The sequence below is a fragment of the Tinamus guttatus genome, unplaced genomic scaffold (assembly GCF_059628265.1).
Source record: "Tinamus guttatus ecotype Peru unplaced genomic scaffold, ASM5962826v1 Tinamus_guttatus_pri_ptg000240l, whole genome shotgun sequence".
In the NCBI taxonomy this organism is placed as follows: Eukaryota; Metazoa; Chordata; class Aves; order Tinamiformes; family Tinamidae; genus Tinamus; species Tinamus guttatus.
Window position 1 is genome coordinate 8,345,765 of NW_028288774.1, and position 71,013 is coordinate 8,416,777.

Consider the following 71,013-nt stretch of genomic DNA (forward strand, 5'->3'; position numbering starts at 1 on the left):
CGCCACCTTCCCGGCGCGGAGCCCAGCGGCAGCGCCGGGAGCCCCGCGTCGCGGGGCTGCGGCTTCTCCGGCGGCGGGCGCCGCGGCCGTTGGCAGGAGACCCCTAAGGCAGAGCCGGGGTCCTGGTGGCGGCGGCTCCTCGGGAGCCGGGAAGGGCAGGGGGAGCCCGAGGCCGGGGGAGGCAGCGCCGGCTCTGCCGCCCCTCCGCATGCCGCGTGCACCGTGGCCCAGGTAAGTCCGCGAGCAGCGGGTCCCCCCGCCGCCAGGAGGGTCCCGCGGCCTCGGCCCGCGGAGCCCCCCGCGGCTCCTCCGGGGAACCGGGAGCCCTGCGATGGGGCCCGCTCTACTAAAGGGTGCGCGCATATGTGCGTGTGTATATATATGATGTGTGTGTGTGTGTGTGTGTGTGTGTGTGTAGCAGCTCGGCCGGGGGCGCCGGGACTCCCGCGAGGCTCCCGCCCGGCAGCGCGGGCCCGTGACCGCCCTGCGGGGGCGGCGCGTGTCCCGGCCGTGCACGGGGTCCCCGGCCGATCCCGCTGCTGCCGTTACCTTCTGCTTCCCCTGCCTGGCAGCTGGACGTGGCTCTGCCGCTGGGAACTAGCGCCCTTCCCGGGGAGGGCAATGCTGGCTCCTTGGTGACACAAGCCGTGTTCCTCGTGGCTGGGGTTTTGGTCATTGCAATGCCTTAATTATGCCAGGTTTATAAACACTTCTGGGTCTGAGAATCTTATTCTTATAAGAAGTAAGTGGGTATATTTTTGAAGCAAATGTAATATTAGCACTGCCTAAGTACCTGCTTAGTGCCTGGGCTGGTGGAAAAGGCCAGCTGTGACAGCTGTCATCTTCGTAAGTGAATCTGAGCTCCAGTTTCTTTGCAGAGTTCATTCAGGCTTTAAGTAATTTTTTTTTCCATACACTGGTCTTTAAACATTCAAAATGAAGCTACCTTTTAATGCCTCTTGAAAAGGTTAGCCTTAGAGTAACCTGTTCTGCCTCTTCAGCGTGGGCTTTTCTTTTCTTGAAAGGGTTTTGTAAATGGGAATGACTGATAATGCATGACTGCAGCCCGTTCTGTAGGGGAGAAAAAGAAAGTTGTTTGTTGCTTTGCTCTAATTGACCATTAGTACTGGCTAAGTGTCTCCGTAAATGGTCTAGCTGAAGGCTGAGATTAAACTCTGCCCCCGGAAGAATGTGGATGTTTTGTACTCCAGAAGGGTGTGCAAATGTAAACAGCTATCTGAAGTGTCAGAAACTGGTATGATTTTGTATGTCAAACCTTCACATGAATATTTTAAACTAATATTTACCTATTAAGAGGAAAGTTCTTCCATCTCCTAAGCTTTGTGGTTTTGTATTTCTCATGACCATTTGTGATTTTATGCCTACTCATGGAAATAGTCTGTAAAAACCTAATAAAATATCTCAGTTATAGATTAACATACTGATTCATCCTGTATTCTCTTTTATGCAGCCTATTTCCCTTGTCTGTCCCCATCACAGTTTTGGAGGATGGTACCTAGACCTCAAGGGCTATGTGTTTGTATGTGTGTATTCTTAAGGAAATAAAAAAGTATCTAGAAACTACGTGGACAAGAAGGGAGCATCAGAGCAAACTGAAGTAAAGCTCCTTAATTTTTTTCTTTCCTCCAAGGTGCTATGGTGGTGTCAGGAGATGAACTTGACTGTAGATGGGAGCCACAAAGCCAGAGCTCCAGGCAGGGCCTGTTAACAAGCCCCTGCCATCACCTGCCCTTCGCTAAGACAGGAAGGTGATTTTTGTAGGGGCAGTTTATTAGAGACCTTTTCCTCCAGATTCTTGTTTTTGATGGTGCTGTTAGCAGGAAACCAGGAACAAACATGGAAATAGTGGAGAGTATTGTCTTGCTAAAGTAAATAGCAGGATCAAGTGAATGTTCACAGGGTTTTCTTGGCAGAGCTTAGTTACACACAGTGCCTTAATACTATACAAGACTATGACGATGGAGCTGAGACCTAATATGCCTGTAAGCTGTGTGCTACAGATGGATAAGACAGTTTTGAAAAGTGAATTGCTATCAAGCACAATGGAAATACCAAGAAACCTGTAGGTTAATCAACTTAGGTGATTACAAAAGCACTCTTTTCTGCTTGTTCTATAACTTGTGCGCTTTTCATTTTTAACAATTATCATTAGTTTTACACTTAGTTTTCCTTTTGAACTAGGGCAAAAAAAGCAGGTAGATGAATCTCTAAGTATTACAATTTTAAAACTTCTTAGATAAGTTGTTTTTCTTCGGTCAAAAGTGTTTAGTGGCACATAATGAATTGCTGCCAAGACAAGTCCAAGAGAAATCAAAAACTTTCTATAGCGACATTTTAAACGCGATTTGAAACCTTCACTTTGAACTATCACCATAGTTAGAAAACTTCAGGCTAATTTCATCTTTTTTTTTTTTGAAATCTGTGTAATAACTAAGATAATGCTGACTGGAACTTGACATATCAGCTGTTGCACTCGGTTGTTGAAAATTCTGCTTTTGAATGTACTTGAAGATGCAGTAAGGTGGTTAGTGGTATTTTCAAAAGCACTTTGCACAGAGAGAGCTTTCAGTATGGATCTTTGAGGCTGCTTTTTGAGAGCCTGTGTGGGGTTTGGTGGAATAAAAAGTAAACCAAAGGTATATTCTTTGTGTGTGTGTCTGTGTGTATATGCACAGCTTGCATTTTAATAAATACGGTCCCATTCAGTTAGATTAATGCAAAGTGGTCAGTTAGGTCGTTTAAACAAAAAGAAAACAAACCTGTAAATCTTTGTCTATGTCTGTTGTATGCTGCTATGATATTATATAGACTAAACAGACTAAACCCAAGATACTGAAACAGAACACAATGATACACTTAAAAAGAGAAGCATTCTCATTTTAAGACTTAGCGTAATGAATAATTATTTTCAAAGAAAATTTATTTTGCCTTTCTAAATTTTTTAGGATTTTTTTGTGAGTGGGAGGAGGATATGCCAGTTGTCATTATTAAATTGTTTTAACTTCTAGTTAATCGCTTCAAATATTGTCAGTATCCTGTGATGTACATTTAATTAAATTCACATTACATGTATGAGTGGATAGCTCATTAATACAAACTTTATACTGTACCTGCACTTTTTTTTTTTTTTTTTTTTTTTTTTTTTTTTTTTTTACTTCCTTTGTTTGACAAAGGCAGTAAGGCTACTTATCCAAGGCCCAGACTTCATCTCCTTGGAAACCTGATCTTTCACCAGATGTTGAGAAATGTAATTTCTTTTTTAATCCTTTTTGCAGAAGAATGCAGATCAGGCATCATTTTCAAGTTTTGGTAGTCTGGAATATTCTTTAACTAGTTTGACATTTAATATTTTCCCCCAGAGAAGATGGATGGTTTCTGTGCGTTTGGTATTATTTCAGGCTTATTTCAGCTGTTGCTAAAATGTTTGTGGTAGTTGAAAAGCTGGATGATGTCTCCTTCATGTGTGCAAGGAAGGACCATCCCTGCTCCCCCCACCCTTTTATGTGCTTGCAAGGATTCGTCCTTCTTTTCTGTGTTCAGATCATGTTTTCTCACCTGCAGTTGCAAAAAGGTATTTCTTAGCCAATGCGTGCAGAATTTGTAACCTTTTCAGGCTCCTGCCATTTGAGAAGCTGTTATTCAGTGTGTCTGATGTCAGACAAGCTTCTAGGTCAGCTGTTGGTGTCAGAACAACTTGTGACCCTGAGCCGAAGCTGTGCTGTCGTTCAGTAGGTTGTTCCTTTGTAGGAACAGTGCCAGCAGGATACTTCCAGAGCAAGAAATATCATTCACAGGAATTGGAATAGCACGCCACGCTTTTCAGCTGAGTTGTTGATGTTTCCTACTAGCTGTTTAAAGAAACTCATTCAAAGGAATGTAAGCAGCTGAGAGTTGTGTTCACCTTTGTTTTGGCAGTGTTTCCCTTGAAGGCTTTAGTAGGCTTTGTTTTTTATGGACAAGCAGTTTAGTTGCACCTTGTGTAAAGGAAATAGTGAACAAGTTGTTAAATTCTTAATGGTTCTCACTTGATAGAGCTATAATGGAAGTGTATCTCCCAATGAGCAGTTGCTCTGTCAGTGGGGAGGATATGTTTGGCAGTTCCTAAGCAGTGTGTTTTGGAATCGTATCTCTCAAGACACTTTAATAGGAAGTTATTCTATAGTAATTCATATATGCTTATTCTGTTGCAGCTCTTTGCCATAATTACTTTGTGTCAGCTAAAAATACTTTAAGCTAATGGAATCTATGTATATTAAAGATTTGAAGTAGTCTTGTTATAAGACTATTTAGAAGACTGCAAAGCTAGTCTTGCCCATCTAGGACAATGGAATTATTGGAGGGGGAATGAAGCAAGACTGTCAGAACTCTCAAATTAAAGTTTCTTGATCTGAAGTGTGGTCTGTTTTGGAAATCTCCTTGTAGGTGACTTTGTTCTTTTTTGTTAGACGAGATAGAAAAGGCAAAGTCAGAAAAAGTTTGGTAGAGTTTTTCAAGTAATGTTGTAGAATATTAATGGAGGGACTAGGAAGCAAGGAGGCAAAATTGCTTCATAGAAAAGCAGGACTTAATAGACTTTTTTGGAGGCTTTTTTTCTTGTTTTGTTGTTAATGGATTTCTTGTATGTTTTCTTCTTGGAACATTATAAAATTTAGGATTTCTGTACCAATTTGAAGCAAATATATAAATTTTAAGAAGTAGTAGAACTTCTCTTGCTCCTGTTGTATATATGCATTGTAATTTTGTTTGAAAGCAACAGCAAAATGGCTGTGAATTGAATTCTACTTTCATTTAGCCCCTTTAACCTCTCCTCTGAGATTAGAGCTTTCTCTTACAATTTGCTTGTTGGTGTTAGCAATCCTAAGACTTTTGCCCATAGACCTGAATGGCCTAATCATTTTTTCAAGGTATGATCTGGGGATTCAGCATATAAAAGCAAAAGTCAGATGTTTGTCTTTGACGTCTCTTTCTCAATGGTGGCTTCCGGCCTTCCCTTGCCACTGCCAAGTTGCTCAGTGCGCCGCTTTGCAGTTGGAAAGCAGTTAGTCTGTCTGTTTCCTCATACACATTTAGTCCTGCTTCTCACCCTGCACACATACACATGTGTGTGCTGTCCTGGAAAGGGGTCGGGCTGCTCCCTATGGAGCTGTGCAGTAGGTGTTTACCACTGCACTTGTGGTCCTGGCTGGCTACTCTATTCAGTTGACACCAAAAAGGTTTTCCTCTCCCAGCTCATTCTTTTTTAGGCTCTCGGATGAGAAACAGTAGGAATCTTTGACTGAGAAACTATTTATTCCTCTCTTCCCTCTCTCAACATATGTTGTTGCCTAGGCTATAATGTAATGTAATGCTTGTATTTGGGTTTACAAATTCGTTTGTTATAGGTGGAATGAATTTTAATGAATAAAACAAATGAATATCACTGTGCTCTCAACATACTTAAGAATATTTGTTGTGCTTGGAATGTGTCCTCAGTTTAGAAAGCCAGAAATGGTGGATACCCCCAGCAATCCCTACCCCTCCATATCTGGCGGTTTGATCAACCTCTTTCCCTACCTTAGTAATATGTTGTTCCCTCCCAGGATTCTGGTTAGACTTACAAATCTTTTGAGGATCTGTGTGAAAAATGCTGCTGCCCAGGGCAGCAGCACCACAGCTGTGGTCAGGTCTTTGGACAAAACAAGAAGTGAGAACCTGCGGAATTCTGTGCAGCGGTTTGTCCTGTAGTGCCATGGGCGTCCTCAGTAACTTCTGCAGACAGGCATGTTTACGCAGGAGTTTTGATGATTATTGAGAATGTTTTGCCACTGACAAGGTAGCCTCTATCTGCACTCCAGCCCCCATCCTTCATTCCCGTCCCTGCAAACTGTTCCTCTTTGTGTTGGCACATTTGTTTGGGCAAGAGCACTGGATTAGAGAATCTGATTTGGCTCGGGGATGACTTTTTTTTTATTATTATTGTTCCGACACAAACGCCCCAAGATTGATTTCACTTGGCTCCTTGATAACACGTACTTTGTGGCTTCATGAGCATTTGTGCTTACGTGTGTTAGGAAGCAGCACAGTGGCAGCCCACAGAATGAGTAGCCCTGAAGGAGAGGTGGGAGTGTGAAGACTGTTTCAGTAGCAGTGCTGCTTTAGATACGTTACACTGCAACTTCAGTTTCTAAGAATTCAAGGAAAACTGCTACTTACAGTAGCAGAGAAGAGGATGTATGACAGAATATTTTTGGATAGACTGTGTTGGATGACTTGTTCTGTGAATCTACATAAAGAAATAACAAACACTATTTCTCTATCCAGAAGCTCAGAAAATAAGCAGCTTCTATCTCTGATGAAATAGAGCTTTACATGTTTTTAATGGCCTGAAAATCTGTTTTCTGTATGGCTGTGATATTTAGATGGCCTATCAGATTTCTACTTTAATTTATCCCTAATGTTTCTTCTTTAAAGTTAACCCTGATTTCACTTTCTAGCAAGAGTAATTACATGTGCAGAGAAGTACTATCGTTCTCCACCTTTCAGTACAACACAGCATGTCCTCTTCAGCTCCTCCCTGTGATGTCATTTGGCTGGATCTTTGGCATTAATTTGTAACTTTCTCTTACATCTCTCTTCATGGTATAGCTCTGTATTTTCCATACATCCTTCCAGAAGTGTACTCATCAGAACCATTTCTGCCTCCGATCTATATCATTGTCTCCCATTCTGAAAAGGTGTGTGCTCACTTACGGCTGTTGTCGTCCTGTATCACTGTTTTCTCCTTATAGCTCTATTAATCAGTAGACACCGATCTCCTAGTAGAATTCCATTTTGACCCTTCTAGTATGTTGTTCTAATTTAGAACAAGAGGTTCCTTAAACTAAGTTTACCTGGATATTGAATAGCACTTATACAGGCTTCCTTGATTGTGTTTCTGTGTATTGGAATGTGCTGGATTTGCTGGATTGGATTTGCTTTAACTTGTTGACAAGTAAGCCTCTCTGAATCAACTTACTGCAGACCCCCTCAATGCAGAAAAGTAAAACTAAGAGAGAACTAAAAGTTTTCTGCATAGACTTGGTTTTAATGTGTTCCTGAATCAGTTCACTGAGATGAGATAAGGGCCAGTGCCAAGTGGAAAGGCACAACTGAAAGGGCACTTGACATCTCTTGGAATCACAGCCTTAGGAACAAAGTGTTTGTTTTGTGCATTTACCTTTTCTGGTTACCGGCCTATCTGGATTCAGACTATAAAAGTTGAAGGTTTTGAACGAGGATAGCTAAGCTCTGGAACAGAAACAGTAGGAGCTTAGTGATTTTTGCAACCCATCAGCTCATGCAGAATATCTTTCTAAGATAAATTTGGCTTGAGGTGCAACGTATCACTTTGTTCTTTAAAATGGTAATTGAGGTTTTGTCTCCTACTGCATAGGAGTTGAACATACACTGTCATACAAGGGGACAAATTTGAAAGAATCTAGCCTCAGTACTAAGCTAAAACTTGTGTGCTCTCCTCTAAGCTACTGCATGTTTAAGCATTAGAAAGCAGAGGGAGCAATAAACAGCTTTAACTAGACTGAGGAAGAGGTAGAAGGGCTTGTGGCAGAGAAGAGGACTGTCCATGAAAACTCTTGTAATGCTGTCAAAACCTATTTAAAATTTTAGAATTCTCAAACGTGTTTTTTGTAAGGGATAGGTAAAGTGGCATATTTTGAGAATTGTGTTCATCAGTACTAAAAAGGCAAAGGAAACTAACTTTTGGCATATAAATTCACTAGTTAGTGGTAGGAAAACATAACACTTCCGTTTCAAAATACAAGAATCAAGTTTTGATGTCAAGGATTTCTATAAGAAGAAAATTTCAAGTACTGATATTTGATGAAGGTGAAGGAGTAGGGGGACAGCTTGAATTAATACCCATTTTCAGGAAAATAGAAGCATAGTATTTTAACATGGGGTTAATGAAAGCAGTTTTTTTGTTTTTTTTTTGTTTGTTTTTTTGTTATTTAGTTTATTCAGACTAAATGTTTTGTTGTTTCAGAATTTACTGAATACCTAGGCTTGTACATCTAGGATCTAAGAGTACGTATAGAAGAGGAGACAGAACACTTGAAGCCAGTCAAGCAGACTTTAGTAGATATCCTTAAGCACACTTCAGTGGAACACCAGATGAGGTAATGAAGCAAAAATATATATATAAAAGCAGTAGTAGTTAGTAACAGAGATGCTCTTATTTCTCTGATAAAGTCATGGAAGATTAATGCATTAGATTCTAGAATGATGTTCCAAAAATGAACCCTGCAGAAAAACAGCACTATGAAAAAAAGCTAGAATGTTTGTATCTAGGGATTCGTATATGATCCTCTGAAAGAGGGGTTTCTTTTCTATTCTATCGTAAGCCTCTCCGTTTTAGTGTTTTTGAATAACAGTTTCCCTATTTGCTGCCTCCTTTGGCCTCTTTGAGAGAAAATTGTGTGTGTTGCTCAATGATATGAAAGTTCACCCAGAACCATAGGCAATGGGTCTCAGGTAGGTGGAGAGGTTCTGCACTTGTTAACTGATGTGCTTAGCCTGGTATGGCTTGGACCTAAATGCTTAGGCCTGTCCTGAATGTTTGCTGATAGTGCAGCAGGCACAAGCTTGCTGATTTTTATATGGGTCCCTGCTCACTGCTGTAGTTTCTAGGTACTGCATAGGGAGATTAGATATCTAAATGAGGTTTTAAGTTCCACTTATGAAAGCAGTTGACTGCTAATGTATAAATCCTATATTAGGAGTCTATAAATTCTAATACATTCTATAGTAGGCTATTTTTTTTCTGCTGGACTAGGCTTTAGTGCTGGCTTTGCTAAACTCAGTTTAACATGTATTGAATTGAAACTTTCCATCTTCTGTTAGGTGTTGCTGTGCTGGTGACTGCAGATTAAGTATCCTTAAACGTGAGGTATCCTAGAAAGGCTTTTTGAGGACGTTGTATACTTCATGCTTCCTCATGGATATTCTTGAAAGTATGCATGGCATTCCTGTAAGTAGCAGTTTTTTTCTTGAATCTTTAGAAACTGAGATAATGTTCTCTTGCTAATGGTGAAAGAAGGTTAGAATAGATCATTCCTACCAGAACAAAGGCTCAATTCCTGTGGAGGCAGTTAGTGATTGCTAGGAAGGGGTAAGATGAGGGAAGTACGTGGCCTCTCGCACTGGCCTCCCGTGATCTTCAGCTCAGGGGCTTCATGAGCCAAAAGTGCTAATCCTCAGCACAAGTCCTTTCCACGAACTGGGCCTATCTCGTTTGAAACCACAAGCTTTTAGCCTTTGTGTTATTTGGTATGGAACTCCCAGGGCCTGTCACCTGTTGTGTGCGGAGCTGCTGTGTTTTCAGCATGGCTCCTACTAGCGTTTTTGATGTTCCTAAGTCTCACTACTGATTCTAGCTACTGGAAGAGATAACAGTCCTTCTTAGCCCTTTCTGTGACATTCGATAATTTTGTAGACCATGGTATTGTCTGTTTTCTAGGCGAAAGTGTATTAGCTGACTTGTTTTTACTCATGTAGAAGATTACATATCTTGTTCTGTTGGGTGAAACTGGAAAGTTTTCCATTTTGTAATCTAAATTGCTGTGGATTTGTTGGAGGATTTCCAAATCCTCAGTACTCTTCAGGAACTGTAAATAATTATGAGTATTTTTAAGTGGTAACTAAGGGCCTTCATTATTAACATTTGTCACAAGTCTATTACTTGCAGAAATAGGATCTTCTAAACTTACTAAGCTTTCTGTGGAGAAATGTGAACTGTCTAGTGATCCTTTGCAGGTCCTTTGGGATCAGTCTGTAGGTCATGGAATGTTCTACTTCAGAAAAGAAAATGGCTTGGAAAAGCCTTTGCTTGCAACAGTTAGATGTCTGCTTTCTCTGAATTGTTTTCATGGGGTAAGAAGGTCAGTGGTTGTGTAGGCACATTTTTAAACCAAACGAATATTCACAAAAAAAAGTTAATTTTACAGAGTGTGTGTGGGTTTTTTTTGTTTTGTTTCGCTTCACATTACACAGCTCTGCCTCATTTGCTGAAGCTTGCATAGCATGAGCTCTAAGTGAATTCTCAGTGTTTCCTATTCTCTAGACCCTGTGATGGGACATCTTAATTTGATAATGTGAGTCTTTGTTCTAAATACAACAGCAATTTTAAAGTTCTTTCAGTTCCAATTGCAATGTAGAAGTACACATTCAGACATGATTGTTAATTCTATTCCTATGAAAACAGAAAATGGATTTAAAATGCTGCCTGCAAAAAAAAAAAAAAAAAGTGAAGACCTGCATCCAGATGTCAGCTGAACATCACAGGTTTGGAAATTTTGGGTGTTGTCAACATCAACATTAATGTATGCACAAGAAGGGGAATGTACTTCATGAGTCCTTTCTGTAGGCCTTCCTTAAGAAAATAAATTTCTACTACTGTTAAGGCAACAAATACGCTACCTTTCCTATCTGTTCTCTATCTGTAAATTCTTGTTATTCATAAAGGAAATGTCACAGCACAGGTGTGGATCAGTAGAAAGGATTCAGTACGTCTTGCTTTGCACAACCACACAGTAGTTCATGTAGGAAAACAAATCCTGCTGGAGTGCTGTGAATAAGCTGGAAGATAATTTTCACTCTTCACATGCGGTTAAGGGATATGGCAGGCATATTTATTCACTGCTGTTGAAGGGGATAGTTCTGCTGCCTGCCGTCTTCTGGCAACCTCTCACCCTCTTGCTTGGTGCTGCTTGGGTTCTAAGTAGCATCTGACCTTTCTGCAAGATGGTCAGTTTACTACTAATGCCACAGAAGACAGTGCTCTCTGTCAGGTTAGTATTTAGCCTGCTGAGCAGGTTGATTTGATACGCTGTGCAGACAGGCTGTGGGAAGTGTGTGCCAGAGCACTGGAAGAGAAATCTGAGGGAAGGATGATAGTGAAGAGAAGGAAAAGGCTCATCAAATGCTAAATGGGATATTCTGTGGAACAATGCTGTGCATTTTTTAAACAGTATATTATGCTTTTCCTGGGCTACACAAATATGATTTTTTCCAAGCCTTATAGTTATTTTTTTATCAAGGTGCTTGCACTACTCTGGGCATCAACATAAAAGACAGGAAATATTCTGTATGTTTTTTTTCCCTGAATTATCGCTTGGCTTACTCCACTGACTCTCACCCTGAATGTTGTGATTTATGGAGTCTAAGAAGAGAAAGTTTATAAATGCTGGCTTTAGTGAAATGTGCCTCATAGGCTACTCCAGGCTGTTCATGTCAATGTACCGCATTTTGTAGAAATCCCAGTTTATTCAAGTTAGAAAAAAAAACAAACAGAAAAACCGAGTGCTATACAAAGACAGAGGAAACCAGGAGTACAAGTTGCATATGCCTGCAGTTTGTGGTATGTTGACACTTGCACCTTTCTTTTTGGTGTCCTGTTAAAGGACAATTTTAGCTGTTTTTCTGATTGCGTGGTCATTTCAAACCAACAAAAGTCCGATACAAGTCTTGAAGAAACTGTTCTGCAGTCCTGCTGCCCTCCAGTGCCAGGACAGCTGTCCTGTTTGCTGGGTAGCTGAAAGGGTAGTTCTAAGCTGCAGCAATTCTGCTTATAAAGCCCTGTATCGCTCTTTGTACTGGTTCTAGGGGAGAGTTGGGAGCTTGCCCTACTTCGCACTGTGTTTACTAGAGCAGTTATGAACCACAGCAATAAGTCAGTCATTCTGAAGAGCAGAGTAGCAGATAATGCAGCAACAAGAGCTGTCATCATTTGGAAATGCTGCCTTTCTCAATGTTAGCAGTGGGATCATTCATTTAAAAAGGAGGGAAGCTATTTCTGAAGTACTGAGCAGTACTGAGGATGGTGGGCAGTAACTTTATGTTTGTGTCTTGCCTTCTATGTTTAATGGAAAACAAGCAACTGGTTTATTGCCTCAGTTCTTACCATCTTAACTTGGATGGTCACTGGCAAATAATACGGCTTCAGAAAATCAAACCATTAAGCTTAGCAGTTTTATAATATTAATATAATATTTATGGTTGTTTCTTAGAAAATAAAGGAACTCTAGATGCAGACTTGAAAGACAAGAAGCTGAATACACTTGCACGTGTGGGGATTTTTAACCTTTTTGAAATTGGAAGTTAGGAAATAAAAATTGTAAATTGTAATCTCCATTAACACATACAAACTTTAAGATACACAATGGATATGCCCTACACTGTATGCTCTTCTTCGTTTTTGTTGTTGTTGTTATTTTTACAGAGTACCTGGTAAATAAAAAGCTGTGATGCCCTTATCTCAAATACAACAATGAAGTGAGTGGGAGAAAAATAATGAAACAGAGCTTGTAACATAGTACCGAGATGGTTTGAGGGAAGAAATATTGATGTTCAGATGGAGCTGGTGCATATGTGTTTGACAGCTAATTTTGCATAAAGTCAAAAGGATTTTTTAAAGAAATCAATGGGAAATGCTTGTTGGAGGAAGCAATAGAGTAGCAGTTTATTGGGGAACACCTCCAGTTTTGTTTCAGGCAAGCTGAGAATATCTTGCTTTTTCCCAAGATAACTTTAGGATCAAAGGGAAGCTGACAGCCTGTCAACTTCTCTTTGTCAGGCTGGCAGAGTGTGCTGAGAGCAGGGACAGTTTCTTCCAGGCAGAGATGGAATTTAGCAGGACCAAGGGAGCTGTGCAAAAGCTGGAAACAAAAAGATTAGGTATAAATATAACCCATGTGTACACTCCTCTTAATGATGTTTTTGCCCTTTTGTTTCTGTGCTTTCTCCCGTGAAGATAGAAACTCCTTCATTTTGAACTGTGTGTTTTGTTTTGGTTTTAATTAGTTGTTTTAATTTGTTTGGCAACCAATCTCTGAGTGAAAGGTCTCACTCGTGCCAAATGCAGCTGGGTTTGCTGCAGTTATGTGACTGAAAAGCAGACCTTACTGTACAGAGAACATCTAACAGTATTTGGACCATGTGATCCAACCCAAAGGGCGATGCAGGAATTTGGCTTTGAGATCTTAATAGATGCACTTAAGAGGCAAGGAATGTGTGGTGGATCAGCCTGGTAAACTGAAAAATAGCTAAAACATCCCTGAATGCAAAAACAAGAGAAAAGCCAAGCAAGGACATTTTACTTAGGCAGAATTAGTCACATCAGTGCTTAAATGTAGTATAGTTTTGGAGAGAAGAAATTCAAATAATTAAGAAGTGTTTCCAGATGTTTGGAAACCTTAAAAACATGCATAGCAAATTCAGTAGCTGCAAGTTGGAGTAGCCAACTTGGAGTGCAAAAATGGTGCTTTGCTATTAAGACAAAAATGTTGGCCTGAGTAAAAGCTTGTTCTCACTTGAAATATTTAAAATATCCTATTGCAAAGTATATTAAAGCACAAAAAGCAGTTGTAAGTTTGAGGAGCAAATCCTAGAATGGGTTCCATGATGCGTTTAAAATAAAGATCAGGCTGGATAAATTTGGGGGTACCTGACAGAGTTTCTACTCTTGAAGTATGTGAGTGGATGTTTTGGGAGACTGGCATCTCATGCGGAGACTCTAGAAGACACATTTCTTATGACCGTGTAAAAGGAACTTGCCTTCCTGCCATTGAAATGAAACTTTAGAGATGATGAACTGCAGGAAGAATGTTTGTGAAATTGTGAGAATATTGTTGCTTCACTTGGTCACAGTAAATAAAATTTCAAATCTCCAAATTTCAACATATCATATTGTCTGCAATGAAAAAATTAGGTGTCAGGACACTTATTTTTAAGCCCTGAATTAGGTGACATATTGAGTTATAGGAAACTTAGCTTACCCAGTTTGGGTAATCGAATGAGGATATCCTTAAAACTTGTATTTAAAGGATATGCCATCAATAAGCAATGTTCATAGGCAGGAGTAAGATGAACTTTTGGAATAGGAAATTGTAACTTTTTAGTTGCACATACAAAAAGTAGGGCTTCCTCAATACAGATGTGCTGATTTGTAAAATATTTACTGTTTGTGTAACCAGGAGGAATGAGTTAAGTAGATTATCCTGTTACCTTTTATGCTTCTCTTGTTCTGGAAATGTCTGTTATCCCAGCTTGTGTACAGTTCTCTTAAGGAGTTTTGCCTCAAGTCCTCCTTTGAAGTTAACTGAATGCTGCACAAAACAAGATACATTACTTTGACAGATTAGGAGCAATACATAAAATTTGGAAGATTTCGCAAAACTGTTGCATCCTCAGTTGAAATGTGTGTTAAGCACGTTGAAGTATATTAGCTCCTATGGAAGTCAACAGTATCTTTGATTAGGTTGGTACTTAAGACACGTTGATTCTGGATAACAGACCTGCCGATCTAGTAGGATAGCTTTCCCCAAAATTATTTTGGATAGCCTGGAGCTGATAAAGACTGCATTCTACAGTTGTAAAATAGTGCATGCTGCACTCGCTGAAAGCCAGACCTGGCTTGGAAATGCTGACAGTCAGACTAAGCTTATTTCCCTAATTTAGGGAGTAGATGTTTATGCTTGGACTGTGAAGGGATCACTTGTTACTAATAGAATAAAGAACTTTGCTAAGAGTAGAATTTGGTATACAGTCAAAATCTTAAAGCTTCTTAATCTTAAGTATTATTCAGATTTCTTCTGTGTGTGTGATACTGAAAGTCTAATGGTTTGTTCCTTCCTATGCTTTCAGAAAGTCTTCTGAGGGATTGGAATAAATGAGTATTAAACACTACATCTTAGCATAGATTTCTGTGAACCTACCTGACCAATATTGGACTCTGGTGGTACCTGCTTTTAAATTTACGTAAATAAACATAGAACATCCATACTAAACACACATAATAAACAGAACTGTTTTGTTTGGTGACTTAATTTTTGGGGTGTTGTGCTGAATAAAACACCCATACTATTGTTTTAAAGTAATTTTTTTATGAATAACGAAAGTACTTCTAATGTCAAAGTTTCCTTTTTCTGAAGGCAACTGCTCTCAAATAACTATAACTTTATTCTCCCTCAGTTTTATCTGTGTCCAGTGAAATCAAACTGGCAATGTTGGATCACCTGGGCCAGGCCCTGTTAAGTAATACATCTAAAGTCATGAAGCCTGCTAATTGAGAGAGGATTTTGCACTTGTATTTACTTACATGTAAGCTTAACTGTTTAATTTTTTCTACCCTTTGTAGGACATTGGCTCATTTATCGATAGTTTGGTTTTTTGTAAAACCTCCTTAAAATTTCCATCTTGTTGATGTTTGAGATTTAAAAAAAGAAAAAAAAAAAAAGATTCTGGAATACCTGTGGAGGTGTTGGTGTGTCTGTAAAATGCTATATGCCTCTTAGTGAAATGCTAGCAACAAGACTGAGGCAGCATCCACTTGTCCCTGCTGTCTCAACTAAGACATTGGTATTGATTATCTCTGGCCACTGTGGCAGAACTTGGTATTGGTGATCAAATAAATCACCATTATACTCACTATTTAATCATTGCAAGATGAGTTCTTGTTGCTCTGAGTCCTGTGCAGAGGCTACAGGTTTGCTTTATGTATAGATAACAACCCTCTTCATTAGGTATGGTGCAGAAATCCCTTGAAACCTTATCTTCTGAGAAGAGCTGGTCCTTTTTAGCAATCCTATGGAAGCAACTTCTCAAAACTTAGAGTATGCACATTGGCAGGTTGGTTATTAAAGCAAGCTAAGTTTCTTCGATAACAGCAGTATCTTGATACTAAGTGCCAAGGGTGTCTATCACTACCCTTTCACAAAGTTTTGATTAATCCCATGTGAGGCTTCCTTTTGATGACTGCCTGAAAGGAAGTGTTTAAACACACCAACATGAGCTTACTTCAGCGGATCCAAAGTCTAGTTCTCGCCCGAGGAAATGTTATACTTGGTATAGATTTCAACAAGGGTTACAAGCCAGCAAGCTTTGGAGCACTCTTAGCTAAGATTCAGAGAATGGTTTCAGACAAATTACTTCGGGGCATGTGAGAGGAAACAAAATCTCCTGTGGCTGAGGTGAATGTTCAGTGAGGATGCTGCTTCTGCTAATGATACATTTTCCAGAGCCAGGGACCATTCAGTAGAATTTTATGCTGAATTTTTCACTATATCACTAGTGGTACGTATTCTAGGGCAGGAAATACCTCATCTGTAGTGTGGACAATCTCCTTTTAGTCTCCAAGACTTGCTTCCTTGAAAGGGTAGGGGTGGGGTTTGGTTTTGTTTCTATTTTCTCTTCTTCCCATGCTCTCCCCATCATGATGGCCTATAATCTCCATCAGCAAGACTGCCAGCCTCAAAAGAAACTGTTTTGTCCACTTCACTGAGAGAAGAATATGTTAGGTTTTGCTTGTTTGTTTTTTGTTTTCCTTAAATCTTCTCAGCCCTCTTTAATAAACCATCTCCTTTTCCTTTCTGCACTGTTGAAGCTTCAGCCTTGTACATGCAGATAGTATAAAGTGTGAAGGAGGAGCTGGTAACTCAGTGAACTCCCTGCTGTTCAGAGGACCCGCACAGGATGGAGAAAGGGGCCCAGGGACCTCACAAAGTTCTGGACAGGGAAGCTCAGAGCCCTGCCTCAGGGAAGGAGTAACCCATGGGCCAGTACTGGCTGGGGCTGACCACCTGGAGGGCAGCTCTGCAGAGCATCTCACCACATGTATTGTCAGCAAACGTGCTCAGCGTATGCTCTGTGCTGTCATCCATGTCATGAGTAGCTGTGGTGAAAAGTCTTGGCGGTCCTATCAACCCCTAGTGTGCACCACTAATCCTGGTCTCCAACTAGACTTGATGCTGCAAGTCACAACTGTTGGAGCAGGGGAGTTCAGCCCATTTTCAGTCTACCTTGCTGACCACCTATGCAGCCTGCAGCGCATCAGCTTGTCTGTAAGGTCTCGCTATCTGTATTAAAATTAAGGTTAAACAACATCCAGTGATCTCCCCTCTTCAAGCAACTTTATCATCTCATCGTTGCAGGCTCAGACCTTGCTTCAGCATGATTTTCCCCTTCATAAATCCACACCAACTAATCTCAATCACCTTCCTATCCTTCATGTGTCTGGAAATAGTATCCAGGATTAGTTGCTCACCTTCCCAGGGATCAAGGTGAGACTGACTGGTTAGTTGTAGTTTCTCAGATCCCACTTTTTCCCTTGACAGTAGTGAAATGTATTCTCTCCCAGTCCTCAGGAAGGATGCCATCTTCCATGTGTATCTTAGGGAGTTCCTTGCATAGCAGTTGTTTTAGTTACTACTTATTTTAGGTCTTCAAACAATCAAAGAAAAGTTATTTGCCAAAATAGCTATGAGTAAAAGCTTTAAGTGCTTTTCCTTGTAAGCAAGGACAGATGAGAAACAAGGCTAGAAGTCCAAGGTCTGCTCTAAACAGGATCACATTCAGCATGCTGTCCTGTGGCTCTGTTATCACTTACAGCATTGCATACGTTTAGAAAATTCCTTTAGGGTGATCCCATGATGTGACACAGTCTGTCTTTTCTCAGAGGCACTAGTGATGAACAAACCTGATTCTGGCAGGGGCGTGTGTGTGGGCACACAATTGAGAAACTGCCTTTCAGCTGACTTCCTCGAACTGAAAGATGTTCTCTGTGCCTGTGGAGTTTTTATTCTGTTTGATGGGGCCTTTTTTGTTCCCCTTGAGTCAAAATGGTTCGGTTTGTAGCTGGTTTAATTTCATGGGATGCTTCCTCCAGCCCGCTGCATTTTCCTGAGGAAAACCAGGGAACAGCTGCTTGAGCGGCAGTCCCCTCGCAGGCAAAGGCAGCGCCTCGGCCATTGGCAGCGAACAGGCAGCGTCGCGCGGGCGCTGCGGGGCGAGCAGCACCGCGAGCGCGGCCGCCGCTGCGCTTGGAACGGGGCGGAAGCGGGAGCCACCACTCCAGCCGAGCGCTTGCGCAGGCAGCATTTCCCGTCCTCAGATGTGGCTTGTGGTCTGCCAGAGTTTGGCAACCGTGATGTTGAGTGATTGTGAAAGGGTGCCCACAACAAGCAAAGCAGGGTTAAATCAGTTCTCTGCTCCCACAGTGGGTTCTGTGTATCTCAACCATCTGCACGTGAGATGACGCTACCCTACGGCATTTTGTCTTCTGGGAGTACAGAATAGCATTGGAAATAATTTCAGGAAGTTCAAGGAATGCGTGCGTGCCATTAAAACAAAACAATGTTGATTTATTGAACAGATACAAACCTGTATTTGGACAGGTGCTCCTGAAGTGCTGGAAGCAAAGGAAAATATCACTGTTTTTGTTCAGAGATCTGATTTTAATGGAGCTTTTCCATAATAAAGATTCTGATACAAGAAGAACTGCTTGTCGCTTGCAGCAGCCATGCCTGTGTCTGTCCTGAAATCATCATAGGGAAACTGCAGTCCTTGGGCTGACAAGCATAGATCTCCTGCTTCTATTGAACACAGCCACATCTGGAGATGTCTACAACACAACTTGGAGAAATACAGATAGTGGAGATCAATAATCTTTGCTCTGCTGTTTCTTACTAGTTCCTACTGTTTACATGAATGTCTGAGGTAGAATATTGCAATGAAGAGAAGAAAGATTTCCCTCCTGTAGCAGTTTGTTTTCCGTTCAGTCATTACGCATAAGGACAGTGAGTATCTTCTCAGTTATTTCTTAAGGAAGCCACACCACAGATTTCCTCTGTCATTGTGAAATAATGCTTTTAGTACATGACACACTTCTGATTCATAGACTTTTGAATTATGTTTCTTTTTAAATAAAAGCATGTTGGAAGCAGTTGAATCTTGCCTGGGGAGCAGTTGAAGCTGGTGGTGCTTGCGTAAAGAGGTCCACACTCCCAGATGGGTGCTTGGCAGACTTAGTTGACCTACTTTAGCTCTGACCTTGATTTGCTCAGAGGTGTTTATGTTCTCGTGATCAGCTTTGCTGCGTGATTAAGCTGGTCATGTGATACTAACCATTCTGTGTTTTTTAACAGATGAACAATAAGATTTGTTCTTACTGTCTCATTAGCCTCCTTATGGGGGGTAGAGAAGAACTGAATGCAAGGGAAGGCAGACCTAAAGGAAGGAGTCCAAACTGGGCAGAGAGGCACCATCTGATGTAACATAGTGACAAAATATCATTTGATTCTTACCTACAGGGGAATTTAATCAGGAAGTGACCTACATGGCATTTTTTCAAGTAGGTTCTTGGAGTACCTTGGCAACAGGCTTGGAGTCATAATTGGAAGATTTGGCTATGTTTATATCTATGGATATTTTTTCTGTGCTGCTTTTTGTAGAGGATTTGTTGAGCCATTGACCACCCAGCAGCTTGAGGCGGAAGAAAGCTACTGAAGCATTCACTTTTCCAGAATTTTAAGAAGGTCTAACAATAAAACAAATTTTGCTGAACTGTTCACTGCTTATTATACTGGGGCATGCTGATGTTCCTCTGATCATTGGGTTGGCATTTTTTAGCATTAAACGTCATTGCAAGAGACATGCATTATTCTTAATTCCCATAGTGCCGAAATGTAGAACTGTGGCTGCTAGAACTGAGATTAATGTTTGGGACATTGTAGAGAGGGGGCTGACTTGAAAAGAAATTGAGAAATCTCTCTCTCTCTTTTTTTTTTTTTTTTTTTTTTTTAATGTAGTTTTGCTCTATTTAAATGGCCCAGGCACTTAAAATAGCTGCTTTGAAACTATGAAGTATGTGCGCTTGTTATTTATATTTATACAATTTGAAGTACTAGCACAGTTGAACTGATACTTAATTTTTAGAACTTTTATGTGGGACTGCTTTTTAAAGCTGTGTTCTGAGGTGAATAACAAAGCAGCTTTTTTTTGCCTGGAAACATACTAATGACTTGTGTAACCTTTTTGCCCCCCCCCCCCTTTTTTTTTCTCATTTTCTTTTCTCATCATAAGCCTTTTTTGCTTCTAAAACTCTGACTATTGTGAATAGTCTTTAAAAAAACTCCTATCTCCAATTTAGGAAAGCATTTGTTTTATTCCAGTGAGGTCCAACCTTCTCTCTTAGGTCTGTAAAGCTACCTTAAGCAGCAAAATTTGAGCTCACCAACTACTCAGTAGTATATAGTAGTGTTCAGGAGCTTTGGAAAGTCAATGGTGCATGATTGGACCAGAAATTTGGGAAACTCATTTCCAGAGTGTGTGTTTTTCAGTGCCCATAAGGATTTCATCTTAGGTTCTAGGACTGACCTGTGTTCAAGGATTGAATGCTCAGTACTTAGTGTAGAAGAATATTCCTGTGGGCAGCTAGGGGTGATGGTGCTTTCTCACTAAATGTGCAAGGCCTAGGCACAGGCCACTCTTAAGTCTAGCTGTAAGTAAACATAATGAAGGTGGGAGGTATTGTTCTCTTTGCATTCGATAGACCTAGAGCAGAGAAACTGTCAGAGACCGTGGTTTAATAGGTGTGTTGTAAATTAAGTTGTGGTTATCTCATAGGCCTCTTTTGTAAGGTTACTCATAGGTAACTTTTGCTGAAAAATATTTCATGGCAGAAAATTGGAAGAGAAGGGCATCCGGCTGCATGTTGGCCATTAAGCTTGCCGTGTAGCTGGGAGACGTACCTGAGGACTTGCGTTATATATGGTAAATGGATTTGATTTAAAATTTGAAGCCTGCAGAATAGAACAGTAATTTTAACCATCTTTCTTTTGAAAATGCCAGCAGCTATGACAAAGTAAAAGAAAAAAGTAAACCCGGCCCAAATCCTCTTACTGCTGTGGTCAGCCTAGAAGTGAAGCAGCTGGGAAATGAAGGCATGAGCCTGTCTGCTCCCTGCAGCCCAAGGTAGAGGGCTCCTCTGTAGAGGGCTTCTATGTGGCTAGTTGAAAACACCAAGGAGTGGTGACCGGGACCCAGAGGGAACTGATGTTGACAATACCTGTTCTGTTCCAAAGCTGGGTCCTTTGAAGATGCACATCCCACCGTCTTACTCTGTTGATAATGGGTAAAGCTTCCATACTTTATGAACAAAAATTAAAATTGGATTCTCAAATTGAAAACAGAAGAAAATATATTTTTTCTTGAAGTATCTATTTACTCTTGTAAATTTTGTCTAAAATAGTTGTTCAAAACAAACTTATCTAGAAAGGGATTCATGATTGATTTTCTTCCTGTTTAGGTTCTTGGGAATGTCTGACTTAACACATTGCAAGGCATGAAAATGTTTTAAGGAGATCAGCTGCTTCAGGCAGAGCATCAGCTCCTTCCCCTAGCTCAATCTAGGCTTCCAAGGCAGACCTGCAGGTAAAATCCTTTGTTTCACAGTTGAGGCACTTTAATAATGGGTAAGCTCTTTACTGTGTCTATATGAACAATATAAGTAAGCAAATTATTTGCAGATTAAAATATACGTCCTTTAGAACAAAAAGCTAATCACTTTTAACAGCTTTCTAGAGCGTAGGGTTGTTGTTAGGTTTTTATTTGTGAAGACTCTTGTGCTCGTGATCATTTAAACTAGTTTGCTATTGGAAGGATTTTGAACTCTGTTGCAAGCAGCGTAATGGAAGTGGAACTTTCAATCTGCATGAACTTTGAGAATATGATATGTGACTGAAGGAGACACTTGAATTAGTGTCCCACTAAGTAAAAGGTGACAAAACTTATTCTTTATGTTGGTTAGCAGTAGTTGGCTGGCCAGTTAACAGCAAACTCAGTTTAGTTCTAGCATTTTGAGAATGGTGGTGGTTTGTATGCAGTGTTTAATGCAATAGCAGCTAAAAGAAAGAGTAATAGTCTGTATCTGACAAGATCAAATAATGCAATTGTAATTATTGCGGATGCTAAGGACACTACATTTAAATATTTTTTTTTTGATTAAAAATATGTAAGTTTCTGATTCTATTAATGCAGTCTTTTTTTTTCTCTTTTCTTTTTGCTAACTTTAGACAAACCAATGGCAGACCAAAGGATGGACATTTCTTCTACAATTAATGACTTCATGTCACCAGATCCTACTGACTTGATCTCCAGTTCCCTTAGCACTTCAGGAATGGATTGTAATAGGAAAAGGAAAGGAAGCTCTACTGAGTATCAGTAAGATGATTTCTCTTGATTTAAGACAGCTGAAAAGAGGTTATGACAGAACATCATGATGGAAGACAATGGAAGCATTTGTAGAAATTTTCATAATAGCCTTTTCATGATAATATGCTGTAAAGGTTTTAATGGAGGAAAAAGTTACTAATAAGAAAGTGTTTAATAATAATCACAAAATGTCCATTTCTGTGCAGGCAGTTTTGAGGGTGTGCAGCTAGTGTCACAGTCTGTTCCAAGGCTCTGGGGATGAGGCTGAGGAGAGAAATGTGTGATCAGGAGAGATAAATTAGTATAGATGAAATGTACAATGCACAGAATGACTATGTTGACATAGGAAATAGATGGTCTGACTAGTAGAAAGGAAATTAATAATCAGATAAAAAGCAACAGTGAAACTAGGATTAGTTTCTTCTGTTCACCTATTTTTGCCTGTATCAGATGTGTTGCAACTTTAAAACAGCTGGCTGCAGGTTAGTTTATGGAGGGTGCCATCCACTAATACAGCTGTGTAGTCCATCTTCATGTAACTTCGACTGTCCACAAATGTAATTGTTATGGGCTATTGGATTGCTGGAAGTTCCTTTTGCAAGCAGGGGCACAGTTGTTAGTCCACGATTAGTGTAACAATTAAGATTTACGTTTCCTGTGCAGGGGATTTCTCTTTAGCACAACCTGTATGCAAAACTTCAGTTACTATTTAGAGACTATGGATGTATTTACTACATACTTATCTTCCATAATATGTGTTTAACTTTCCTGAAAAAAAGAATGACTCCCTCTAGTTGAATTGACTAGTTCAAAATTGAGTGAACAGCATCAGTCTTACCAACTTCCTCTTCTCTATAAAGGATTTCTCCATCTTTATTCTTCTCACGTGAGAAGGCATGAGGAGGCATTTCTCATGTGCTCTTTTCCAAAAGACAGCTTGCTCTTGTAAGTTATAATGCTGCCCGTTAGGTTGTGTGTGCATTTTACTAAATATGTGAAAATACTGTTTCCTTAAATCCAAAGTAAAATGGTTTTACAATGGCTGTCTTCTTACCACGGTTCATGTTGTATTGCAGAAGAAATTATAGTTTCCAAAAATGCCTATTTTTGCGCAGAATTTAAGATTCTTTCTCCTCACCTCCTTTAGGGAGATTCCTGTCCAAACTCCTGCTGTCACTTCAGCAAAGGTTTTCCATTTTCCAGTAGAGTCTGTTCTAGTCACAGGATGAAATCCAAGACTTCACACACAGGTCCCCAAACTGTTAGCTCCTTACTTGGGAATAAAGTTTTAAGTTAAAAATCATACATGATAAAAAATGAATCTGTCCTGAAGCATTAGTAGATTACCTGGCGGAAATACCTCTTTAAGGTTTTTTCTTCCATGTTCTTTTAAGGCTAAAGAGTGTCCCAGCAAACCTCCTGCAGCTAAAGGTAGCGTCAGTTTTCATTAGCAACCTGATCCTAAATGAATTTGCACTGAAACAGCTAAGAACTGAGATGCAGAATCTACCATGTGATTTACGACAGGGTACAAACCATTCCTTGGGGCAGTACTTTAGCTGCCTGTATAAGAGGATAACTGACCCCTCGTTTCTTGTTCTAAGTCTTGCTCTAGACCTGTACACTGCTTCTCTGTAAGCATCAGCCGTGCTTTGAGCCCTCGACTAATACAGTAACACAAATGTGCCAATTGAGAGCTGAAGGAAACACTTAGCATTATTCAAACTTCTTTGAAAATTAGTCACAAAGTGATTAATTAGAAAGTACAATGACTAATATATGATAGATTGCTATGTTTATTTTAAAAGTGTTCGTGTCTAATATTGAACTGAAATAATGGTAATATGTTAATGACTAGTATGAAAAAGATTATCATAAAATTTCTAAAAACGTACCTAGCCTCTCCATATGTTAAAGCTCAGTGCTGTTTCGGGCCCTTTTGCAGTCTCAAAGTGATGCCAGCAGTTAATTTGCATATAAAGATTCCTTTTATTTTCCATTTCCTTATGATATGAGGAGGTCAGTAAAATTTTCAGAATTAGAACTTAAGTACCAACTAAGAGAAAATGGTTATCTGTCCTGCTGGGCAGAGTCAAAACACTGAGAAACTTGAGAAACATTTTTTATTCCTTGCCTCGGAGTCCTCTGAAATTTCATTTACCATGAGTGGTAGTAGGCGTAAATCTTTTTGTTTCTGCAAAAGACATAAGTATCATAAGTAGAAAATTTGCATAATAGTAAAACAACTGTCCTAAATTATGTCTAATGTTTTTAGTGAAATGAACTGTAACATTATTCCATTGTAGAAAGCAGAATTATTCTTTCTCAAAGTAGATAAACTTAAACAAATTTGTCACCTTAGAATACGAACATTCGTTGCTATTGTCTTTGTTTTCCTTGTGCTCTCATCTCAGAATATAAGCTATTAGTTTAAGAAGATGAACAAAAATGTAGGTAGTGTTATAGTTTTTTATGTATGGCATAATGTTTTTTCCTTTGTCTTTCAGAATTGATGGCTTTCCTTTTGAGTAAGTATAAATATTTCAGTAATCAGTTTCACTTCAAACTTGGAAAAGGTGCTGGGTCTTTTTCTTCCCTATTCCCTCCCTCTACCTAAAACCTACAGGTACAATTTAAATCAGAGTAAGAATGTCCATTTTAACGCATTGTATAAATTTAACTATATCAAAACATTCCCTTCCTAATTTGCCTATATTCAAAACTTCAGCTGTAGAAACAGCTGCTTTTTGGCATATTTCTGATGAAGGCATAAAAAATACATGCTTTAATGTGTCCCTTTTCATTTTTTTCCTCCAATTAATTGGAAAAAAAAATTACAGATGCTATCTCTGAACTGTCAAATACAACAAATTGTGCCTTTTGGCTTGATGTAAAGAGAGAGAACCAGTTTAAGAAAATATTTTAGTACTGCAAAAAACAGGACTTCTTTAGTCTTTTCAAGTTCTCTTTTTTATATTCTTTAACTTGAGTTATTTTTGTACTTGGGATTTAAATCTGGAGGGAACACTTTATAATATTTTTATCGGAGTTTGATAAGAGCTTTGCTAATCCTGCTTGATTTGTGATAAACTGCTTTATTCTGTTTCTGCAGGGAAGGTATGGATACAGATAAAGATGACCAACATGGAAGGTACTATTGATACATTGTTAGTTCCACAGTGCTAACATAGGATCCTGTGTTTAGATATCAGTGTTCAATGTCACTACAGTCAGGTGCCCAAAACTCTTTTTTTTTCCCCTGAGGAAAAAAACATAATGTTGTTACAGAAATTAAGGGGAAAAAAAAGAGTTTGAGACACACCACAATATTGTAAATAGTGATCTTTTCTAAGGAATGGTTAAATAAAGAATCAAATAAAATGCTGATTTTTGATGAAGGTCAGTAGGTATGTGAGATGCACTAAAAGAATTGTTTTCAGTACTGTAATTGTGTGATACCGTTTCTTAACAGATTGGAGTATACAGACCAACAAGGCAGAATAAAAAATGCAAGGTAATATAACCTTAACAAATATATTGAAAAGAATTCTCTCACCTTTTGCCATATGAGAAATATTTGCATGTGTTTCTTACTCTTAAAATAATTTTTTATAGTTTTGACCTTCTGTTGTTTTTCCATATTATTACACTAACTTTTTTTTTGCATGAACTGCATATAGATTTATGAAAATGCTGATTTCATAGATCACTATTAAAATATGCTTTTAGTCACCTCTGTTAACATTGAAACTGAAGTCTGAACATGTGTTTCTGATGTTACATTCATAATCTTGTTTGCTTAAACTCGTAGTGTGTCACAAAAGTATTCGTAGAGATTCTGTAATATTTGAAGACATAGAACAAAAATAAAATCAGTGTTGATCAACATTTGCTTGGTTAAGCAAGAGCTTGGTTCAGAGGCATCTCAAATATTTTAAATGGAAATCTGTAGGACATTTAGAAAACTTATAATCACAGCAAGAGATGGTTTTAAATCCTTAGTATATTTATATAGTGTAATAGTTAAAATAGTGAATTGAATGCTTTATTTAGGTTTTATATGCACTGGAATTTGCTTACCTGTGATCTTTGTGACCCCTGTTAGGTTTTGGGTGTATGTGCTAAAAGTATTGGACAGCAGTAGGAAACTCATAAGATAATTTTGTGCTGTGTAACGTATGGTTTCAGAACCGAAGATGCAGTGTAGAGTGTGCCCAACATTATATGTGTTTTCTGGTAAATTAGAGCCATGTGCTGCAGCTTTGCCTGTTGCTCTGATACTCACCAAATAATGACCATTTCACGTCTGGAGAACTCCGTGTATGTCAGGGATGGCCTTGTCATGAGGATAAGAGGGTGTCTTAATCATCAGGGGGAGGTTATTTTGCATTTCTGTTTTTCAGGAGTTTAACTGTTTTTAGTGATTTATTTTCTCATGCTTTCTTGTTTTTCCTCACCACTTTACTTGTTTAGGGAGGCTCATAGCCAAATCGAAAAAAGGCGTAGAGACAAAATGAACAGTTTTATAGATGAACTGGCATCCTTGGTACCAACGTGCAACGCTATGTCCCGAAAACTAGATAAACTCACTGTGTTGAGAATGGCAGTCCAGCATATGAAAACATTACGTGGTAAGTTGGTGGTGAGGGAATAGTATGGAGCTTCCCCAGACCCATTCATTTTCACTCTTTCTTGCTACTTTTAACTTGGCAGATTCACCTGAGCTGTTTAAAAGAGCCATTTTTAAAGTGGGGGACTAATGCAAAGCAGATTGTTAAATTCTCTAGCTCTAAGGGTTTTTTTGTTTGTTTTTAAAGAGTGACATTAGAAAGATACCTCACTTCAGTGTCGTGCTAAAGGTGTTGCATGAAAGTGCTGATGCTAGGTGGGCTGTTCCTCTGCTGGAGCTGCTTGCTCTGCTGGAGCCCTTGCGCGTGCCCCTGGTCCACGCAGTGCTCTGCGTTGCTGTATGATGTTGCTGTACTGCTAAGCATCCCAGAGCCTTTCATCAGATACAGTCATGAAGTTTTATGCTGTTTCTCCTACCTGTTTGTGTAGATTTGGTTATAAAATGAAACTGTAATGAGGCTACATATCCTTTTTATCTTCCATGTCTCCTTCCTTAGAAATGCCTTTGAACTCAGTCACGTCACCTTTTTTCTCACCTTTGGAATCCTCAAGAATACCAAATAGAACAACAACAACAACAAAGCTAATTTCCAAAAAGACTTGTTTCTGTGAGGCTTGCCATATTGCAATCATATTTCTTGTAGCATTTTTTAAAAAGTTTAACTTTTTTTCTGCCACTGTCACTTGGCTAGATTAGTACAGAATAACACTTAACTGGTTACTAATCGGGTTCCCTTTTGTCTTTCTGAAGGAAACTGAATGGGAAGAGGTATGCTAGAACAACTAACTGCCTCTGTAATTATGGGCTTTATGTCTCTGACATGGGACAGGAGAAGCAGTTTGCTGCTAACCTAACTGATAGTCTGGTTAAGTGACCTTGTCATATTTTACTAGGTTCTAGGAAGAAGTAGTAGTTTGAAGGTAGAAATCATTTTTTATGCTCCTATTTTTGATCTCTAATGTTGAGATAGACCTTCCTAAGTCAAGCACAGCAATCAAGGCTAGAAATATGTTGAGGAAGACATTTAATTTGTATTACAACCTACGCAAAAGGGTTTTATCCTTTTCTGGGCCAATATCAGCAGAGTTTATCCAGATAGCAAAAGAGAACAAAAAAAGCAACTTTTGCTTTTGTCCTAAGAGACAACTGAAAAGAATTATAGTACGAAGAGGAGCCAAAGGAAAATTGCTCATTTAAGTGTGTATTGTGAAATTTGTCTTTCACACACTTAGTAATATAGAGGGGGTTGTTCTTTTCTTGTTTGTTTTTTTAGGTGCTACAAATCCATATACAGAAGCAAACTATAAGCCTGCTTTTTTATCAGATGATGAGTTAAAACATCTTATTCTCAGGGTATGTTTTTGGCTTTTAATTATGAGATGTTAATGGCTGTGAATATCTCTCTCCCAAAGCAACACACCCATGTTTTTCTGTCTTGTACCTCAGCTTAAGAATGTGTTGATTCCGGAGGATGACAGACCATTGCATAAAGTCAGTATGATTTAAGTATGGTTAGCATGTCTAAAATTAAGGAGAAGGATTTTAGATGGAGAACTGAGAAGCTCAGATGTTTCGATGGTAAAGCACTGTACTTCCCAGTCATCAGAATCTTTCATTATCTCATGGAATTAACCAGAATTATATAAATAGTTTTCTTACAGACATTCTGCCTTGGGCTACCTTGACATGATTTTCAGCACACAATGATGTGATGAATTTGGTTTATTTGAGGTCACTGACGCAACACAACTTAGTGTGTTTGGCTGCTTGCCTCTGTGCTTCTTTTACAGTACAGAGTATGTACCACTTGTGCTGGTAGTTAAACACATCTAGCAGTTTGCAGGATTTGTGAAGCGCTGCAGTGACCAGGTACAGCACAATGCAGGGCTGAATTTCTGCAGCATTGTGAATGTAGGGCTGTCTAGTTAAGGCCTGATCCTGCATGCTTTTCTATATGCAGGTTTGGCTACCTTTTGTTTTTTAAATGAGCTAATATGCAGTAAATATAGTTAAGCTAATGTTTTCATTTGAAAACAAAAGCATTATTAAACATAATCATACCATTATAGGACAAGACATGGGTTCTTTCTTTCCATAAGAATTATTTTAAATTCTGGGCATGATTCTTGGAAAGATGCCCAAAAAAATCTGCAAATGCAAAATAAAAAGAAAAATCATTGTAATTTCATATTTGGCCTGTTAACTCAGTTATCTCTATAAGTGTTAAGAGAGTTTTCCTGGTATAAAAGTTTTATTGTATAGAAAAGGCTTAAGACTTTTAAAGGCTAGAATGATGCTGTGAAGATATATACTTAGCAGTTTACATTTTTTTCCTAATTAGGCAGCAGATGGATTTCTTTTTGTGGTGGGCTGTGACAGAGGGAAGATACTGTTTGTGTCAGAATCTGTCTTCAAGATCCTCAACTACAGCCAGGTATTCTTTTCTGCCATAAATAATGTTAGGCCTTAGAAGATTTGAAACACTTTATGTGATTATGCATTTATTTGAGTGGGGGGAAGGTCTATCTTGAAAGGTGAGATCTGTTAGGAAAAAACAAACAAAAAAAGCATTCTGATCTCTGCAGTGTTTTTAGAAATGTTATTCTAACATAATTAGAAAAAAATGTTCCTGGTTTAAGTTCATTTTAAGGGAGGTGAAAATGCAGTAACGATGTTTCACTGGTAGTGACACCCTCTCAGTAAGGATTCACCGTTGTGCTTGCACACGTGTTACCTACCTTCACTTTTAGGTGAATATTGGAAAAAATCAGTCTGAGGTTCTTCCAACAGCTTCACATATCTTCTGGAGAATTTTTCTGCTTGATTATCTTTGTTTAGTTTTTGTTGTCCTACTTAATAATGGATTAAAAACTTATATAAGGTTTGTACTGAGCCAAGTATTTAGCTATTGGGCAGCAGCACCTGTATCTAAACACCAGAGTATCTTGCATCATTCTTTGTCAAAATGTTGATTTTAAAAGGTTATTTTTGCATATTTAGTTCTCTCGAGGCTGTCTGGAAAGAGAAAATGTTAATATTACTGCTCTTTGCCAACATAGCAGTGGGATTTGTCAAGTAAAACTGATGCAAATAGTATGTACTTCCATGGTGTAACCCATGGATTGACTCCCTCCAAAATCTGAGGAGTAATTAGCCCAAAGCTTGGCTTTTATACCTGTTTAATACAAGGCTTGACTTGTGCTATATAATGAGTAAAGAATAGTCTTCATTTTTTCTGCTATCCTTTTCAACTTAAAAAAAAATTCAAAGGCATTCTTCAGTCAGCCTTTAGTTTACATATATGCTAAATACCTCCTAGTCACATAAATATTGAAATAAAACATTTTTAGTTATGATTTTTGACTTTAAATGTGTAGTATGAGACTGAATAGAAGCCAGAATGTTGTTAATGGATTGAGCATGCTATTTCTGCAAAACATTTACTGAAAATAGTTGAATTATTAAATTACCATGCAACATAGTCTTAACTTCAAAACATATAGAGAAAATAAATACATTCCATTAAATTTTGGATTTCAGATTTGTCATGTTCATTGGTCAGACCTAAATATAAAAGGATTCTCAATAGTGGATACTAAAATTAGGAAAATATATGGTACAATTGTTTTAATTTTTGACTGAATATTCAATATCTGCAGAATGATTTGATTGGTCAAAGCTTATTTGATTACCTTCATCCTAAAGACATTGCCAAAGTGAAGGAACAGCTCTCTTCTTCTGACACTGCCCCACGAGAAAGGCTTATAGATGCAAAAAGTAAGTATTAGCATGTTTTAAAACAGTATCATGTAGGCAGATACAGTGAATCTGAATATTTACCTAATATCCAGAAGGAGTGAGGAGCTATTTGGATTACCTGCCATTCCACAAGTTTCTTTTCCAGGTAGAAGTACTTCACGTATGTCAGGGAAGTTCTGTCTTAAAGGCAGGGGAAAAAAGTACTAAACTAAAAGTACTAAATGTGGAAGCTTGTAGGTTTAGCATGTACTGCAGTATCAGTGGGTGAGTTTTACTAACTGGCTTCACCTGTGAGGAGTCCTTTTCTTTTTCCCAGCCACGGAATGTAGAAACTAGTTATAATATAGGATGAGCAGAATGGAGGCAGGTAGCACTTGGAGATGTGTCTGCATTATTTTAGCTGCCCAGTATTGGATCTTTAATCTGAAAGCAGCCTCCAGATTGAGCTCAGAAACTAGGCTAAGATAGAGCATCCCAAGGTGCTGAGCCTAGAGGCTTCTGTTTTCTGCAAACGTTTTCCCCAGATGTGCTTTCCCCACATGTGCTTATCCAGACTTGTCCCCTTTTTATATGCCTCTGACAAAGAAAAGGCAAAAGTAAATGCCACAAATTTTGGTCTTGCTATCTGCTATTGGAGAGAGGCAGCCTTAGCACCCAAGCATTGTACTTGCTGATTGTAACCATTTGCATGGGTGAGTTTTTACCTGACAAAGAGAAGGCTTCCTCACTCCCTCTGTTTGCTGCAGCTGGACTCCCCGTTAAAACCGACATAACACCTGGGCCATCACGACTATGCTCTGGAGCAAGACGGTCCTTCTTTTGTAGGATGAAGTGCAATAGACCTTCTGTAAAAGTAGAAGACAAGGATTTTCCTTCAACTTGTTCAAAGAAGAAAGGTAACAATTATACATTTTGTCAAATAGAACGACTACCAAGCCAATTTTGCTAACTGCATTGCTAACATGCAGTGGATAAGATTTTGATGCTTATTGACTGGAGTCAATATTTCCTCTTAAGATGTGGCTGTATGAACTACATCTAGGTCTGTTGTTTTCTCCTCTTCATTTTTTTTTCCAGAGTAGTTCTCCTGTGTTGTATTAGCATATAAAGCCAAATTCTCCCCTGAAGCTCTCTGATGAAGCTCTCCAAAAGCAGGATCAGTGACATAAATAAGATTTTCTTTCTTTTTCTTCGAATAGCAGACCGCAAAAGCTTTTGCACGATCCATAGTACAGGATATTTAAAAAGCTGGCCGCCGACAAAAATGGGACTGGATGAAGATAATGAGCCAGATAACGAAGGTTGTAATTTAAGTTGTCTTGTTGCAATTGGACGGCTGCATCCCCATGTAGTACCACAACCAGTGAATGGTGAAATCAGGGTGAAACCTACAGAATACGTTTCTCGACATGCAATAGATGGAAAATTTGTTTTCGTAGATCAGAGGTAAGAATATTTGTAGTAGCTTATGCTGTTTTTGTAATACAGAGTATTAACTTTGTAATAAGTCACTGTCCAACAGTTTTTTACTAACAGTATAATATATACTTAAAGCAGTGAAAATATTATTCAGAACAGTCTGTTCTTTTCAGCTTTTCACTAAATCTTGTCTACAACTTATTCTGTTTTTTTTCCCCCTAATACTCTATTTTGTTTTTTTTCCAACTGTTGTCCCTGAAGAATGTATATTTCTTCAAGGGGCTCTTTGAAAGGGAATTTTTAAAGTGAGCCTCATCGATAGGCTTAAGTTTTGTATCCTGAGATCCATAGTTTTACTGGAAAATATTTAGGCGCCCATAAAAGTTCAAAACCTTTGATTTGTTTCTATGTTGCATCTTTTTATTCATACAGACTTGCACTGTTCCATTGTCATTTGCCTAAGGGAATCTAGAAAATAAACACTTTTCAGATTTTCTGCAACTAGCATTTTGTCGTTATGAAGCGCCTAGTCCCCTGGAGAAGAGCTTGCAGGAGGAGAAAATATGTAGGCATTAATTAATATGTAGGCATAGAGAAACTGTTGAAGAATAATTAAGCATTAATGTTGTAGTTCAATTTTCTTGAGCATGTAGAGACTTTCATAACTGAACCAATTCCTTTTGCTTGCAGTTAGATTTAAAATAGTTGGCATATCTCTGGCTTTCCCTAATAATGTCCTATATACTTGATTAGAAAAATGGTATACATGAGCCCTCAGTGCAAGAGCTTTCACAAGTAAATTCCATCTCATACAGCAGCCGCGGGAGAGGGGTGCTGCTATATGCAGGATGCTGCAAAGTGCATCCCTGTGAGCTGGAAACACATGAGCTAATTTTCATTGGTTGTTACAAGGTGATTTCCCTGGTTCATGTTTCTGTTGCACAAGGCAGATGACAATAATTGGTTTAATTTACCCATTCATGCCATTGACCGCGAGTGTTCACAGCAGCTATTCCACAGTAACCGTCTGGAAATGTCTGTAATATCCAGGGTCCATGATCCTATGTGTAGTTCAGTACATTGGAAGAAATGATCTTGCAAGTTGTCAATGACTTATCTCAGATGCAGTAAAAGTGCAGAGCACATATCTAAAATTTGATTAAAGTAATGCAAGAATTCCTCAAAAGTGTCTTCTGATAAAATTGCCTCAGCAGGGGATGTATAAACTACTTCATTACTCACTGAATTGAATACAATACAATATTCTTTGAGCGTGATTTCCTATTCCCTCTTTTTGATGGAAGACGACAGTTTTTCCAGGCAAGTTATTTCAGGGAGCCACTGAGCTCTGCCACTGAAAGCAAAGACACTCCTAGTAGCGGAGACGCTAAACCTGAATCATAGCCCCTGCACTTCAAACTCATTATGACTTGGTGAACAGATGGAGGCTCCTCTTTGTGCGGTGCGTCCTTCAGATAGTCAATCTGTTTTTTTGGAGGGGATGGGAGAAGGGTTAAGTCTTTCCTCAGGTGGTGGATTCTGGTCGTTCTTGTAGCTGTTGTCTGGAGTGCTGGCTTCATCCACATCCTTCCTGAACCTTGGATTGAAGTTTCCAGGGCTAATAAAATAAGCTATTTAAAAACTCTTGCATCCCAGCGTGACAGGTCAAATACACCACCTGAGGGCTCTTGGAGTTATGTGCTTTTATAATTACGTGAAAATTAAAGAGAGTATTGTTAATTAATTTTTTCCTTGTAAATTAGACTAATTTTCAGGATTACTTACATCTTGCCCAACTTCAGTATGAGCTTTAGTGATCCGCTAGTTAATCTGTTGTTATCAAGTTGTAATATATCAACTTGAAAAACCTTTTTTTTTTTTTGTTTTCCATTTTCAAGGGCAACAGCCATTCTGGCATACTTACCCCAGGAACTTCTAGGTACTTCATGTTACGAGTATTTTCATCAAGATGATATAGGACATCTTGCAGAATGTCACAGACAAGGTACTATTCTTAATAATCCGATTGAGAGATTTTTTTAAATATTGGGAAAATAACATAATAAGAATGCTGTGGAAACTTGAAAGCATTGGTTGTCTTTCTGTTTGCAAATGCTTCTGTTCAGGCGTTCCTCATGAGCCAAATGATATGATTTTGTTAGACTTGCATGGATTTTTAAGGAATGTTTGATCTTCAGTTATGGGGCGAGGGAAGCTTCAGAAATAGCTTTTTCTCCAGATGAGGGAAGGAAGAGGCTGAATTAAGTTTTTCCTGGGGAGGAGGCTTCTGTAGTCATTGTGCATGCCGAAACAAGGTTATTCTGTTTATAGTTTTGCAGACAAGAGACAAAATTACAACCAACTGCTACAAGTTTAAAATAAAAGATGGGTCTTTTATTACATTGAGGAGTCGCTGGTTCAGTTTCATGAACCCTTGGACCAAAGAAGTAGAATACATTGTCTCAACAAACACAGTTGTTTCGTAAGTATTTTTCCCTTAACAAATGCTTGTAAATGCTGATTTCCTTGTCGTAAGATAAGACTTGATGTAAATATGTGCACATCTTTCCTTTGACAGCAAGTATTCTACAAATAGCAGCCAGAATTACATATTGTGAGGAGGAGAATTAGTTGACCTATGAATTGTAATGTAGGCTGGATAGTGCTCACTAAATTCTTCACACACAAAAACATTTGCCTTCCTTGGGAAAACCTGGGGTTACAGTCCTTGCAGAGATGCATTATTTTTCCTTGAGGGTTCTGCCCAGGTGCAGCGACTTCACAGTAGAATAACTGCTCTAAGAGGAATTCATCTCATGAGAAGCAATTTGGATTCTGCATTGCACGTTTTGAGTTGCTACATGGTGTTTTATTTCTGTTGTTTATCTAGCCTTAGTGTCAGTCACAGCGCTTTTTTCACTGAGGTTATAGTGACTCATAAACTGCTTAAACCCTGAAGCGTTCTGCTCTGACACATTGGCAGAGAGACTCTTTTGTAGGGTTTTTAATAACTGATTCTTTTAATTCTTGAAATTGGCAGCACCAGTGTACTAGACAGTGGGGATGCAGCCTTTCCACAGCTTGCAGCTTCTCCACACAGCATGGACGGCGTTCTCCAGGCTGGAGAAGGTAACTACTGTATTCTGAGGAAATTATTTGCTGTCTCGACGTGTCATGTCTGCTGCAATTTTCCATTGTGAATTTGTTAAAATCTAAGGTAAAAAAAATGTGGTTTAGGACACACAAATGCCAATGGAGCTCATACCTCGATGAACCTTATTCAGCTTTGAATGCAAAATGATCAAAGAGAGAATGTGAATGAGTCAGAAATAGGAAATAATTATGAACAAGGTTGGAGGAGTGAGTTGGAGGAGAAACGTTTGCCTTCCTGGAGGAGGCAGTTTATGTGTGCGTAAGAAACGTCATCCCAGAGCAGCTTCACGTCCTGCGGCCACCGCAGGTGTGCACTCAGGGTGCACAGGCCATACACATAGCTTGGCTGTTGACTTCCTTTTCGTCAAGACATGAAGACTGAAACTCAGTAGTTATGACAGGCTTGTCATGCTTTCTGGAGATCACTGAAACATCTTCTATAACTGTGTAGCAAAATATGGAGCAGAATTTGACTTAACAGTAAAGTGTTACAGGAGCAGGGTGGAAGTGAGGAGGAGTAGGCGGATGCAGCAATAGGCTATGGAGGAAGGATTGAGGAGAAGGGATGTTAGCAGCACTTAGGTTCTTTCCAAAAAGTTGGGAGCCATCGGTTTTAGATACTAGATACTTACTTTACTAGATATTAGTCTTTTCAACTATGCCTTTACAGCAGTCGAGTAGGGTTATTGCATGTCTGGAATTATCTCCAAAACTGTATACAGTATGCTTAGCACATTGGTGTAAAAGCTGGGCTTCTCGGCTCTTCTGAAAAATGAGCTTCAGGAAGGGAATTTACAAAGGAGAGAGGATGGCAAAGCTTGGACAACTGGCAGCGTGGAAGGTAGAAAAGCTGAGATAGGTATGGCAAGTAGTAATTGAATGTCGAATTACAGAAATGAAGTAGCGTCTGGGGCTTTTGCGAATGAAGAAATATAGAACAGACTGTTCTAAAATGGGAGAAGCTTCTTCATGCTACAGTGTAGCCTTTGAAAAGAAACCAGCCATGTGTAATATTGTCATATTGGATAGTTTGCTTCCCAGCAAAGTAATTCAGTGAAGTTTAATTTCAAACTTTGGCTTGATTTCATGACCTTGTAGGAAGTGCTAAGCCACCTCACCTCATGATGGATTTGAGCCATAAAGATTACAAGGGTTATTATTTTTAAATACGAATTTCTGAAACAAGATAAATGTCCATTATGCATAATCATTGCTACGTGGCTTCCTCGCCCTTTCAGTAGGTGATCTCTTCTTTATTGTGCCTTGGATATACTGAGCTGCTAGACAACCTGCAGCACTCTGCAAGTGCCAAGCCACCTTAAAGTAGCAGTGAACTTCTAAAGGTCCAGTGAGCTCACTTTTGCTTCCCTACTGAAATATTTAGAGTAACCTGCAGGGGCTTAATTAAGGTTTATCAGGTAACCTGAGTTCATTCCACATTGACCGTGTCTAGTGAGGCATTCTCACAAGCTGCACTACAAGCTGGGCAGGAGATACTGTCAGATGCTCTGAAGAGCCCGATTCTGCAGGAGTGAGAACACACGTACCTGATAGTAGGTAGGTGTAGGGGCCCAGATGGACGTGAGAGGTGTAGTGGAGCCTGGCCCAGGCAGGATGGAGCATTCCCTGCATTTGAAGACACTCGCCAATCAGTGGAAATGTAAATATATTCTGTAAACATAGTTCTGACAAGCTGAGGGATCCTTTAATGCTTAAATGCAAGTGTTTTGCTTTGTTTCATGGAAAAGGGTTAGCTTTCATCTGACCTTAAGATACTTGTTTGTTTCAGGTGGCCCAAAAAGGACCCATCCTGCTGTCCCTGGAATTCCAGGTGGAACAAGAGCTGGGGCTGGTAAAATAGGGAGGATGATTGCTGAGGAAATCATGGAAATTCACAGGTGAGAGAAATGGTATTAAGTTAAAAGAAAAGCAGTGGCTCTTTAAAAAAACAAATCAAGGAAAGGAAGGAAGCCTTTCTTCAAGCTGAATGTGGAGTTATGCAGTTATGCTTTGCAAGCAGGCAGCTACAGATACCTATACTGAATGTCTGAGGCACTCAAAGCCCACAGAGAAAGAATGAAGAAGTTACAGTCTTTGAATTTTCTAATCTAAAAGGACTAATACTATTGTTTTTTAAGATGATAATTGTCTTTTTACTAGAAATAGAATGTAAAAAAACCAGCTTTTTTTCTTCTAAGAACTAGTCCCCTGCCAATAAAAGCTCCTATCTAGCAAACATTCAGTGGTATTAGCAGTACTGAGCTTGCAGTTCAGGAAAAACCTCAGATGCATCTCATAGTTTTGTTCCTGTTGCAGGCCAGAGACTACTTACAAAGTGAGGCAAAGAAACGGTTAACCTGTCACATTAAGGATGGGCATTCTTCCTATCTGTAAACACACTTTAAAAGAAACCAGCAGGTTGAACCAAGATTTTAAAACTTCCCATCACTTTTAGTAGCTGTAAAACTCTTAATTAGCTGCAATGAATGTAGTAGTATATTTCACCCCCCATGCTTTTCTTTCATTTAAAGACCCTGGGTTAGTTCCAGTCCTCTTTCAGCAGCTGCTACTATTTTCCAAGACTGCCTTCTGTTCAGCTTTCCCAGGGGAACTCTGCCAAGGATAAGATTCCCATTTCTATTACTGTTCTCTGTCACTGCCCTCTTCCATTTAGTCTAGAGATTTGTTGATTCTACAGTTAATATGTTGTTCATTATTAAAAGATTGATATTTGATCAAGCTGAAGAATGGAAGTGAAAAATGCTGCTTTGAGGGGTTTTTATTGTAAGTTAATTATATCACGTCTGGTATATTTCTGTAGAGGTAGCTCACTGAAGGAGTCTAGGTTAGAATATAAATTAAATTATTTTAGGTAAAAAAAAATACCTAGGATCTGTTCCTTGCAGATGCTCTGTGAAGGCTGTAAAGCAACAAATAAAAGGTGGTGGGAGGAGGTAGAGTTTGGCAGGCTGAGTGAGCTGGACCATGTACACGTGAACTGTTGTTGTTAATCTAGCTGCAAATTAAAATGATCTGCCTGCAGTTTAAAACGTTGCTGCTGCTGACTTGCATAACAGTGAAAAGGTGGTGAAACTACAGCAGTGAATTCCAGGCTTTTAAACACCTGATAGGAAGGGTCAGCATTTGAAAAGCCAGCTCTCTGCCACTTGAGTCCAAACAGTCACTAGCAAAATCATTTCCTGTTTTGTCCATATGACAGGATAAGAGGATCATCACCTTCTAGCTGTGGTTCAAGTCCACTGAATATTACCAGCACCCCACCACCCGATACATCCTCCCCAGGAGGCAAGAAGGTAAGAACTAACACTACAAATAGACCTGCAACAACCGTGATCAGCAGCATGACAGAAAGGTTGTAAAATTACATGGCTACTACAAAATAGCCATATGGAACTCCACGTGGCTAAAAGAGTCAGTGACAGCAAATTACAGCCTGGACGTGCCCTGGTCCCTTTTTAGCGGGCAGTACAATGCGAAAACTGGTGCTTCTCAAACACTGTCAGCTTTTGAGATCTTCCTGCTTCCTTGCTTTTCCCTGATTTTTACTTTTTAACTGAACTGCAAGTTAAGTAGCTCACCTCAATGTCTCTTGATCCTCCAAAAACTCGCTCACACCACACACTGGTGAACGTTGGAATTGTTACTGTTTGAGCACTCACTCTACTCACATCAAGTCTAATGATGCATGAGGGCTTTGCTGTCCTGCTGTAGCAAAAAAAGTGTGACAATTAGGTGCCTCACTGTGCAGCAGCAGGTTATTTTTTAAATCAATACAGTGCACCATGCCTTGTGCTAAGATTGCTGGAGTATTATGAACACTTACAAGCAGCTAATATTGTTGTTAAGTGATCTAGCAAATTGCTGCTTAGAGTTGTGATATTCAAGGCAAGCACTTACCCAAATTCTTATTCTATGTATTCAAACCCTGCTACAGACTTAGTTCCTCTTCCCAGAAACTAACATGGCTCTGCATAAAAATTGTTTCAGTGGAACATATAGCTTATGCTAAATATTTTCTTCCATTATGGCTTCGTACTTGAAGCAAACTTGAATTTGTAGTAAGTTAAGATTGTAATTCTAGGAATAGTTATTCATGTTCCCTCTGCTGTATGATAATTCAGCACCTGCCTATGTTAAGGGCTACTGCTAACAGAGCAGAATTAAGGAAAATGCATATGGTGAGTTGAGTATGTCTGATACCATACCCCCTCACCATTTATCCTTATTTGGAAAGCAACCTTGAAAAGCCTCTATACTGGGAACAGGTAAGTGGGGCTCAACTAGCTATTTCCTGGTATTAGACAATATCTTAAATCTTAAGTTGTAGTATGACGTTGCTTTACAACTTCTATTTCCTCTTTTAAGATCTTGAATGGTGGCACTCCGGACATTCCGTCAGCGGGGTTACTGTCTGGGCAGATGCAAGATAACTCTGGTTACCCATATTCTGACAGCTCCTCTATTCTTGGTAAGAAAGTACACAGAATAACTTAAATCAATAACAACTAAACCCATGACAACCGTAGAGATGATTGTAACAAGACGATTGCTTTTAGCACTAGCTTTCTTTTACCATCTGTCTCACTTGAACAATAAAAGCTCATAACTCAGCACTTTTAAATTTGTCTAAAAGGGTGGCTACAAGAGTAGCCTGACAATCTATTTGTCCAAGTTGCTTTATATTGTCATTTTAAAAAATAGTGCTTGCAAGCCTGTTTTCTCTTGCTGAATAGGAGTGCATGAGGTAAACTCCTCCCCTACTTCTCAGGAATGATTTAAATAGCAAAAGACAATAAGAAAGGCTAAGTTGACTCCTGGGTATTAATCTAGATTTCTCTTGGAGTAGAGTGCATCTATATCAGGTATACTGGTCACTTAACCTTTGTACTTGTAACTCCCAAGTTAACAGTATCACTGAAACTGTGACCAGCTGGCCCTCAAACATACTGATACCTACAGAATAGTTCTACCTGTTCTATTCCATGTCATGCAGCAAGTGACCATTGCAACTAAAGTCATGAAATAAATCTGGACTTGTGACAACTTACTGAATATCTGCTTACAGGGGAAAACTCTCACATAGGCATCGATATGATTGACAACGATCAAGGATCCAGCAGCCCCAGCAATGATGAAGCAGCGATGGCTGTAATAATGAGCCTTCTTGAAGCAGATGCAGGTCTTGGGGGCCCTGTGGATTTCAGTGATTTGCCATGGCCCTTGTAAATGATGCACCTTGCTTCAACATCCAAACATCAAAGTGCATTTATTGGTGGAGTTCTGCAGTCTGTGAAACTTGTTGGATGGAGAAGCTTTTATGTACGAGTTTCATAAAAGCCATATCGGAACGCAACTCATCCTACCATGTGTAACGTCAGACAACGTGGAATAACCCGCTACAGTGTTTGTGTGGATCTGGTTAGCTGTGTATAGCTTGCATTACTTGTATATTTTGGATTCTGTTGTTTGAATTTTTTTAAAATCACTGTGCAACTCACTGGCATCAGTGGTAGCTTTTATATGCAAATGACCATTTCAGATGTATGGTGTGTTTTTACACTGCAAAACAGTCCCCATGTGGATATTTCTTATACTAATTGTACCATAAAGCTGTTTATTCTTTCTTGTAAGAATTCCTTTACTATAAATATTGTTAAAGTGTAATGTATTAGTTAAATATTTTTAAAATAAATGTTTCCCTTGTTCTAAAATGGAGCATTTACTTTGATAAATAAATTTGATAAAACCCTGCTGAAGGTGCATGCTAGAAGTAGTTGCCTATTTATATATTTTTTTTCTTTTTTTCTTTCTTTGGGAAAAAAGGGTAGAAAAACACTGCCTTATTTTACCAACTGCATTTGGTCAGAGTATTTTTCTAGAGAAGCTACTACTTAGTTTCTGCACTTAACCTACAAAAAAAATGCAACAGAAAGGCTAGTTAAGGTAGTCTGGTAGTGCCACAGATTTTTTAATATTAAGCAATACTTGTTTTCCACCCAAAATATTAAATAACAATCTAAGTGTTCTCCAACCACCATAAGAAAAGCAAAGCAGCTACTTTCAAAATTCATCATATTCTTAATCTTATTCACAGATACTTCAAACTAATTAAAATAATGGAAATTTTATTTGAATGAAAAACTTGTTTACAATCATTAATAAATGAAGAATGTACCTCTTGTATCTTCCTATTTCATGACACTTATGAAAAATTTAGTAAATAAATATTTGTGAACAGATTAAGGTAAGGCAAATTTTAAGATAAAGCCCCTATCCATTGTTCACAACTTTTGAACATGGCTCACGCTGCAAACAAGTGAAAAAATTCACTGAAGAACTTTGAGTTTAACAAGATGTTAAATGGGTCATTGAATCATGTCCTCAATCCAAAAACCCAGTAATAGTATTTTTGTGCTCAACCATATACAATAACTTTAAAAGGGTCGATCTAGTCAGAGCAAAACTATTTACAGTTAACACTTTTGATAGAAGCACTTTGTTAGTATTGTGCAATACATTATAAAAAATGGCTTGAAATTCCATTTATCAACCATTTATAAAGTGCTACTATCAGTTCCAATCTGCATTCTAGCCCACGTGTAACAATATCAAATGCACACTAGCCACAAACACCCTCTGCTTCTGATGGGCTTAGGGTGAGGACAGTCCAGCATACAAACAACCAATGTCACAAACCTATTGGTAAACAAATACATGTATGTAACTGTAACCGCAGGATGCTCTTCTCTGTACTCTTAGAAAACAATCAGATACTCCCTTTGGTCTTTTAAAAGGTCCATACTGCAATATCCTAAACACTGTTACACAATGGAGAAGACTGGAATTGCAGTGTAGTATGAGTCGAGTACAGAGTCATTTTAAGTAGCATGCTTTAGTTTTAATACAAGGCTACATCAGAGTGCTGGGTTCTGTCCCTCAGTATCCATCTCACTGTTACTAGGTGGAGGATGAATAGGCAGAATATCCAACTCATCTACTTGGGGGGTAGGATGCATTACCACAAGCTGGTCCTGGGGTATATCTGCTGCTGCTGCTGCCAAATTTGTAATAGATTTGCTTTTCACACACTGAAAGTCAACATGCCGACTCTTTCCTTCCTCCTTCTCCCAAGACATCCGAATAAATGGCCTTTGGACATAGTTGTAAATCACCTCTGGCCTTCCACCTGGGCGCTTCTTCACTTTCTCTTTGTACGTAGGGTAACCTAAGAAACATCAGATAATAGCAAAAGTTAACCTCTCCTGTACCCTTCTTTTACAGAAAAGCAATGTGTGAAGGCGTGGTGAGGATTAGTGCTTGCCACCATCAGCACCCTGAATGGAGCCAGGCACCACTGTGCTCTATTCAGTCTTAGCTGAAGGAGGCAAATCCAGTGTCAAACGTTTTGACTACCAGCTGAAATACAAAGAAAGAGGTTACAAGCTCATTGAGAATGAAGATGCTTTTAGCCTATAGCTTAGTGAGAAACATCTTGTACACCAGCCACAAGCCTGAAAGTTCCAGTGGGACTAGTTGTCTCCTGGGTGCCATTCATATCATCTAGCCTCATTATGATGGTATCAATCCAGCTTTCTTTAGCTTGGAAGCTAATCATAAAACAGGGAAGTGAAACAGAGCCTTTTCCAAAGTCAATTTATAAGCAAAGTTCTTCGTACCTTCAATGCCCAGTCGGATCTTCTTGAGCCCCCTTTCCTTCAGGACCGATTTGGCCACATCTCGATTCTCAATGTATTTGAAGAATCTATACAACTTTGTGCTGTAAATAACTAAAAATACATTTTAATGAGAAAAATTGTATTCAAAGGTTAAACTTCTAGTCTTACACAGAAAGATCTTATGATCATGTTTATAGTGTTTCGCTTTAATCAAGTATTTTTTATACAAAGATGGACTGACTTAAGAACCTTTCCATATCTAAGACAGAAGTCAGAGAAATGGCTGAAGGCCCTGGGAAGCTGGGCGGCTGCACAGGGCGGGGTGTTTTTGTTGTTGTTTTTTGTTTGTTTGTTTTTGTATTTTTTTTCCAAACAGTCTCGTCTGCTTTGTACACTTACTTAGATTTTTGAACAATTTAGAATGTAACAGAACACTTCACAGAGCAAACCATGTGAAATACCCCTAACTCAGCCACACACACACACACACACACACAGAGCTCAACAACCTCCCCAGCAGCAATTCAGAGGCCTCTCCATTCTGCCTGCCACTACATAAGAGATATCTGAGTTCTGGATAAATCAGTTTCAGAAACTCCAGGCACATGAAGCAGAACAAGAGGGAGTCCAATAAAATTAGTTTATATATAGCATTTGAAAGGAAGGAATGTGGGCTATTAATCTTGTATGAAAAGTATTAAAAAGGCAAGTATGTGCCTGGCTAATTACAGAGGGCATGAGGAATTTTTAAGTCACACTTGAGACACGAAGGGCTGAGAAACCTGAGCCAGCTGTGTTACTATGTTAAAAGAGCCATTTGTATTTGCACCTACTCTCCCCTCAGAGGAGATGCTGCATAACTGTAGGTTAGGATCTTCCAAAAGTCTAGCAGAACTTCCCCATCCATGAAACTTATTTTAAGAGGATTTTAAGCTACTGTACAAGGGGCATCTTGAGCTCCCATTTGACACCTCAAAATCCTAAAATTCAAGTTTTCACGTTGGAGAGACATTTCTAGCTACAAGGACAATGTACATGCAGAGAAGGGCTCTCCATTAACAGGTGCTTTAACCCATCTACAGAGCAAAGCTGCTACTTCCAAAACACGAGCAGAAGCTCACTTGGTGTTTCAAAACACTAGTTGCTCCCCATGGTACAACAAACAAGACTCCAATCCAGCTTTTCTTGTCAAGCTCTTTCTGAACTTATTTCTTTTCTCTCCTCTGCCATTGACTAACAATGCCTTAAAAAAAAAAAAAAAAAAAAAAAAAGATTAATTCCTCCTTCTGACCTAAACTTGAAGGTAACATGTGCTTACATGAAGCAAAATGTTATGCAACCTTCCAAAACTAAGTGTTTGTGAAGCAAGAGGGCTGTCATAAGGACTTTACTAACAGTGCTCGTGAATGAGCTAAAGCAGTTTGTCTACTACCACCATCTTTGCTACAGTGTGACTCAGTAAAAACTACCAAAACAACCTTACTTTGTGAATATTCCTCTCCCATTTGCGGGGGATATTCTTCATCCCAGTCCACCACATCATCATCTGTCAGCACAACAATATGGCATTCTCGTTCACCACTTTGAGCACTGGCTACCATTAATGGGAGAATCATTTCTTCCAGGTAGAACTCAAATTGTTTGCGAGCACCATCATTTGACAACTCATGCATGAGAGCACCTGAAACACAGGTTAGACACGTAAGCACATTTGAAAATTTAGTAAAGAAATGAAAGCAAAAGAACATAGGAGTTCTGGTTTTCTATTATTTACTGCGGCTGACTGAAAATACATTTTAGTTTGTTTACATAAGATCAGAAATTTTTCAGATGTTTACCAGAATCACCTCAGCAGTTCAGACTGATAGGGCTGTCCTGTAAGTGCTAGAATTCTCTTGAGCAGACAGTGCAGTGCTTCCAGGAGCACTGAGTAGATCTCCTGAGTGTTTTACCACTGTTAAACATTTGGTAACTGCATGCAAGACTCTCTCAAGCTTCCTAAAGGAAAGCAGCAGCTTAAAAACAGAGAGACCTTCAGTATGAGCTGCCAAAGCCTCCTGCAAAGGACAAAGTGCATGGAGAGCGTGACTCAGCACTACGAGGCGACAGCACATCACAGCCCCCCGGGCAGAGGACGCGCCGGTCGCTGCACGGAGCTCACGGCTGGAATTGCACAGACCGCCTTGCTAGGCGGGCACTGCACTGGCCTGCGCAAAGTCACGACACAACAGGATCTAAGACACAGGCCAGGTCAGTTCAAAATTTCAGCAAGTCTTCGGCTGTGTTCAGGGAACAAAAGTGTTGGAAAGATGCTAACCACTTGGAAGTGATGTACCAACACAGCTGTACTTTTGCTAGCAATATAACTTAATTTTCTTAGCAAAGAGTAGAATAAATTATCCTCTCCCTCCTCTGCAAAAACACTGTTTAGTGTTAATGATACTACAAATACATCAATAGATTTTAAGTATTCCTCAGAGCTGAGTACAGCAGAAAAACGCATGTTCCCTCTGTTTCATTTCATTATCTCAAATACTGTATCATTCTCGTACTTCAAAAAAAAAATCCATACTTACTGAGGTCTCTGCATTTAATAGTACTATATTCAAAGGAGATACAGAGATAGTCGCACGCTTCTCTCAGCTCAGGAATAGATATCCCATCAGGGCAGCGTATCACTCCAGTCTTGTAGTAATCCTGTAGCAATGCCATAAACAAGAAGCTCAATGCACTCGGGAATATTCACTGACAAACAATTGAACATTTATAAGGCTCTCCACAGTCATCCCCCAGCCAACTTTAACAGCAGGCAAAACGCATGTTAAACTTTGTGAATATTACTGTCTTCAACAGTGATCCAATTTCCAATATAGCTGCTTTTGGAGCAGTTCCAGTTAAAACTCCAGTTAAAATTACTATTTAAATGACAACTATTAGTATCGAACATTTTTCTGCATGTGTATTATCTTTTATCTATACACCATCCATTTTTTTTTGGTATTCTGGTTCTGTCAAAGTAGTATAACACCTCTATATCTTTCTGCATATGGAATGTGTAAGGGGACAGGCTGAAATTCACAATATTCTGCGGTTTCATTTCACACATACTTAGGACTGTTTTCATACTATGCTCTTTTTTCTACCCCTTCGAAGAACAGTATTTCTGTTCTTCTGTTATCCACCCACAAAGTTCATATATGAACGTATGGTTAAATCAAGAGGTTACACTTTTTTTATATTCACGGTATTTGATCTAATGGGACTTCCCCGTGCCTTTTTCCCCTGCCTATCAAAACTCACCAGAATGGCACGAAACACAGTAGACCCAATTCCTTCAGCAACTTCATACTCTCCTTTTTCATTAGGACGTGTAAAGTTGTGTTCTCTGCCTGATCCAAACATCCTATTCAAGAAAATCATTTAATTAGAATTCTTTTTTTTTTTCTCAGCTGAGAAGTAAAATGTCAGTAGTAGTTTGGGAATGGCAGAGAGAAGAAAGAAAAGTTTATCCTCTCTCATACATATGCATAGTGTTCAGTTTATGTCCACCAACCTAACACCACTAGGAAACAGAAAGGAGGTAACACAACTGAGAAAAGATTAGTTTTATTATTTAACCCGCAGCCACCAATATTATCTGATCAAAGCAAGAGATAGACCAAGCCATTTCCCACTCAGAACACACGTTTGGCACTTGCGTGGTAGATGCAACACAAAGTTTCTGTTGTTAAATTCTGATTATTTAAAAATATCTGAGGCGATTTTGAGAAACAAAGTATTCAAATAGATAGAACTCATCTAAATTTAATTTAGTTAAAAATTAGTTAATTCCAAAGTTAAAATATCATTCTGATAGAAGATGCCCATAAGTAACTATAGCATGTATAGCCTATTTCTTCCAGTTAGGATGCATGGAAATTTAGTCTAAGGAAGAATCACAGATTTAACTTAAACTTTTCTTTGTGTCTCAGCTATACCCTATGCTTTCAAAATATTGCCATCTACTCTTTACAATTCACTTTATAAATCTACCCAACGGCAAAACTTTGCTTTCATATACACCACTCAAAGAAATATACAGTGGGAGTACTGTGCACATTTACAGTGGAGAACAAATTCACTTTTTCCACTTGCTGATTTGACATGAATTTTCTGTCCAATTTCTAAGCCAAGAAAGAATATTTAATGAAAGTGGCAGTCCAATAAGGCAAGGCAAAGGCTTAAGGCAAAAAATACATCCTTAATAATAGCTACTCTTACTCCCTAGTACGTGCTAGTTACGCAGTTCTTGCTCAGTGTCCTGTGAATTGTCACTGCAGGAGAGTGGGTTTATAAATAACTTGCATTTTAGAGCAATATTTCCATATTTTTATTAACCTATTTTTGAATTAGCAGAAGATAAAATAAGGTTGTACCTCAGACCAATCCCTGAGGGCAGAATAGCTCAGCAACACAAAGAAATCTAGTGCATTACCCAGCACCTCTTACTCTAAGGGCGAACATGAAAAAGGTGACTATTTCACCACAAAGCTTCACACTGATATAAGATCTCTTGTACTGGATATTTACTTGTGGACATGTGTGCATATATTATATGAAGCCCTGATATCAAGAATTTCATTGTATTATTGATTTCTTCTCTTTATCTCCTTTTACCATTTTGTTCTTCTGCAAGTTCTGCAAGTAAACAAGCAAGGAAAATATAAATTCTTTTCTAACAAGGAAGCCTGTTAAATATATTGCTCTCCAGAGCTTCCACAGAGTATTACTTTCCCCTCTGTGAACTTTCATTCAATTTTGAATGCGAAGTCTCTTTGCCAAGAGACAGTGACTGCTGCACTGTAGCAACAATATCCACTTGACATGCTCTTGTTCAAAAGGGATTTCAGAAAACAACTCTGCTGAGCCTGAATGTTGTTATGGTAGCCCATTATACAAAATTAAGAAGCTCCCTCAAGGTTCTCCTCTTTGCTATTTTGAAATACACCAGCTATATTCACTGCTCTGAAGAATGCATGGGGCAGACAATACAGAAGCAATGCTCACAAAGACAAAAGGAAATGAATATATCATGAATATACCTAGGTAAAAGATACCGGCATCTCTGCCAAACAGAGAACTTTTATCTGATTTTTACCTTAAACATCTTTACAAAATGGTAATATTCAATGTTAACAGTTCTTCTACAATTAAAGATTAAGAGAAAGACACAAACCTGCCCAACATTGTGTTAGGCTGTGCTGTGAAGATAGAAGGATCTACAACAAATCGAGTGTTGTCCACTATAAGCGTTACTCGTTCCGACGTTCTTATGTTCCGAGCTCCCTCTTTTCCATTTTCATATACAAATACCATTTCCCCACCAGCCTTGCAGCTCCCATCTGAGCTCGACTGGCTACTGTTTCTGCTGCTGTTCCCCATGCTCACAGTGGAACCATTCGGGGAAATCTTCTGGGGACGAGGGCTGCTTGGTCGAGATGAACTGTGATCCTTCTCTCGATCTTGTTGGGGAGGAAATGAAGGGGGAAAAATGTTAAACAAAATTAAGATCTGCATGAATTCTATGCAACTTGTTTCTCTGAAGAAGCAACATGGCAATTTCATAAGTCAAAGACAAACTCAACTAAAGATGCTAATAATAACAATTTTTAAAACCTACAGAAATAACAATTGTCTATACAGGATATCCCCAAATGTCTACTACTTAGACAAAGGCATCTTGCCTTGCCAAAGCCATTAGAAGAATAATTTAGAATTCCATTTTGGAAAAGCAGCTCAGCATAATTCAGGAGCTATGCATCAAAGTTTCTGTGCTTAGTGCTGTAGTTCAAAGTAACTGCCAGTTCTTTTTTTTTTTTTTTTTTTTTTAAATTAAACAGAGTTTCTTGATCTGCATTTCTACATATGTAAAACCTATCAAGCAAGGAAAAATATCCAGTCAATCTGTTCTCAGAAGAATTAAATTGCTCTTGTGATTTGAATGAAATAAGAACATCATATAATAATGTCCACAGACTGCAGACTGAAGAAAAAAAAAAAAAAAAAAAAAGATAACCTATCAAAAAAGGTTTGACCTACCCGATCAGGGGGCACACAGTAGAAGTCTGTATGCTGTACCACCACCAGAAGGAATATTGTTTTGCTTTATTCTTTTAACAAAACAGTAACTGGGTTTTTAATCCTGAAAGGCTCTACACTCCGAACTCACCAGAGTGATACTGTCTTGTCGGCGAAGTAACATTCCTGATGCACGGAGTGAGCTGAGATTCTGCTCTTTCGTGGGATGAGTCACGAGATCTGTCACTTGATCTGCGTCTGTCCCTTGATCTTTCGTGTCCACCACTAGCACCATGAAGGCTCATTTTTGTACAGTCTAGTCCCTTAGCAATACGAGATGAGGTACTAAAAAGAGAAATAAGAGTTGAGCATTTCAAAGTGCCATGAACATAGTACATTTAAATTTAAAAGGCATTTACAATTTATTCTCCATGCACATGTTTTGAACATGAACATTATCCACCTACATTATCGTTGCTTTGTTTATGTTTATATTAACAAACATGAAAAATGATTTGGAACATTAAATAGACAGATAGCAAAAAATACCTGTTTATTTCTGTGTGATCTACAAAAACATTGCTTAAGCAGCCTTCCCACAAAACTGAACTCGCAGAAATCCCTTTCAGCATCAGTGAGCCAAACACAACTGATTTTATTTTGATTATTATTGTGACATTTTGATTCTTAATGTGACATTAAGAGACATTAAGTGTCCTAATCAAACCAACAAATTAAAAGCTAAGGGTCTTTTTTTTTTTTTTTACTCTCCAGTAAAACCTGTTTTAGAAAAGCATTCTCAGATTATAGACTTCCAGTACTCACTTGGCTTTTATTGCAACTTGCCCTTTAAAAAGGAGGTCAGCCTTAAGCTAGTTAATGCATTGAGACACATCGGCCTGTGCATTCCTTTTTTAATCTCCAGTTCCTCTTAGAAGAGTCAATACTAAGAGATCACAACCCAGACAGCAAACATATCAGCTACACCATTAAAACTAAGACCTACAGCACTGTCAGTAACAAGCAGGACATTTGTTCTAATTCAGCAGAATTTACTGCAACAACTTTAAGCTATTTTAGACTAAGTCATGTTATATTTTGTTAATTAAGACCCTGGTTTTATTTTGTAATTAATTATTAAACCTACCAAAAAGACATCTTAGTTCAAGGTCCAGCATTTTCAGAAAGTGAAAATTAAACACCAACTTCAAAAGGTATAATAAATAATTTGGGCAAAAATACATACATCTAACTTATACTATTCATAACAGATGTATGAGGATGGACACATCTGTCTCCTTGCATCCCCATGCAATTCCTACATCAGGTTTTGTTACTTGCCTTTTGAGTACAGGCATGATGACACTCCTCATTTACAAGGTAGAAGTTTATCTAAAGCACTTTTTAAAAACCTTAAGTACTGGATTACTGAGACAGACGCGTGGACACCTACAAGATCCATCAGGTACAGGAGGATCATTACTTCCCACTTATTTGTGACCAAGAAACAGGGCCACAAAGACCCACTTGCTTATGGCTTGTGAACTCAACAACTCGCCCAAGAGACCTCGGAAAGGTCAGCTAGGAATGCTGCGCAAATCAAGAGCACAAAGAGGTTGCAATAATGGCCTAGCTAGGAACAGTACAGCAAAACTTAAGAGCATGAACTGTACAAGCAAGTTGCAAAGAATGTCCTCTTTCTACTTCTCTTAGAAGGAAAAAAAATAATCAAGGCTACTCTAAAAAGTGAAAATCTAGCCTGACATGTTTTAGCTTCATTCTTTCAGCTTCAAGTATCTGTGATTGATACAAGAAGGGAAGTTTAAATTAGGACAAAAGGCTACTACAAATCTTATGATATAGTTTAGCTTGGTGCTCACATTAGCACAAAATGGCTACTAGGACACAAAGAATAAGAAATGTACCTCTCGGCTTTGCGAGCAATGGAAGAAGCTCACAACTGCTAAAGCAGAAGTCTGGTGCAGAGAGAATCCACTGCAATACCATTTCCTGCCAAGCTGAAAGTATGCTGCAATAAGATATGCATCTTCTACTGGTGAAGGCAGCCATCTTCTACTTGTGAAGGTCTACTGAATAAGGTAAAACAACTGCAAGCCCCACCCATGGCTGGAAATGCCCAGATGTGCAGTCCAAGAATAAACCAGTCTTGTTAGAGGCAATAGGGTACTCCACAGTGTTATTTTGAATGTATAAAGATACGGTTAATATGTCTCCTTACTTGTTCTGCTTCTCTGTCAAAGAGATACGCTCTGTGTTGTGAAAAATAAACTTACAGATATTTGGCAGACTGAGATTCTCAAACTTCCTTTTCATGAACATCAACAATTTAGAAGAAGATCTGATCTTTCCTTACACATATACAAATGCATACAGAAGATAACCATTTTAATAGGTATGAAGTGTGCCCACAAACTAGAGGAAGTGATGATTTGCAGCCTATGATTAGCACTTGCACCCAAAGTTTGAACCCTGCTTACAGATAATAATCATCCATCATCTGTACATCATTCAGTGTCCTCAGAGAGATGATACTAACAGCGAAACTTAACAAAGTCACAAACTTAAAAACATACAAACAAACAAAAAAACCCTATCTCATCTGCTCTTAACAGCTTTACAAATGTACCTCATGGTATAGCCACCCCACAAGGAAGGGGCCAGAGGAGTACTTGAAAAATATATGCAGCAGTCTGGAGACAAGTCATCTCAGCAAGCCCTGCTAAAGCCACATGCTCAGACCTTTGTCCAGGAAGCATTTTCCACCGTATCAAACTTATGATTCCCTATTTCACAATAGCCAAAGCACTCTAGTTTCTTTAGAAAAAGAAAATATACTAAGAAATAAAACAAACAAACAAACAAAAAACTCAGCAAGGATTTGCAAACATATCACATATTTTGGCGGGCAAACACAAATTACCCTTTAATGGGGAAGAACACAATTAAAATGCAATTCTTAATACCAGAAAACTATCTGAGGTCCCATTACCTTCTCAGCAATGATTCAGAGCCTGCACTGAAGGAGGGGGAGCCCTGATTAATAACCTCTTCACAGGAGCAGAGAAAAACAGGTGCTACAGGAAGCTGCACTGACTCAGCTGGTAGGAGCCTCCCTCCTTAGTCATTTTGGAAGAGACACCAGGTGTGTTCAGCTCTTAATGTTGCAGCTACTTTTTCCCCCACTACTGGCACTGGATACTTTTCCCTTGCGAGGTTCAGGGGACAAGCAAGGTGGAGGACGAGGGAACATGGGAACACACCTTTGGAACTTGTCCCGTTCCAATTACAGAAGACAACTATAACTAAAAAGAGTTCAAAAATGGAAAAAAAATACATATAAAAAAAGGAGATGGGATCTAGCATGCCAGAAGAATCATTTGCTGAATTTAGCCTGCAATACTTCACTTTGAAAACTGTGCTACTGAGCTAGTGTGTAAATTGGTCTGAAAAAGGAGCCTCAATCCTACACCTGTGGCCAGTACAAAACAGCACTTAGATTGCACTGCAAAGAGGCTTTAGAAAAAGTTTAAAGTGTTCAGAGAAAAAGACAACACTGAAAATACTAAGTGAATTTTACTTTTGAAAGAGATACTTGTGCACGGAGGACGTTGAAAGAACTGCAGAAATCTTTTGCATTACACCACTAATCTAAGCCTTGTTATGAGTCTTTTAATTTCACTCGTTAATAGGTTATACCAAAATATTCACTCCCTCTCCTAAAATCATTAAAGCAAAACTATGGCAAAGTTATTAACAAAGACTCTGCAGTACATTTTGTTTATTGAGGCTTAACTTGGTCCAAAATAGGATTTAAATACAAAACGATCCAAAACCACGTGGACAAGCCAAACCGGGAGCTCCGCAGTTCGGGCAACACAGCTCAGCTCCACAGCGGACAGCAGCCCCTTTGCAAACCAGCGAAAGCACCAGCAAACACCAGGGCTCCCCAGACCTTACAAAGACCAGGTAACACGGAAGGTTTTTTTCAAGCAGCAGCAAACTGATGGTAGGAGTGCCAGGAAGCCACGGCTCCTCCATGGCCCCCAGCCATCACACTGTACGATCCGCAACTTCAGCCTGCAGCAAGCAAGGACACTCTCAGCATGCTGCACTGCCTCAAGCCTCTGAGAAAGTCCTTATAGCTTCCGATCTCTAACTCATTCTAAAAAGAAGTATTTCCAGTTTGGAGCTTCGACTATTTCCCCGTTGAGGACTAGCAGCTATAAACTGCACTGGGGAAGGTATCAGCAATGTCAGAGACGCAAAGAAAAATTCTTCTCCTGGGAGCTTAACATAATGTTTATTTTACAACTGAAAAAGGGGAAAAAAAATAAATCCACACACTAACTTCCTTATTCTTGCTTTATCCTCTGCTTTCCTATAGAAAAAATGAATATTGCTATATTTAGACAATCCCCATAAATTCTACGTATTCTTCTTCCTGGCTCCAAAGGAATACTGGGACGCTAATACTGCAGCCTTGCAAAAAAAAAAAAAAAAAAAAAAAAATTTAGGGTCAGTAAGTGACCCTCCTCAATTGTTGCTAAAGAAAACTCTCTTTTTTGCAACAGGAAAAAAGAAACATTTTCTTTAAAAGCAGCTGTCACACAAACAAAGCCAAATAAGCTCAAAGCTTTATTTAGGCAAAATAGCTTAGTATAAAGTAAAGGAGGAAAAGAGGACCATCAAAATGGCAGGTTTGTCATACTGGCATGCTTTGTATTTCTGCAGCAAGGCAAGAGGCTTTCTAAAGAAAAAAAAAAGGAAAAAAAAAAGCCTGTTAGAGCAATTTAATGATGCTTTTGAATCATCTGTTGAGATGATCCTCTTTGTCTTGATACATAACAACATATTGCTCTGAATATATTACTAATGATTAAAAGAAGTCATTAAACTGAATTAATTCTGCCACCAAAACAAATGTCATGCATTCCAACTTAGAGTTCATATGCATCTTACTTAGCATTGCCAATAAACATACTGTTTTATAAAACAGCCTCCTATTTGCACAGAATTATAGTGGTAAACCAAAATATTTATTGCCAGGAAAAAAAAAAAAAAGAATAGCACACACACCATAAAACCTTAACTAAAAGCTCAGCAAAGAAATGCTAACCAAGACATTCACTCATTTTCCCCCTTCTACCTTCTAAACTTTTATTAACCAACTCACATACGAACTTAGACTTTTTCCTAGGATGCTTGCATTCACATAATCAATACACATGTATAAAACAAATATAGAGCCTTAAAGCTATACACTAAGTCACAGCAACATTTCTGTGAGGCTTAAATAAATAAATAACCAGCTCCATTCTGCTCCTGCTGCTATGACTTAACACAATGACAGCGCTCAAGTCCCTCTTCCTCCCCCTGAAGCTAGCTCTTTGTCCGCAGACATTTCCCCTGCTCAGGACACACAAAGGACAGCACTTCTCCTTGCACTCTTCTCCCAAAGGCTGTTAGCAGATACGCACCTTCCTCTGGTATCTGGCAGGGAAGAAACACAAAAGCATGGAAATAATTTTGAAATCAGAGCACAAGGGAATTCTGTTCCTTGCAAGAAGGCAGCTTTGGAAGCCAGATCAGCATCTTTTGGCATTACTTAAGTTCAGCATATTTGATATTTCCATCATCTCATCAGTAGCTCACTGCACCATTAGCCAGGCTTACTTCCTCCTCTATCATCTTCCCCCTCAAGGATAAGAGGATTGCAGCTACGCCGTCCATTAAGTGTTCAAAGACGCAAGCCCCTCTAGGTATTAATTCAATTCCTTCTCTCTCAGTCACTGACTCAGCCATGCGTAGTGCAGTCCTGACGTCTGACCCCGCAGCCCCCGCGAGCCGGAATCGCACTTGCCATTCGCCCATCTCTAGGCAGCCATTGGGTCCCGCGCATGACAGGCAGGGAGAGGAGCGCTCGAGAGGAGAGCTCCTCACTCTGCTGCCAAGTGCCATCTGCGCAGCTATTTTGGGTCCTGCCAGCTCGGCACGCTCCAGCACGCAAACGCTACAGCCCGAAGGATATTGCTGTGCTCCCTTGTCACACACCTCCTTAGCTTTTATGGGCATTTGCATCCAGGTGAGTTGCAGGGGACACGTGATCTGTTACTGCAAAGCCTCCCAGAATCAGTATTTAACATGAATTCACCTTTTGCTAAGTTCATACGTGTGTACGGAAATACCCTTTTAAGAACACGACTGAGCAGCCTCCATTTTTGGGCTAGAAACATCCCTTTTCCAGCAAACCTATGCCAGACAAAAGCAAGCACAACTTTAGAGGAAAACTACACTTTGTGACAGTCTAAATGCAGCTCACAGCTCCTGATATCTCGCATCCTCACACTAATAGGTCAAACGCTTGATAACAAGTCAAGCTTGCTGAGCACAAACAGAGCAAAAGCCACATCACAATTACTGCTTGTATCAGGATAAGCTCCTCTAAGGGTTGCGCACGCACACACACACACGCTTTGGAGAAGGTCAAATAAGTCTTACACTACAGCATTTTTAAGCAGTTCTTTTGGGAATGCCTATGGGCTGTTTAAAGAGGTCACACTGCATTGGAGGAAGAGTTGAAAAGCAGGTTAGGCATCATCATAAATAAAAATCAAGATGTGAGAAGCAGTAGAGTGAAAAAGAAAATATGATGAAAGTTGAAGGATTTAGGGGAGGAATAAGTTCAGAATATAAAGAAGTCATCAAGAGAAGAAAGTGACTTTTGCTGAGAGAGGCAGGAGAGCAACAGCATTCAGACTGAGGAGCCAGCTCCTAACATACTGCAGGAGAATTTCTGCTCACACCATTTCAGCTATCTGAGACAGTGAATTTAACTCTGGTTTTAAGATTTTGTGCGGGCTCCCACGACCCTCCCTCCCCCTGCAGCAGAAAAGCTATCAGAGTCTTTACATGCCATTTGTTCCCGAATTACCCAAACGAAAGTATGATAGAAAAGCCACCTGCATCAAACTGAGCAAAAACCAAGGAAACTATCAGTGAGACTACAGAACAGACATGGAAGAATCCAGGACAAATTATAAGAAAGAGGTAAATTTAAGCCAATATTCTCCATCACAGCTTCTGAGAAAGCACTTCGTGTATCAGAATTAGAATGAAAGTCTTCCAACAACACCAAACTACAGCACTATAGAGGAAGCTTCCTACTCATAGGAAGCTAAGAAGCAATGAAAAATTAAACAACAGAGACTATTTCCTTGAACCTTAGTCATTGTCTAGTCAACATTTGATTCCCCAGAGTTGCCTTCTGTCTTAATCAGGTACTTAAATAAAAAGCACCCCAATGACTTCCGTAACAGCTCAGACAAACATGGCCGTGACTGCATCATTAATTACAGTTAGCTTTAAGATTATAAAATTTCATCCTATCAGACTCTTCAGATTCGTGGCGGGGGAGGGAGGAGGGTTATTCAGATTATAGTTTTGGTTCTCATTTTCTGCACCTCTCCCTTCCCTTCATTCAGAGCTCTGTTACATTGTCTGTCTCCAGACACTGAGAAAAAAAGAGGAGAGAAAACAACAATACAACTTGCCAGAAGTTTTGAAAGTTGGGACTGATACCCTCAAAACTAGAGAAACAGATTTAGTACTAAACCATATAACTTTTTAATACAACACAGACCTTCACTTCTGTTGAGAAAAAAATGTCAGTTAAGTCATAAGCAATATTAATATGCCCCTACTCAGCCATCCCAAAACAAATCATTTGGTTTAAATTTTTGAATAAAATATAGTTTTCCAATAACATTATTCTTTGAAGTACTGAAGTATCTTAAAGGTACAATATTTTTCCCTTGATTTCATTACTCTACTATGACCTCAAACTATCAGCTGGCTTCTCATTCAAAAAGCTTTCCAAAAATGCATCTACATTACTTTACATTTAAATACATAATTACAACTACATTTAAAATAAATAAATCAGATGTCAGCTTGAGTACTAACATACCTCCATAAAATCATGGAACATTGGAAACATAGGTTGTGTGTTGCTAGAAATTCATCTGATTTTGCTTATACATGCCTTATTCCAAAGGCATGTATCCTTACGCTGCCATGTGTGAGTCTGTGTTTTGAAGCAATCAACCCTAGCCCATCTTTCCAACGGGCACAGGATACAGACTTTCTCCACTCCTATCTGAATCAAATAATCTTTTAGAAAGCCACACAGCTTTTTCTTTAAATATTTCCCCAAAATAGATAACGCATCACAAATCTCACATGGTAAGACACGTGCAATGATTTTCTAGATGAGATTTATTTAGTTTCAGCTTCCAGCTATTATGTTTTGTTGCAGCTTTGCCTACTGACTAAAGATCATCATATTGCTGTTTCCCACACAGATCTTTACAGCCTGATCAAATCACCACTTAACCTTTGAATTTTTCATGTCTCACAAGATATTTAAGAACCCTCATATATTTTCAGTCATTTTTAATTAAATTGTTCCTTGAGCTGCTGATACCATATTAAAGATACCCGATTGCTTGAACCCAGTTTATAAGTTACTCAGATCACATGTGATTAATGAATCCTTTTTGTTTAGCACTCCAATCATGAGTCATCAGCATCAGTTTTAGCTTCTCTTCCAGATCACCAGGCATGGGAAGCTGCACAGGATCAGGGATGAACTACCTGAACTAGGCTCAGTAATGAAGCAACCATTCGCAATTACTCTTTGTGCTCCAACAGTGAAGAGTCCTCGGCTCACACACTTTGTCCTGTTACTTCTAGATTGTTCATTACTGCTACTGCACCACAAAAAACCCTAAGACGCTGACATCTTCATATCAAGATTGACCATACAAAGTTTACTCCATAAGAATATATTCATCAGTGGTGGGAGCTCCCTTGTCAATCCTATATTAACCATGCTATTTACTTAGTGTAAAGGTAACATCACAAATAAGCCTGTAATTACACAGGTGCCTCTGAAAGCCTTCTGATTCTCAGCAAAGATTCAAGTATAATGACAGGAAAAAAAAAATCGCAATATTAATCATCCACAAAAAGCTTTAGGCAACACTTAGTCTGGTTTAGTTGCCTCCACACAATAAAAACATCAGAATTTAGAAGCTGTTGTTGAATATGCTCCTTGGTTTCCTACCTGTGTACAGGTGAGAAAATATAAATCACTAACTTTTCACTATCTAACGGAAATATTTTTAGTTATATTTAGCGTTTGTAAAAGACCACGGTACTTGAAAAATGTACTCCTATTTTGATGTTTTCCGTCTTTCCAGCAACAGGTTTTCTCATGGTCATTTGCTAGGTAACTAACTACTTTGTTTAGCTCATCTTTTGTTTGTTGAAAATTCATAGTCAATTTCTTGATGTCTTCAAACCAAACATTTAGGAAACATTCTCACAGCATGGGAAGCAAGGGGAAAGCAGCATCTGACACATAGCTTTAGAAAGAAAGTGCCCTAAAGAGTCATAACTTGCACGTAAGGAAAAAGTTGCATATATTTTAAGTACACTGTTTAGCAAAGATTAGGAAGGCTAATAAGTAAGGTTAGAAAATATCTTTTAAACCAATTAACTAGCGTTGCTTTTGACAAGAACTATAAAGTTTATGACAGGACTTGCCACAACCAAATACAGTAGTACTTAGAATGGATTTTTGTTGTAGTGTTGAGATGCAATAGATGGTATGTAGCACCTACCTTGAATGTTTACAAAGTTTACGAGGTCTATTATGCAATTTCCGATCCCAATTCTCTGGATCGCTGGAGTTACTGTCATAAGGATGAGGCCGTCCTGCCATTCCACTGTAAGCTTCCTCACACTACTGCTCTGAAAAGTACACATGCAGCACTCACAACCTACATTGAGAGAGCAGCGTTGACCTTTAAATCATGCCATACAAAAAGGAAAAATAAATAAATAAATAAATAAATAAATAAAGATGGGTGCAAAATTTAAAATTATTGTGGTTAGTGTGATTAAAAAGAAAAAGAGTTACATAAAATCATAAAATAAGATATTCTGAAGCACAACTTCTAAATTACACCACACAATCAATCTACCCATTTTGCTGATAGCTGCACTAAAAAAAAAAAAAAAGTGTTATAAGAAACACAGTTCAATACATTTTGGCAAACAATTTCAATTTTGCCATAATTAACTCCACAGACCAATTGTTTTCTCCAAACAGAGAACTCACAAATTATACAATGCAGGACAAACAACATAATTCGAGGAATTAAGACACAAGACCAACTGTAGAAAGACCAACACAATTTTATAGTTTCAATGACTGCCCAATAGGAAAAACAAAGTTAAGATTAACAAAGTTATACCCGATTTCTTATTCCAAGAGAGGCTCAATAGCTGTCCTTAGAAACACTGAATCCAGTTCAGTTCAGTTCCACTGGATTCTGTAGAATAGGCAGAAGTACTTCATTAAAAAACAAAAGCACTAACATTATAAGCCTACCCTTGATTAGGCTAGGAACCAGCATTAAGTTAAACTCGCACTAAAATTCATTTATACATAAGATAATATATAGCTTTCAGAGCAACAAACAATCCTTAAAAAAAAAAATCATTAAATCGCACATTGAAATGACACTGCTGTCAAAACAGCTGTGTAGCTTGGAATGACCTGATTATAAAACAGAGAGGTAGCCATGGCAAGTGAATAGCTGATGACTCCAAAGAAACTGGGAAATTTAGGAAAAATAAGTGAAAGAAAGCCTACTATGTTTCTCCAGGATTTTAAGCTAAACAATTTGCAAATGCCATTTTCTCTCTCTGCCCCTTAGAGTTAGCATGTCTCCATTACATTCTACAGGACTTATCCTTATTAAAAAAATAGGATTAAAAGAAATCAGATATCTCCTTTACAACAAGGTAGTTTCTCATATGTTCTAGCCACATCACATGCAAAGAAGCTCTCCTGAGAAATTCAGGTAGACTTAGTTAAATTTAGACCCCAAACTGTTATTACAGGGGAATGATAAAGAACAAGCTTCTTAACAAAAAGTGTCAGTTATAGATACGATTTTCTTCTTGTTCCATTCTAACAAAAAGATTTTCTTCTTGTTCCAATTCTAACAATAAAAATATACTACATTTCCTAGAATGATTTTGCTTTTGCAGCTAAAATGGATAGCTGTAAACAGATTGTCTACAGTGCATGCTGTAAATCCCTTATGCTCTTGCATGACCAACATTCACATGCAGAACACTGAACAGCTGCTTAAAGATTTATAATGTTAACATTTCAGCATCTTGCAAAATCCACTGCAAGGTCTAGGGATATTTTTTGTTATGGTTCCTATAATTAAACATATTTGGATTTGAAGATTAATAAGATCACATGTCCATATAAAGCAAGCAGCAGAAAACACATTCCATTTAAAATTACAGCAAATACTCCACTTTCCCATGCAACAAAAAGCAAAATTCCCTGAGAAATATTCCATTCTGTACTACCTGGTTACCAAAGCATGGTCAATTTTACATATACTTGATAAATGTGTGAATCCTATGACTTTTAAGATTTTTTAGATATTGAACAAAAAGAAGCCTATAAACAATATCAGAATGGAAAAGGCACTTTAAGGAGACAAGGGGAAGGAATGTGGGTTTACAGACCCTGCAGCGAATTACTTCAGCAGCGGGCATTCAGAACTTAAGTGAAATACGACACACCATTTTCATATACAAGTTATACAAAAAACCAAAAACCTGTTTTATCCCAAACTGAAGCAAATTGGGTTTGTTACATGGAACGACTCAAGCAAGATACAAACAGTAAAAATTGACATGTAGCAACAGTATGGTGTAGAACAAAAAGCAGCGAGCAGAATTCTCCAAATGCACCAACCAATCAGTGTTCTGCAATTACACTCGTCTGCCTAGCAAGTTAACAGCTCCCAGCTCTTGACTGAGGTGGGGTGCCTGCTAAGACTCCCTGAAGTGCTGAAGCACATGACAGGCTTACATAGCACCATATATATAGGCATTCCTAGTCAGTCTTGTTTGTTTCGTGAAATTCCCACTTCCCTTTAAAAGGAACCAAAAGATCTACAAACACCTCATTGTTTCATATATGGACCAAACCCAGCCTTTTAAATAGACTGTCATCCAGCAGCTAGTACTTGCTCACATCATTAAAATAAAAATATCAGTATTTGAAATTAGCTTTCATACTGGAAGGTGTTGTAGGAGAGGTTAGTATTATGAGAATTGCAGCTGAAAAAACAATTTAAAGTCACTTACTTCAGTTGTCTCATGCTTTCTGCCTTCCTGCATCTTTCATTTAATGAAAATTACAGATTCAACATGAGGCAACAGCTTCTCTGCACACTTCAAAGAGATTGCTTTAACCAGGATCAGTTCCTTAGTCTGCTTTGCAAAGCAGCCCCACACCTAGCTCACTATAAACAAGTAACACAGGACAGAAATGAGCCAACAGGACTGCCCCTCCTCAGTTGGAGCATCCCCCTTTTCCAGCCTAAAACACACAGGAAAGCACAGCAGTTTCTTTCACTAAGGAAGCACTACACCGGCACACAATTGACAGCTGGAGCCCAGTTATGAAAACAAGATAAACAATTTGCAAATATCCAAAGACATACTTTATGGAACTTCTAATTAAACTCCCCGAGTGTGTCACATCATGAACTTGCAAAGGAGAAGGAGAAAAAAAAAAAGAAATCCTCCATCCTCCATTCAAGAGCACCTTAACATATAACAACTAAGAAACAACTTGCTGCATTGCAGTCAGTTTTTTTCTTGACCATCATTGCTGGTGCTTTTAAGCATTAGCCTTGGGAAAATTTAATGTGGCAGAACTGTAAAGAGAAGCATCTTGTAGGTCTAGAAAGTTAATATCTCACAGAGTGGAGCCACCCATTGCATTCCAAAATACAGCCACTAACATGTTTACACCACTACTTGAGGTCCTCATGAAAGGATATTATATACTCATTTTTGATAGCAATAGAACAGATTATGCTAAGGATATTTAAAGTATATTCAGTTCTGGTCTATGCCATATCCAGTGCACAAATGATGCATAGCAGATGGAGCAGAGATAGACAACATCAGACGCTGCATTGAAATGGACATATACTATTGAGATGAGCAGTATCTGCAATTTAGAAAACATGGAAGTAAAAATAATGTTTTTGGAAGCTTTTCAGAAGAAGAGTAAAGCTAGTCTCAACCAATACCAATGCATTTCAAGCCAACTCTGTACACTAGGTTTCATTGAGGCTGAAAAGCTCCGGTGTCTTCTTATAAAGGATGATTAAAGCCCTTGAGTTTTAAGGCAGAGGCCCAAGAAGTTGTCTTCTGGACAGATGCCAACTCATCAGTTGGAACAAAGATCTGATTGTCCCAGCTAGTCAGTACAGAAGATCCCATTCGAGTAAGCAATACACGGCACCTCGAGTAGTTGCCCGGATCTGAGCACTGCTTAGAAGCACATTTTAAAGTGGGAATGGTCCCAAAAGCTCACCTGGCCCTAACCAGTTCCATCGGTGAAATGCGCTGTGAAGCTGACCAAGGATTACAAGAAAGACCCAATGGACAAGGAACCAGCCATGACAAAACATAGCATCAGTTTGCCGTAACAGAGTTCTGAAACTCCAAGCTGCCCATTATTCAGACTTTCTGTCAGAGGCAAGAGCCTGCTGTTCACTGCCTCTAGTCATGAAAACACAAAAGCAACAACAACAGAAACAAACTTAAAGTAATGCTTCCTGGGAAAGCAAGTACCCTGATATTACACACTAATTAAGAAATACAGTTCAAAGCACACACGCTAATAATGCAAGCGTCATATACGGCAGAAATCCATACCTGCCAAGTGAGTTTCCTGCAGACTAGTGCAGACAGGAGCAGTAACAGAGCCACATGAAGTAGCTTCATAAATTATCATGATTAAAATATAATCAGACTGCCACCAAAGTATAGCTAAGATACACAGTGATACACCAGTAGCATTAAGATAGCAGGTAAGGAGCAAAGCTTCCCTTAATGAAGGAGCAAGAACTGGTAGAAGCAGTCATGTGAATTTGACAGTATTCTTATTTCAAAAGCAATATGAATAACATATAACTTCTTACTGCTTTCCAAGCTTTTACTTCTTGAAAGCAGAATCTTGGTTACCACTGGGAGATCAAGAGGAAAAGAACCTAATTTCCTGCCACTGCTATTAGGCTGATTATCTGTGACCCACCAACATAAACCAGAAAGCGAACAGACACAGAGCTTTAGGACACTCAGCATCAGCAACACGATGAAGACCACAGAAGAACACTCGGAAGATTTTGGTTTCCTTGCCCAAACAGGACAGTATCCAGCAGTGAGAATGCATCTTGGCGAGCAAGATAACTCCAGATGAATTTTCATATTTTGTACAAATTCCGAATTAGCACTGAATATAAAACATGCACACTGATAAGTCCAAAACCAAGATTTAAACTGTTATGGGACGTTGTACAGAAAGATACTAGCAGGTAATGAGATTGATTTCTGTGTAAACACACAGGAGGAAACAGCCCCATTCTCAGGTGTATGATATGGGAAGGCATACAAATTAGAACAACGTGACAGACAAAACAGCGATAACATTGGTGATGAGATTAATAAGCAGTGTTATCAACGTATGAACTGCTGAGACCTATGTGCCCGAGTGCCTAATGAAAAAGAGGACTTCAAGAAAGGAGAGCCACTTTGCACTGTTTTCTTTTCTAACCCCCTCTCTCCCTGGTGCCAACAGGCTGGATGAAAGAAGAAACTGTATTTGCTGAAAATGTAGATATTGCAAAAAAAAAAAAAAGTCGAAAATAAAACCATAGACAAGTTGGAAGACAATGATGATCACAGGCAGGACATAACAGACCATAAGGAACTTTTGAGACAGAAAAGGCACAAAGATAAAATAAAAAGTCCTTTGCCAGAAGATGCCATTGTGGCAATAAATAATAATATCTCTGCAATGCTTTAAAGAGACCTAGCCAAAGACTAACCCAGAATAACAGACCTGTTAACAACAACAAAGACAGTTTTGTTTAACTATACAGAAAGCTCAACCACATCTTTTTGACTGTACTTATGTTCAAACAATAGGAATTCATGTTACCTGCAGAAAATGACATAGAAATGGATTTTTACTTCAGACAAAACTTTAAAAAATGAATAAATAAATAAATAAGTTATCAAGTTAAGAATTGTGAATCAGTGTGAAGATGATGTCTTGAGTTATATGTCTGGATCATCTATTTCAACAGCAAAACATGAAAAGAAAAAAAAAAAAAAAGAGGGGAACCTTCCCAGAGAAAGGAGCTCCAAAGCTGAGGCAACAGCAGAGATAAGGACTTTTAAAATGAATCACTGAAGATGACTCATGAAGAAGAGGAAAAAAAAAAAAAAGGGCAAACAAAACGAGCAGACAGAGGAGAACAAAAGACAGTCAAATGGCTGCTGAATAGCCAGATTTTAAGCACAGCTGAACTGGTAGAAATCAGGCAACAGTCAGGAAAAAAGGATACAATATTTGTCTACTACTGTGGACAGTGAAACCTGTCTGACGGGACAGAGATAAAGCTGGGAAAGGTCTAAGATGGAGCAGGATCCAAGTTCTAGATGAAGAGATCAAGTGACACATTTGATTAGTTCGGATATCTGAACTAAGGAGAGCAAAAGTGATAGCTGGAAACAAAACTGCTAGGAAATTAATTTAAAAACACCCAAAAATAGCTTTTTTCTGAAAAAAAAAAGTTATTTGGAAGAAAAGTTATACAAAACCATGAAGGTTTCCATCAGGAAGTCAGTTGGGCAGGCCCACCGCTGCTGGGCATCAGGCACAACAAACCCGCTCCAACAGGCCGGGAGCCGCCTGGCAGCGCAAGCAGCTCTAGGAGCCCGCGCAGGAGCCGCTGCCAGGGCTACGGCGGCCCCCGCGTCCCCGCCAGCCCCGCAGAGGCGGCGGCGCTGCGGCCCGGCCGGCAGCAGCGACGCGCCCGCGCCGGCAGCGCAGCGCAGAGCCGGGCCGCGCCGCCACCCACGGCCGCCGCCACCCACAGCGGCCCGGGGAAGCGGCGGCCACCGCGGCGCCGCGCCCGGACTGCCCCGCGCCCGCACTCACCGCGCGGCGCCGCGGCCGCCACCAACGTCAACCGCCGCCAGCCGCCGCTACCGGCTCGCGCGCCCGGATCCGGCAACCGCCGCCGCCTCTCGCGAGAGCCGCGGCCGAGCGCGGCGGGAGAGGCGGCCGCGCGCAGGTCTCACGAGAGCGGCCGTTACGGGGCGGGGCGCGCGGCGCTGTTGCTAGGGGCCGCGCTGAGGCGTTGCCATGGCCACAGCGGCGGCGGCCAGCGGACACCCCCGGGGCCGCCGGCCCCCACGACCCACGCCCGGGGCAACGACCCCGGCCCCGGGCCCGGCCCCAGGCCCGCTCAGGGCCCCGGGCCCGGCCGCGAGGACACGGGCTGAGGCGCGCAGGGCGAGCGCCCCGCGGCGGGCGGGCGAGGCAGCGAGGCCGAGGCGGGGCGGGAGCCGCCGCGGGCCGCTCGGGGCCCGGCGCGGCCCTGGGGAGCGCCCGGACGCCCCGCGTGAGGCGCTGGGGGTCGGGCTGCCGAGCTGCGGCGACGCGCGGACACCTGTCCGGAGCCTGAGGCGCTTTTGTGTGGTTGCTGCTCTTGGGAGCCCGCGAGAGGAGGATGGAGCGTAACGGAGTAGGAAAAGAAAAAAGAAGAGGGAAATACCAGAGTACAAATATAAATGCCAAAGGCTCCTTTAGACAGTCAGCCATGTCCTAACTACTGTGTGATCACCTGCTCTACAGCTAGAAGAGCAGTACAAGCAAAACAGCACTGATGATGGGGACGAAAGCGTTGCAGAAACATGAACGTCAACCCAAGTTCAGCCACTGTCCCGCTTGAAGATTCACTGCAGGCATTTATTCTTTAAAGGATCGTATCAGACTGGTAGAAAGGGCTGACAAACTGTCTATGAAACTCCAGAGATCGGGCCTCTGTAACCTGCACCTGCTGTGTGCTCCTTATGCATCTTAGAGATCATCCTCCCTGTTTTGGGTCACTTACATAGTAGTCTAAAGTCTCCAGGAGTGTACAATGAAGGTGCCCAACGTGTTAATAGACCCAGTTGTAAGGCTGTGGTGTCAGAGAGCAGGTAAGAGGGTAAAGACCACGGATTTGTCCCTTTACAACACTAAACAGCCCATGTAAACCCAAGGCCTTGCTACAATATGCAGCAAAACATAAATCTATTACAGTAACTCTCTCTTTTCCTTTCTTTAGCAATAGTCACAGAAGTAAATCACACGTTCTGGGAATGTGAGCAGGGCTGTGCAAATGCAGCCCGCACAACAGCAGCGAGAACGCGCTTGCTAGGAGGGAGACAGGCATTACATGCTGTTTAGCTGCAGTGCTGCTGTAAGGCAGGAGCAATCAAGAAAACCAAATCAACAGTTAAATGACTAGCGGCAGGTTTTACCTACAGATCTTACAATCTGTATAGTTTAATTAATAATTTTATTGATTTTGACTTTCTTAACTTGCATGTTTTTTTTAAACATGCTACACTTTTATTTTCCCTGAAGATTGATACTAATATTAGCACTTGCTGTTTCACTGATGAGTCATGAATGAGAAACATGATTGTATTTATTTTACTGACATTATAAAAGTAGATGTTTAGAATAGATGCGATCTGCACAGGATGGGTCTTCACAGGCATAAAAAAAAAAAAGAAAAGAAAAAAGCTCAGACCAGGAAAGAAGGATTTCTGCCTTTAAATGACACGTTAAGATCCAGAAGCTATAGGTGGAGGAATACTATTTCTTATATGGATGACAAGTTGACCATGAGGCAGCAGTGTGCCCTCGTGGCCAAGAAGGACGATGGGATCCTGGGGTATGTTAAGAGTAGCATCTCCAGCAGGTCGAGGGAGGTGATCCTGCCCCCCTATTCAGCCCTGGTGAGGCCACATCTGGAGTATTGTGTCCAGTTCTGGGCTCCACAGTACAAGAGGGATGTGGAGCTGCTGGAGAGAGTCCAGCGCAGGGCCACGAAGATGATCAGGGGCCTGGAACATCTGCCCTATGAGGAGAGGCTGAGGGAGCTGGGCCTGTTCAGCCTGGAGAAGTCTGAGAGGAGACCTGAGCAGTGTCTGTAAGTACCTCAAGGGAGGCAGTGAGGAGGATGGGGCCAGCCTCTTTTCGCTGGTGGCCACCGACAGAACTAGAGGCAATGGCCACAAACTGAAGCATCAAAAGTTCCACAGGAACTTAAGGAAGAATTCCTTAATAGTGAGGGTGACAGAGCACTGGAACAGGCTGCCCAGAGAGGTTGTGGAGTCTCCTTCTCTGGAGATCTTCAAAACCCACTTGGACGCAGTCCTGTGCCACGTGCTCTAGGTGACCCTGCGTGCGCAGGGGGGTTGGACTAGATGGCCTCTAGAGGTCCCTTCCAACCTTAAGCATTCTATGATTCTATGATTCTATGTACACTGACACTGCAGGCTTTAGAGGGGAAAGAGGCCTTCAGAGATGCTGCAAAAGCCTGTGTTTGGAAGGGTCATCCTGTGGATACGAAGTGATGTGGACTTTATACCCTCTTAGCTTTTCTAATCTTATTTCACTGTAACCGTGGTCATAAGAAGTCTCCACTGGCAGCCATAGGCAAGTCAGACTGGCTTGTGAAGTGCAGGCTCGGCGCTTACAGCGCTCTCATCAAACCTCGGCCTAGGCTTAAGGCAGGTTCTAGTGCAGCCTTGGGAAAAGGCCCTGAGCACGCTCACGCCTCCGTCACCTTAGTGTGCTTCGAATGGCAGTGGCTGGAGATGAGCTTTGGGGTCACACTGGCTCGAAGCTCTGTGATCAGCCACATGCCATCTCGGTGCTTTGCCTCCATTACCCTACCCTCTTAGAAAGACAGTGCATAGTACTGCTTGCATCTCCATGCTGTTAATTCTTCCATTTATCTTTATCAAACCTCTCGTTATTTGTTTCTTTTCTGACTGTTGTTACCATTTATTATCATAAGAATCACAGAATCACGGAATGGTTAAGGTTGGAAGGGACCTCTAGAGATCATCTAGTCCAACCCCCCTGCACAAGCAGGGACACCTAAAGCACGCGGCGCTGGGTGGCATCCAAGCGGGTTTTGAAGATCTCCAGAGGAGACTCCACAACCTCTCTGGGGAGCAAGTGTTTAGTGCCCCTGTTCTTTCCCAGCCTCCTTCATCTATGAGACATAGATGAGCAAAGCTGCACAGGCCAGGTGAGGATGAATCATGTCAGTGACTCTATTGCCAGGTAAATCATGTTCAGGTGTGCTTCATCTGACCTTAATGCTGAAGCCCTTGGTCAGCAATGAGTATCTTTATAAGGGTACAGAAATTTAAAATATTTGTGCAAGTGTGTTTCATCTACTGGGTAGTTGAATGTTAGGAAGAACTAAAACAGAGAACAGCCAACAGAGATGTTTGTTTAGATCAAGAGGAAAGAGCTTATGAGTATGGCACCTGAAGGTTGTATAGTTTCTGCCACTGTTTTAAAGGGGTCATAAAGGGATTTATGATAGAGGATGACGTTTGGTTTTAGCCACCAGTATGATTCTGTGACAACAAGAAAAGTAAACATTGCATTCAGCGTTATTTTAATATCTGATGCTGTCTTACTTTTATTAAACCACTTTATTTTGTCCAGGCTAAATTATATCAGTATAGTACCAAGTCAGTCGGTTATTATGCTTTAAAATAATGTCCAAGCTTTGGTCCACTTTATTTGGTAATACATAAGTGAGATATGGGTACAAAAATGCAGTGTTATCCCTTTAAGTTAGCACAAACATCCAGTAAAAGAATAAATAGAAAGTGCACTTTAAGGCCTCGATCCTGCGAATAGAGCTACGATGTGGAGCCCTTGCAGGCACATGTGCACGCACACTGGTGCGTGCTCCGGCGCATCGTCTACATGCAGCATCAGGGCCTTTACATTAGTAAAAGTATAGCCAAGATTATGAACTACAGGTCACTAGTTTCTAGCCTCCAGCAGATTGCATTTATAGTTGTAATTGTTTATGAGTTTTTGACTAGGGTCCCCAAGGTGTGTCACACAAACAAATAAAAAGGGCTCTGGAAAGGTGCATAGAGACACTTGGGCTTACAGCCGCAATTCACCTTGGGATTTAGCTCTGGCAGTTGCCCGTTTGGAGGAAATGGCTATTAATCTTACTGAGAAAATGTCCTTAATATTTGGAAATGGTTGAGAGTGCTAAGCACTTATCTGTATATACTATTCGGCATTTATATTTTCTGTTCTCTCTCTATATATATATGTATATATAATTGCTATCATAGTGATTTTTTTTCTATCCATATTTATGTTCCATTCTTTCTGAATCCTGTTGAGAATTCTTGTATATTAGAGCTTATGGTTCCCCTCCATGGTGTTATTTTCTACAGGTCAATGGTTCTTATCCTAGAGACTTGACAAGCTAAAATTTGTTTTAAGTCTTATAGCAATTTAAACAAGAAAATTATTATTATTAACAATAATAATAATAATAATAATAGACAACTATTTTCACAATTAACTATAGATTGTCATTTTTCAGAAGAGGGGAGGGTAATCAAATTTTCGATTTATTTCAGTATTTTGTTAAATTTAATTCTTAGATTTCTTACAGAACTTACTATAATTCTGTCCCATTTGACTTTAATCTTAAGCTTTGCCCTCCTACTTTCTTTTCTTATGTTTGCTATCTTTTATCTTAATTTGATATCTTGCCATTTTTGCTATATAATTAATGCTCACATGATTTTTGGCCATTTCAGAAAATAAGATGTGAATTTAGATTTACGTGCTTTCATTTCAGTATAAAGTTAAACAGTTTAATGCTAGGGAAAATGATGGTCTATTCTGGATACAAATTCTGCTGTATTTATTCTTTTTCATTACCAGTTCAAGTATGCATAAAAATTAAATTCAAGTGTTCTCCATATAAGAGTGGTAGAACTGGTCTTAAATGATTTTTCAACCTTTTTTTTTAATTTTTTTTTTAATGTTCAAAATTGAAATGTGGAAGATGCATTAGCCCTCTGAAAGATACCTAGAAATGGGAGGGCCGCAATTATCTTTTATTAATTGGTTGTGAAATACCTAACTCAGTGAGGCTATAATCTTGAATCTTTTAATCCTTATTGTAATTTGAATAAATCATAATAATAAAATGCCCTACTTGATCAGTGGTCTACAGACACGTGCTTGCTTGGACAGACACAATGCTCTGGTTCTTTTCCTTATGGCTTGGTTTTGAAGAGTATATCCATGTAAGCTCTGTCCAGATCCATGGATTTCTTCTGCATTGCAGCCCGCACCTGCTCAGGGAGCAGCCTCCTATTTCTCATCTCTCCCAAGACGATATCATTCTTGTTCCGTGGCCTCTGGGCGTCCTCGAGGGCGCTGTGCACATCCTGCAGCTTCATCTGGAGCCAGTCCTGTCTTTCCACAGCGTGCCGATGTTCTCCAAGGTTGTGCATGAGCTGCATCTCACTCACTGATCTTTTCCTGTACACAAGGGAAGTAAAGATAGAGACTCATCACTGCCCTCCTGGAATTCGTGGTCTTCCAAAGTTAAAAAAAAAATGTTTGGGAACTTTTGGAAGGTACTGAATCCAGAGCTGTAGGACCTGTCTTTCTAATTTATAAGGGATAGAATGACATCTGGAGAAGAGTAGATGGCGGTTCGTTTGTGGTAATAGATTTATCAGTGAGAAGGCAGCAAAAATGTAAAGTAGTTCTGTTTTGCAACAGTGTTGTTTGGCTACAATAAGTTTAGCACTGATTCTAGCTGTTGTAGTTGAGCTCAGGGCTTATATGATAATAGGTAACCAATTAATAAAATTATGATACTTAATCATAAGTAGTTTTCTGTGAACACTATAGTTTAGGAAGCATGATTTCCTGTGGATTTGTGTCTCGAGGCTAACTGATGATAATGTTTCAGCAAGTGTGTGTTCAAGCTGAAGAGCCTCCCAGAATTGTGCCTTTTACAAAGATGCTTTCCTGTGTAGACCACCAAGTGTCTGTCAAGGGAAGCAAAATATCCAAAGTGCTTATATGACTTTTCTTTCTATAGTCAGCTGCGTATTTTTCAAAAAAATGCATAAGGACCAAGTATATTTGATATCTCTACAGTTATACATAAAGACAGAACTGAGCCAGTTTGTCTT

The 71,013-nt window shown here is 39.5% G+C and overlaps 3 protein-coding genes across 7 annotated transcripts in view; 1 reads left to right on the plus strand and 2 right to left on the minus strand.

Moving 5' to 3' along the window:
• The first annotated feature begins 21,136 nt into the window (after positions 1-21,136).
• On the plus strand, positions 21,137-40,793 carry BMAL1 (basic helix-loop-helix ARNT like 1). 2 transcript variants are annotated; one of them, XM_010211807.2, is made up of 18 exons: positions 21,137-21,261; positions 21,903-22,050; positions 24,549-24,569; positions 25,154-25,192; positions 25,514-25,555; positions 26,515-26,672; positions 27,945-28,024; positions 29,013-29,105; positions 30,331-30,448; positions 31,177-31,326; positions 31,630-31,876; positions 33,748-33,854; positions 34,181-34,331; positions 34,890-34,978; positions 36,792-36,900; positions 38,223-38,316; positions 39,389-39,491; positions 40,089-40,793. In XM_010211807.2, exons 2-18 carry the CDS (start codon positions 21,911-21,913, stop codon positions 40,247-40,249), a joined length of 1,902 nt encoding a protein of 633 aa, XP_010210109.1. In that variant the 5' UTR covers positions 21,137-21,261; positions 21,903-21,910; the 3' UTR covers positions 40,250-40,793. The 2 variants fall into 2 exon arrangements, with proteins under 2 accessions (XP_010210109.1, XP_088381946.1); XM_088525820.1 differs by lacking the exon at positions 25,514-25,555.
• A 338-nt stretch (positions 40,794-41,131) lies between these two features.
• Positions 41,132-59,298, minus strand: BTBD10 (BTB domain containing 10). 4 transcript variants are annotated; one of them, XM_088525790.1, is made up of 9 exons: positions 59,097-59,298; positions 58,461-58,585; positions 48,908-49,101; positions 47,915-48,200; positions 46,000-46,102; positions 45,276-45,396; positions 44,183-44,380; positions 42,700-42,810; positions 41,132-42,248 (listed from the first exon to the last, which is right to left on the minus strand). In XM_088525790.1, the coding sequence occupies exons 2-9, from the start codon at positions 58,559-58,561 to the stop codon at positions 41,938-41,940; spliced, it is 1,425 nt and encodes a 474-aa protein (XP_088381916.1). In that variant the 5' UTR covers positions 58,562-58,585; positions 59,097-59,298; the 3' UTR covers positions 41,132-41,937. The 4 variants fall into 4 exon arrangements, with proteins under 4 accessions (XP_088381916.1, XP_088381914.1, XP_010210112.1 ...); XM_088525788.1 differs by having other exon boundaries at positions 58,461-58,590; XM_010211810.2 differs by having other exon boundaries at positions 58,461-58,619.
• A 10,681-nt stretch (positions 59,299-69,979) lies between these two features.
• PTH (parathyroid hormone) overlaps positions 69,980-71,013 on the minus strand; it is a 1,274-nt gene continuing 240 nt past the window's right edge. Inside the window, exon 2 of the mRNA XM_010211813.2 lies at positions 69,980-70,348. Coding sequence (XP_010210115.1) covers positions 70,081-70,348 — 268 coding nt within the window. The 3' untranslated portion in view covers positions 69,980-70,080. The remainder of the gene's footprint in view (positions 70,349-71,013) is intronic.

What these genes read in the sequence shown, in the direction of transcription:
- BTBD10 (XM_010211809.2), bottom strand. Translation starts at nt 54,379, where the DNA reads ATGCCAAAAGATGCTGATCTGGCTTCCAAAGCTGCCTTCTTGCAAGGA. An exon ending in GGGAGAGGAATATTCACAAA is followed by an intron (nt 42,811 to 44,182) that starts GTAAGGTTGTTT and finishes ATGTATTTTTAG; the next exon opens with TTATTTACAGCACAAAGTTG. An exon ending in GATCCGACTGGGCATTGAAG is followed by an intron (nt 42,249 to 42,699) that starts GTACGAAGAACT and finishes GATGTTTCTTAG; the next exon opens with GTTACCCTACGTACAAAGAG.
- BMAL1 (XM_010211807.2), top strand. Translation starts at nt 21,911, where the DNA reads ATGGCAGACCAAAGGATGGACATTTCTTCTACAATTAATGACTTCATG. An exon ending in ATTGATGGCTTTCCTTTTGA is followed by an intron (nt 24,570 to 25,153) that starts GTAAGTATAAAT and finishes CTGTTTCTGCAG; the next exon opens with GGAAGGTATGGATACAGATA. An exon ending in GGCAGAATAAAAAATGCAAG is followed by an intron (nt 25,556 to 26,514) that starts GTAATATAACCT and finishes TTACTTGTTTAG; the next exon opens with GGAGGCTCATAGCCAAATCG.